General features: G+C 39.6%; 4 protein-coding genes across 4 annotated transcripts; 2 read left to right on the forward strand and 2 right to left on the reverse strand.

Moving 5' to 3' along the window:
- Window positions 1-5,675: 5,675 nt before the first annotated feature.
- Window positions 5,676-42,030, reverse strand: si:dkey-103g5.4. The gene is made up of 32 exons (XM_036150142.1): window positions 41,895-42,030; window positions 41,577-41,800; window positions 38,953-39,114; window positions 38,387-38,566; window positions 38,006-38,126; window positions 37,794-37,874; window positions 37,474-37,690; window positions 37,213-37,375; window positions 35,448-35,636; window positions 35,189-35,363; window positions 33,426-33,565; window positions 30,984-31,163; window positions 28,498-28,628; window positions 28,249-28,406; window positions 25,776-26,003; window positions 23,720-24,058; window positions 23,494-23,642; window positions 22,943-23,201; window positions 20,281-20,451; window positions 20,028-20,185; window positions 19,035-19,175; window positions 18,628-18,769; window positions 18,378-18,529; window positions 18,114-18,239; window positions 17,740-17,929; window positions 12,916-13,020; window positions 11,347-11,463; window positions 11,022-11,173; window positions 10,731-10,817; window positions 7,630-7,776; window positions 7,298-7,480; window positions 5,676-7,126 (listed from the first exon to the last, which is right to left on the reverse strand). Exons 1-32 carry the CDS (start codon window positions 42,007-42,009, stop codon window positions 7,010-7,012), a joined length of 5,199 nt encoding a protein of 1,732 aa, XP_036006035.1. The 5' UTR covers window positions 42,010-42,030; the 3' UTR covers window positions 5,676-7,009.
- Window positions 42,031-44,390: 2,360 nt separating this feature from the next.
- Window positions 44,391-47,095, forward strand: zgc:162608 (apolipoprotein A1/A4/E family protein). Its single transcript, XM_012868089.3, has 4 exons — window positions 44,391-44,461; window positions 44,556-44,614; window positions 44,721-44,814; window positions 45,456-47,095. The coding sequence occupies exons 2-4, from the start codon at window positions 44,566-44,568 to the stop codon at window positions 46,306-46,308; spliced, it is 996 nt and encodes a 331-aa protein (XP_012723543.2). The 5' UTR covers window positions 44,391-44,461; window positions 44,556-44,565; the 3' UTR covers window positions 46,309-47,095.
- Window positions 47,096-48,491: 1,396 nt separating this feature from the next.
- LOC105930053 (zona pellucida-like domain-containing protein 1) lies at window positions 48,492-54,096 on the reverse strand. Its single transcript, XM_036150143.1, has 10 exons — window positions 53,993-54,096; window positions 52,468-52,694; window positions 52,184-52,374; window positions 52,012-52,084; window positions 51,834-51,931; window positions 51,366-51,449; window positions 51,107-51,278; window positions 49,058-49,157; window positions 48,934-48,963; window positions 48,492-48,843 (listed from the first exon to the last, which is right to left on the reverse strand). Exons 1-10 carry the CDS (start codon window positions 54,084-54,086, stop codon window positions 48,728-48,730), a joined length of 1,185 nt encoding a protein of 394 aa, XP_036006036.1. The 5' UTR covers window positions 54,087-54,096; the 3' UTR covers window positions 48,492-48,727.
- Window positions 54,097-62,783: 8,687 nt separating this feature from the next.
- laynb (layilin b) lies at window positions 62,784-70,487 on the forward strand. Its single transcript, XM_012868093.3, has 7 exons — window positions 62,784-63,018; window positions 65,229-65,523; window positions 65,608-65,765; window positions 67,690-67,734; window positions 69,338-69,409; window positions 69,528-69,651; window positions 69,850-70,487. The coding sequence occupies exons 1-7, from the start codon at window positions 62,946-62,948 to the stop codon at window positions 70,160-70,162; spliced, it is 1,080 nt and encodes a 359-aa protein (XP_012723547.2). The 5' UTR covers window positions 62,784-62,945; the 3' UTR covers window positions 70,163-70,487.
- Window positions 70,488-71,592: the final 1,105 nt, after the last annotated feature.

Below are 71,592 nucleotides of genomic sequence, written 5' to 3' on the forward strand. Positions count from 1 at the left end.
GTCTCCATCCTCAGTTGTTTTTCAAACTTTAATAAGCCCAGAGCGTATACAATTTTTTCACTGAGGCAATGTTTAAGATCGATGCTTTAATTTCCTGTAAAATGATCAGATTTGATCAGCAGCACGTCAAGTTTTGGGGGGCATAAATACAGCTCCAATCTAATAAAAACAGGGACTTTAAAGAAAAACAATGGCTTCTTTCATCACAAACACTATGTCAGTTGAAGTCCCCCAGTCTTAACACACTGTTTACTACAAGAGCACTTAAAACACCCTGTAGCTTTTTCTTAGTTTTTGTTTTTTTCTTTGGGAGGGGGTGTACGAGGATCATAGAATGGTTAGGGGGTTATTTGTTGATAAAAGGTTGAGAACCACTGCGCGTCAGACTTTTATGTGCACAAGCGTCCAAGTTGAGGTGCTGGACACCTTTTTGATGCTCAAAAGACGTTTGGTCTGAATGCAGCATAAAACTGGGAGTTGGTTCTACAGGAGATAAGCCTGATAACTAAAATATATACCAACATATACCAAAGGAATATTTTGTTGCAACATGTGCAGCGCAAAAGTATAAAGTATGGCGAAAACTTAACATATAACACCCTTCAAACCCGTGGGAGTTTGAGTCACACTTCCTTCCACAGGAGTTACTGAGAGGCATGAAAGAATTGGTTTTAACCACAATTAAGAGGGTCTAAGTAGAGCAGAAAGTGAAAAAGAGACGTGCATTTACTTTCAGATATATATCTTCTAACAATAGATCCCCCATTCTAGCTTACTATTAGCCTTTCTTTAGATCTCTAAACATATGCATGGGCCTTTTTGAAGGGAAACTATAATCTTTTTGTCAGCAAAGGCCTTGTTTTACATTGTATTTAGTTGTTGCATAAGGACCAACATCCAGCATAATATGAGCTATTTAGTTTTTTCTGTAATAGGGATTGTTAAATGGTCTCTTCATATTAAGAGGTGTCAACAATTATCATAAAAAAAAAGACTTATTGCAATGTGACGTCGAGGCTGCGGAAGAACAAAAGCCGAGGTCTTAAATATCATCTCATTTGTCAGTGGACTCATTGTCATGGGTGTTTTGATCTTTTGTGAAGTCGTCTAAAAGACCATGTAGTGAAAGACACTGTTTTTGAAAGATCATTTTAAGACAAAATTAAGACTGAGGAAAATATTTTGTACAGGTTTACTCAATGCTGGTGAAGATTCTCAGTCATCCAGGTCATGGTCACTCCAAAAAAAGTAAAAAACAAAGCAACTGGACTTGTTTTTCGTAGTTGAAGGCGTTTCGCTTCCTCTCCAGGAAGCTTTCTCATGTGGAGTAACAAGCTTTATACTACTGCCAAACAAAGGCCTTGTAATGGCTTAGATAACATGGAAATTCAACAGAAACAGGTCCACTCCTTAGTGATGGGCGGTCGTTAAAGACATTAAGACAGCAGATTGGACCGAAACTGGTCCACTTCTCTGTAACGAGGAGTTGTTAGGGTTGTTATTGGCCTGGCTTAAAGGAACAATGTTTTGATCACTTGTATACAGTGGTGTCAAAAGTACACACATTTGTTACTTAAGTAGAAGTATAGATACTGCAGTTTAAAAACACTCTGGTAAAAGTTGAAGTATCAACTTGACCTCTTTATTCAAGTAAAAGTGAAAAAGTATGTGCTCCAAAAACTACTTAAAGTATAAAAGTATAAAGTAACCTTTAAAAAAATGCCACTATATGAATTGAAAGCTTAATTTAAACACTGATTAGTTCTACATGTGGCCCAAGACACAACATAATCATTAACCCATTAGTCAAAGACAAAGTCACTCAAGGAGCATGTTCTCTCTCAAACTTTATTGGAATTCAATTCCAAACAGAGGTAGTATTCAAGCCTGCAGAACTGCCAGAACATAAATGTGTGAGTTCCATCAAATACCTAAGGTAAACTATACCCTTTGGTGCAAAAACATTCTATGTAGTTTGTGTGTGGAGGGAGGGAGAGGGGGAGAGAGAGAGAGAGAGAGAGCTAACCAATGAGTGTTTGCGTTATATGACTCATCCAATTACACTAGTTCTCACTAGGTGTGGATGGCGCCAATGATCTGCATTGGATGGCGCACATTACGTGAAATAAATATTTATAAATATTAAACTGAAGCCAAGAGTAACGAGTAACGTTTGTTTTAAAAATGTAAGGAATAGAAAGTACAGATACTTGTGTGAAAATGTAATGAGTAGAAGTCAGAAGTAGGAAGAAAAATAAGTAATGGAGTAAAGTATAGATACCTAAAAAGTGTACTTAAGTACAGTAACAAAGTATTTGTACTTTGTTACTTGACACATCTGCTTGTATAAGGGTGAGAATTGAGGTGATGGTTGGCCAGCAACATATGGGATACTCCAGCAACATATGGGGACTCCCTCATGTTGCTGGAGTCTCTGAAAAACTCAAGAGGATTTTCTCCAAACACAAAATCCCAGTACATTTCAAACCAAACAGGACCCTCAGACAGAGACTGGTGCATCCCAAGGACAAAACCCCCAAACCTAAGATGAGCGGAGTGGTGTATGCAGTTCAGTGCAGTGAGGAATGTTCTGATCTTTGTATTGGAGAAACCAACCTGTCCACAGACGCATGGCTCAACACAGGAGAGCTACCTCCTCAGGACAAGACTCTGCTGTCCACCTACACCTTAAGGACAAAGGACACTCTTTTGAGGACAAAGAAGACAGATGGTTTGATAGTGGTGTGAAGGAAGCCATCTACGTTAAGAGAGAAAAACCAACCTTAAACAGAGGAGGAGGCCTTAGGTTCCAACTCCCAAAAACTTACAATACAACTAAAGGGTTGATTCCTTCCAATTATCACCTCAAATCTCACCCTCATACAAGTGATTAAAACATCGCTCCTTTAAGCCAGGCCATTAACTAAGGGGTGGACCTGTTTCTGTTGAATTTCCATGTTATCTAAGCCATTACAAGGCCTTTGTTTGGCAGTAGTATAAAGCTTGTTACTCCACATTACTCCAGACTTTTTGAATTGAGAAAACTTCCTGGAGAGGAAGCGAAACGTTTTCAACTACGAAAAACAAGTTCAGTTGCTTTGTTTTTTTACTTTTTTTGGAAAGGTTTACTCAATGTTTCTTAGATATTTCATTAAGAATGGTGCAAAAAATTATGGTTATGTTACAGAATCGGCATTTTAAAACAGTATCCTGGAAATTTGTTCATAAACCTGGATCATAGTTTGTTTTTCTTCAAAGCCAAAGTTTATTTCTGTACCACATTTAAAACAAAAATAGTGCCTAAAGTCTGGCACAAGGCACAAAGTGACCAGTAACCGAAACAATTAAATACAATATTGAAATAAAACAAAACCACATGAAATAAAATAAAGGAAACAAGTATGACGGTTAACAAACTGCTGTGTTAAGGTTTAAAAGGCTCACAAAGTAAATGCTTGTATTTGTCTCCTTGAAAATGTTGTTTACATTTTATAGCTGTACAAGTTTATGAAGATTATGCTCAATAGATACATCATTTTTGATGTATAAAACATGGATTGTTTTTGTATAAGCCAATAAAACATAGCAAGGCTAAGAAATGTTGATGCTAAATAAAACTTTTGAAATTAATTAGAATTCTTCAGTCAGAACTTTGCAGTGGCTGCAAATTACATCTCAAAAGGCACTGATGGGAGTTCTTCTTTTTCAAAGAGCTGTTAAACGTCTCTCTACTTCGGTTTGCTCAGTTGCTTTTCTAATCTCTTTTCTAATCTCGTAAATGGGTTAAGTTTTTCTTTGCACTTTTAACCACGCCCATACAGCATGAAAGGTCTGTTTCACCACTCCCTCCTCAATTTATAGGTCTGAGATACTGACAAGCAAACCATAACTGCAGAATCCCTTGAAAGAAAGAGCAAGTATGGCAGAGGACGAGGTCCAAGTTGCCCCCACCTACTTTTGGTGGTCTGCTTTCAACATTTGCTTCTGCTGTTTGCCTCTTGGATCTTGTGCAATATATTACTCCAATAAGGTATGTGCTATATTTGCAACAGCATCAACATTTATTGAATGTAATTTTACTTAAATTATGGGCTTTTTTTGATGATGGAATATTTACTTACCTGTAGTCATAACTGAAAAATGTATATAAATGTAAATGCATCAATGATTTTAAATCTAAATGTAAAACTGACTGCTGCAGAGTAACAAAGACTTCAGCAATATTTTGATCTCCTCTTCATAACAAAAGACGTCCCTAAATGTGTCACTGACAGTAATCATTGTTCATTATAAGGTCAAAACTGCAAATCAAGGTGGAGACATCGAGGGAGCAAAGGAGGCATCAAAAAAAGCCATGATCCTGAACATCCTCGCCCTTATCTGTGGACCTATTTTGATCACTCTTTACATCCTCCACCACAGAGAAAAAAACTGATGCCTAATATTGAGGTGGAGTTTTTTTGTGTCAGAAGCAGCACTGATTTCTTTTTGCAAAATTCCTGTTCTCCTCTGCGAGCAGTTGAAAACAAAAGAAGTACTCAGACCTACACCTGTCAACTTGAATGCTGTCAAAATGTATTTGGAGGCAAACAGTGTTGAGAAAATAATGTAAACGTTGTTAACAGCAGTAACCATTGACTTTGTTTGGTGCTGATTGCAAATAAACAAGACTTGGAACTGCAGTGAGTTGTGCAATTTCTTGAAAAGTGTAAAACATGAAATTAAAGGCCACAAAATCAAAAAGAAGATTGAAAGTTACTGTGGACTCACAGTAACACATATACATATATATACATATATATATATATATATATATATATATATATATATATATATATATATATATATATATATATATATATATATATATATATATATATATATAAATATAAATATATATTATATATATATATATATATATATAAATATAAATATAAACACATACACTATGTTGTTGTGTGATAACTGACAACATGTTTTAGCCTACCTGTATCGGGGCCATCATATCCCTTTTATTGGCCATGCGGAGTGCAGTTGCTCACAGTGTGTATTTGTGTCAATAGTAATGTCCTCTCTACTCAACCGCAGATCATTTCCTTTATGGAAAACGTCTTAAATACTCTGGTTGAGGAAACCCAGAAATATTCATGTTGCAGCAAAGATGGTGTTTGGCCTTCAAATAAAGACTTAAACAATCATGAGAAAAGGTACTTATGTAACAATCCTACGTAACAATTATGTCAACGTATCCTGGCATTCACGCTTAGCTTAAATTTAGTTGTTGCTGCAACCAAGGGCACTGTGCACGATGTAAGATTTTAAAATGTATATATTCTCTTTGAAACAAGGGTCCCTTGCAAAAATTGACAGAAGAAGTGCGGACTCACCAAAAAGAAATACAGTGCCTTGAAAATACGTTTCCCCTTCTAAAGATTGATTCTGTTTTTAGTCAAACTGAAATCTTTCAGCTTGTTAAACTAATTTTAATATTAAACAGAGAACTTGTTTTAAATACATAAAACACTTTTCAAATAACAATTTTACTTATAAGGGAAATGGAAATCCAAGCAAACCAAATAAATAATAAATCAACTGTGAAGCTGATTTGTAGCTTCAACTCACAGCCAGGTTTTACGAAAACAGGTTAGTCGAACCAGGAAATGTATATATTATCATTTAAATGTATATGTTTTTCGTGATAATGGCTGAGGTGTGGGAGTAGAAAGAATTCTTCTTTATTCATTAAGTGGTCCAAGGATTACAGTTATTCCTTATTTAACTGTATTTAACTTTTTCTCATCAAAGGTACAAACCATAACAACCTGTTGTATTTGTCTTTCCATCGAGCCCTTGTCTTATTCAAAGCTAAATACTGATTAAGTCATTACCGTTCTGGATTCAAAGGTCTAGATAAAACATTAAATGTTAAATTAAAAAAAACAAAAACAAACAAATGGACTTGAACTTGTCAACCTTTTAGCAGTTTGCCATATAACATAAAAGTAAAAATACTAATTGCATTTTTTAGGTAATCCACGCAAAAAATTGATTTTGTGTTTTTAAAAACATATTTCCTGGAACTCGTTGGAGTTTCATTCACACCTCCTCCCACAGGAGTGAAAATACTGTTTTTAACCACAGCTAAGAGTGCTTAAGTAGAGCAAAGTTGTTGTGAGAGAAAATTACCTTTGCGTTCAGAAATCTTGCCATGAGCTTTTCTTTAGGTCTCCATGTGTATACAAGTGCCTTTCTCAAAGAAAATCAAGGATTTTTTTGTTCCTCATAAGTTGTTACAGAAAGGGGTGGTGGTTGTGGAGGACCCAAATTCAGAAGAAAGGCAGAGATGAAGCAAACAATAAGGATGTTTAATGTTACAAAAAGAAACTAAAAATCCTGAGCTGAATATCATAAAACTAAATGAATCAAAAAACAAACCAGGAATATATTGTCTCTCTTACAGTCCATTTGAAATTTCCTAACAGCAAGGATTACATACATTTTAAGACCCAAATTATGATTTTTTTTTTTAAAAATGTGTGTCTATTATCATAACTGATAAACATCAACGCAGGGGTTAAATTTAAAATATATTTCTGTTCGCTTACAACAGATATTAAACTATGTTGACTTTCTGTTGCATATTTGTAGTAACTAACTAAATACCAGACTATAAAATGTGATTATTGAGTAAACTGCTGCTATGAAATACCAATCAGGAAAAGGATACCAAAGCTACCTAAGACATTTAAATGCAGCAAATCTGGTATTACCAGGTTCTTGTTGATGTCAGTTTTATTTAATGTGTGAAAAGTGTTGCTTAAAAAATATGGAATCATATTGACACACTTCATAGGCTACGTTTTAGCCGCATCTGATGGTGACAAAGTCAGTACCTTTTATTTGTTCTGTATGATTTCTAGCTGAACTCGTCAATTTATTATTACTTGCATGATTATTACTTCTTACCATAACCGCTTTATACTAACATGAAATCGTTAAGGATGTTGGTTCAACCAGTCTGGTCCTCCAGTCCCTTTTTGGCCTCTGAGCTCCTCTCCCTCAGAAGTCCCTCAAGATGTGATAACAGAGATTCTTCTCTGTGTTTCATCTGCATTTTCTCTACCTCCTGGTTGTATACACATCAACAAACAGAGAATACATGGAAGACGGCCCTGGTTACTCTTAAATCTCTTCAGAGCCACATTTTGACAGCCAGTCAAAACAGTGAACAGATCATCAGAACAGAACAGCAAAACTCAATTTAAATTCATACAGAGAGGACATATCCAGTTCTTACATCTTCAGACAGCAATCCTCTGCTTGGTTTATGAAGTCTATGAAGCAGTGAGACGGCATGGGGGTCCGACAATACCTCCTTTAGGTCACCCTGCTCCTGAAACCCAACCCACAAACTTGACTCCTGTCCAGAAGGGATGCTTAATCTGACCTGAAAGAAATCTTGCAGACAGTCTTGTAGATTCTGTGAGGAAATAATCAAAACTAAGTCAAAAATATATATATCTGTTGAAAGCATTTACAACTGTATGACCTTAACATAGTTGGATTTCAAGCTTTGATAATTTAAAATTGAATTTTAAATTTCCTCAGATTTTACATGTTTTCAGTCACCTTGAAGAAAAGTCTTTGGAAGGCTGGATTAAAGTCGGAGCTCATGTCCTTAGTTTTGATGTGTGAGAGACAGTGAAGCAGCATGAGAGAGAAACCGCCGACACACTGAAGCCTCTGTCGGCGGACAAAGAGCGTTTCCTCTGCCTCCTGCAAACACACACAAAATGAGAGTTTGTCTCAAAAATATCTTCCAGGTAGAGCAAAACAAAACATGCATAATTAATTAATACAATATGGACTTAATTTTTTTATATTCAAAATGTATGTTATCTTGCAATATTAAAGGAAGTTCTTGTAGGATTTGGTATAAACTACAGTAACTGTGTTATGTCAGTCAAAAAAACTTTAAACCAAGGTCTGCAGCCCATCTTTACCTGAGCTGTGAACTGTTTGAACGTTGACGATGACTGTAAAACTAACCACAGACCAAACTTTGTGAGCCAAAGGAAGTAACAGCACCACAGATTGTATTTACAGGAACAGCTCTGCTTTGGTTTGACCTTCTTTCTTCAGCTCTCCATTCCCATGAAAAACTTTAATAGAGCTAAAGATCTGTATCGATAAACTGATACATTTTGGCAAGTGAAAGTGCTCGTGTTTTTTTTTCCTGATTATTTTTTTAACCAATTATACAGAAGTCTAGCATTAAAAAATATATTCAACTGAATTCTATTTCGCTTTAGTTTCTCTTGTTCAAGAACAATGTATTAAAGTGGTTTGTGCAAGGAAAAAAATTATCAGACATTCTTGTGTGCAATCTCCAGCCATGACCGGACTTCCTGTTAGAATACATGACTGATCAACTCAAGTACGGTCAGTCAACAATTTTCTTCATGACCGCTGGGCAGTCTCTCTTAGCTGGTGACTGTTTTCATTAAGGGGTCAGTGACACTGAAAGTCTGTTTTTCCATTTTCATAAACTTGCTTTATATGACATTACATTTACCTTTAGGATTGATAAAATAACGGTTCAATTAAAGAATTTTCAATGAGAAGAAGAAATCTTAAATGCCATTGCAATTGTACGTTCCAATGAAATTTGTCTTCTGCATTTAACCCATGCCTTAGAGAGCAGTGAGCAGCTTTCATAGCGCCTGGGGAGCAATCTGGGGCTAAGGTCTTGCTCAGGGACCCACAGTGGCAGTCTTTGGGCATCAAACCGAATACTTGCAACCGTCTCAGAGTGCAAGCACGTTGCTCTAACCACTAGGCCAACATCCCCCAAGGTGAAATAATTTTATGATTTATTTTGTTGTCACTAGATTCAGTACACAGAGACATGTTTAAAGCTTGAACTCCTTGTAATTCTAGTAATTGTGACTTACAAAAAATGAAAACCCAACATTTAGACTACTGTATATTATCCTTAAAACAATATTTCAAATAGAAATGACAGGCTTCTGAGAAGTATTTTCATTGGTATGCGCTCAATGTCAGGTTGGACCTCCTTTTGCATCAATGTGACGTGGGATGGAGGCAATCAGCCTGTGGTTCTGCTGATGTGTAATGGAAGCCCGTGGTTGTTTGGATAGCCGCCTTCAGGTCAACTGCATTGTTGTGTCTGATGTCTGACCAAATAATGGTGGTCAGTCAAGGACAATAACATCATGGTCAATGAACCAGCTTTTGGTACCTTTGGTAGTGCGTGCAGTAGTGGCAGTTTGTCAAGAGCGGGAACTAGGACTCTGCCCCCATTCAAAAAGCAGGAAATGAGTGTAGACACAGTAAACATAAATTACAAAATAATTTCACCAAGCTGACAGCAGCAGAAATAATGCATGGACAAACTCATTATTTTTCTGTTTCCTAATTCAAAGATTCAAAGAGTCTTTATTGTCAAAGCGTGTTTCCGTGTTGAAAAGGCAAACAAGCAAACAGCCAATGAACAAGGGTTACAGTATTTTATTTATTTTTTTGCTTTTTTCTCATTATAACATTAAAAAAAAGTTTACCTTGAACCTTCACTGCTCCCAACAAGCTGAATAAGTTGTTACACTAAACTTTTTTTTTTTACATTTTCAGACCACCCTACTCTGTTGCACATTTCATTTAATCTGATTATGCCATTTTTAATAACTGTACTCTATTTTTCATTCTGTTGTAAACTTTCCCTAACTTGCTGCTGATACACCTGAATTTTCCCCGTGTGGGGCAATAAAGGATTGTCGTATTCTATTTTAACAGGGGTACAACAAAGAGATTTATTGCTAAAAGTTTATAACGTTAACTGCAAGCTGAATTCTCGCGGTATCTGTGCGTTCACAAACACGCGAGAATCCATCTTGTTTCGCTCCGGCTTCAACCGTTTCTGACCTAAGCAAAAAGGTTTCGGGCTAATCACGTTGCGTTATTAAGGTTTAAGGCGGGACATACCTCTGTGATGAAATCAAGCCGAACCAACATAAACATGGCAGCACAGGAGGACGCACGTGTAGCTGCTGCTATCACATCTGTTCTGTTAGAATCCACAATTTCATCTTTGAAAGAAGAACAGCAAGAAGTGCCTTGACCAGCATAACTTGTTGTAGTTTCTCATTGATATAGTGACTGGCTAAGACCAGCCTTTGGTAGGGGGGCACCAGGTGTTGCTTCCTCCAATCATCTTAAAAATGTCTGCTGAATGTCCCTCCTTTCCCTAAAACAGAGTTGATGGGAGCAGTCCCAGATTGATAATGTGCAGAACGGAGAGTGCTACACATTATCAATCTTGCTGTCCAGGTTAAAAAAAAATAGCCCAACACCTGAGACAGTTTATGGATTTATTTGTCCTTTTCAAGACCATATTGGGGAAGTAGAAAGGCTTTGACACAGTTAGTTGCAGCCTGTAATTGAAACAGAAGAGGTTGAATTGCTTTGCTCTCATAAAAGCTGTAGGTTAGAGAAGGTGTTTGTATAAGAGAGATCTAGCTTTGCCACTTACTTTAGTATAACCACCAAATAAATCCCATGTTGTTTCATTTTTTTTTGGACCACTGAAAATGTTTTGCTCAATTGTGTAGTAGAAGAAAATCTACTGCAACAATGCTGGACCTGTCAGGGTACAATTTTAATCATAACAGAAGCTTTAAATCAAATCTTATAGTACACCATCCGTAGTCTACCTGATAAAAGAAGGAGTTCCTGAAGGCATTGTTGACATAGTTGTTCTTTGGCAGGCTTGCTGCAATCTGAAGTGAAACAGCTGGAGTCTGTTAAAAAAAAAAGGAAAAACTTAACAAGGAAAAAGCAAATACCATTAGTAGCATATGAATGTACACAGCTATATGAAAATTATTAATATTAGGAAAATGTGAATAATTTTGTTTGTACACCTGAGTTCAGAAAATTTAAAATACCAACAGTTGTGCATCAAAGTTTAGTTTATGTTACCTATAATATTGAAAACCACCAACCAGTTTTAGATTATGCAGTTTGTCAATAAGGAATAGTCCATGCTGGTAGACCAGGAACTCTCTGGGATTGAGGACTGATGGGTCCAAAGGGATCAGTTCTCCCTCACATTCCCACTGAGCATCCAGGACATCCACAAAACTGTTTCCTTTGTCTTCAAAAAGTAAGTGGATATATGAAATGAGGGATTGAAATCAGATTTGATTTTTTTGGCAGCTCAGCTCCACATTTTAGTGAACATCAACTAAAAAACTAGATAAAAAATCCTCATTTACACATTTGAGCAAACATTTCTAGCATTTATGCATGAAAAACATCTTAACTCACCATTTAGCTCTTGGCCTAGAAAACCAGCCTTCCCAGCCCAGGCCTTCAACCGTAGCTCGAGCTCCCTTAACAGCTGGAATAGAGGAGAGACCTCCACCAGCCTTTTCCATTGCTCCTCTGGTGATTACAGATACATTAATGAGATAAGTGATCTTTTTCCCCCAAGCTCACTTATTTATTGTCTTGATGTATCAGTAAATGTAAAATAAACAATGTGAAACCCCGTATGTTCCTAACAGAGCACTTCGCTCTCAGACTGCAGGTCTGCTGGTGGTTCCTAGAGTCTCTAAAAGTAGAATGGGAGGCAGATCCTTCAGCTATCAGGCTCCTCTCCTGTGGAACCAACTCCCAGTTTTGGTCCGTGAGGCAGACACCGTATCTACTTTTAAGACTAATCTTAAAACTTTCCTTTTTGATAAAGCTTATAGTTAGAGTGACTCATGTTACCCTGAGCTACCTCTATAGTTATGCTGCTATAGGCTTAGGCTGCTGGAGGACATCAGGGCCTATTGTTCTCACTCTACTGAGTTCTACTGTTCTCCAGTTTTGCATTGCTTGTCATTTCAGCTTTTAACTTTTTGTTCTCTCTCTTTTTTTTCTTTATAGTAGGTACACCTGGTCTGACATTCTGTTAGCTGTGACATCATCCAGAGAAGACGGCTCACCCGCTACTACCATCTAATGTAGAACAGATTACTGGATCAATGTGTGCTTCTGTGCTTTTTTGTCTCTCTTGTTGTGTCTCTGCTCTGTCTTCTGTAACCCCCAGTCGGTCGAGGCAGATGACCGTTCATACTGAGCCTGGTTCTGCTGGAGGTTTTCCTTCCTGTTAATGGGAAGTTTTTCTTTCCGCTGTCGCTTCATGCTTGCTCAGTATGAGGGATTGCTGCAAAGCCATGTACAATGCAGACGACTCTCCCTGTGGCTCTACGTTTCTCCAGGAGTGAATGCTGGTTGTCGGGACTTTGACGCAACCAACTGGGTTCCCTTATATAGGAAATTCTTGACCAATCTGTATAATCTGACCCAATCTGTATAATATGATTGAATTTGACTTTGTAAAGTGCCTTGAGATGACATGTTTCATGAACTGGCGCTATATAAATAAAGCTTAATTGAATTGAACATGTGGACAGTTCAATTGTTTTGGCAGACATGCATGCCAGGAAAACTATAAGCAGCAAACAAATACATCTAAATAAGTTCAATAACCCAAAAGCTTCAATAGAGGACTTTTTAGGTCATACTTTTCACACTGGATTGAGGGCAACAGTTTTTTATGAATATACCAGACAAATCTGTTTTGAACTTTACAACCTTATGAGAGGACATTTTTCAAAGTTTTGGGCTGCTGACGAACAGTGTTCGCCACACAGCCTGAGTTCTGTGTTTTTGTACGAAAACCATAACCTTGTTATCTGCTACTGGTATCTAGAACAAGCGTGCAAAGTGTAGCCACATCAAGCTTACCCACACACAGCAGAAAGCTTGTTTGCATACCTAGACCTTCATACAGAGTGCAGACATTAACCGCAGGGGGTGAGAAGAGAAGCAGTCTTTATGTCTCACCCTGCGAGGGGACACCAGAGGATGAAGTCTGTTGTCGTGCCTGAAGAATAGCATCCTGGGACTGGGCAGCATCTGCAGATTCTCTCAGTGACTGCGTTGAGTTTTCTTTTGACACATAAGTGATATATTTAGTCTCCTTTTAAACAAGTAAGGAATCAATTTAAGGGTCTCGCTGTAAATCAAAAACAGAAATGTTGAAATCTGATTTCTGGTTTTTCAGTGCCTATCTCCAATGAATGGGAGGCAGGTTACATCATGGACAGGGCGTCGGTCCATCGCAGTGTTTTTACAAACAACATTATTACATAATGTTAAATCAGTGATGTGTTGTTGATCCTACAGTGTTTTTTATGGTGATAAAGAATTAGGTGATGTAGAACCATCATGATGAGATTCGCCCTGAGTACCTTAAGGCTCTGGATGTTGTGGGGCTGTGTTGGTTAACGCGGCTCTGCAGCATTGCGTGGACATCGGGGGCAGTTCCCCTGGATTGGCAGACTGGGGTGGCGGTCCCCCTATTCAAAAAGGGGAACCGGAGGGTGTGTACCAACTACAGAGGAATCACACTCTTAAGCCTCCCTCCCACTGGACCAGCTCTACACCCTTAGCAGGATTCTTGAGGGGGCATGGGAGTTTGCCCAACCAGTCTACATGTGCTTTGTGGATCTGGAGAAGACATTCAACCGTGTCCCCCGAGGGATCCTGTGGGGGGTACTCCGGGAGTATGAAGTACCGGGCCCTTTAATAAGGGATGTCAGGTCTCTGTACGACCGGTGTCAGAGTCTGGTCCGCATTGCCGGCAGTAAGTCGGACTCGTTTCCGGTGAGAGTTGGACTCCGCCAAGGTTGCCCTTTGTCACCGATTCTGTTCATAACTTTTATGGACAGAATTTCTAGGCGCAGCCAAGGTGTTGAGGGGATCCGTTTTGGTGACCTTAGGATTGCGTCTCTGCTATTCGCGGATGACGTGGTCCTATTGGCTTCATCAGGGCGTGATCTACAGCTCTCACTGGAGCGGTTCGCAGCCGAGTGTGAAGCGGCCGGGATGAAAATCAGTGCCTCCAAATCCGAGACCATGGTCTTGAACCGGAAAAGGGTAGAGTGCCTCCTCCGGTTGGGGAGGATGTGCTGCCCCTAGTGGAGGAGTTCAAGTATCTTGTGGTCTTGTTCACGAATGAGGGGAAGATGGAGCGGGAGATCGACAGGCGGATTGGTGCAGCGTCTGCTGTGAAGCGGGCGCTGTACCGATCCGTTGTGGTGAAGAAAGAGCTGAGCCAAAAGGCGAAGCTCTCGATTTACCCGTCGATCTACGTTCCTACCCTCATCTATGGTCACGAGCTTTGGGTCGTGGCCGAAAGAACGAGATCCCGGATACAAGCGGCTGAAATGAGTTTTCTCCGTAGTGTGTCTGGGCTCTCCCTTAGAGATAGGGTGAGGAGCTCAGTCATCCGGGGAGGACTCAGAGTAGAGCCGCTGCTCCTCCACGTCGAGAGGAGCCAGTTGAGGTGGCTCGGGCATCTGGTCAGGATGCCTCCTGGACGCCTCCCTGGTGAGGTGTTCCGGGCACGTCCCACCGGGAGGAGGCCCAGGGGAAGACCCAGGACACGCTGGAGGGACTATGTCTCTCGGCTGGCCAGGGAACGCCTTGGGATTCCTCCTGAGGAGCTGGCCCAAGTGGCCGGGGAGAGGGACGTCTGGGCCTCCCTACAGAAGCTGCTGCCCCCACGACCTGACCCCGGATAAGCGGAAGAAAACGGATGGATGGATGGATGGATGGATGGATGGATGGATGGATGGATGGATGGATGGATGGATGGATGGATGGATGGATGGATGGATGGATGGATGGATGGAACCATCGTTATCTTATTATGTCTTCCATTACTCTTGAAATGTTTGCCTGGTAGACAGTAATGTGACATGGGTATGGGATTGGTGAGAGGAGCAACACAAAGGAAACATATTAAAATTAAAACGCAATTGGAGCTAAAAAAACAAAAAAACAGTTGTAAGACAGGAAATAATTCAGTTTAAAAATCAAAAGATTCAAATTTGGGAATTCAATTGTGGGATTTTCTCTCTTTTTTTGCAACATGCAAAAAGAATTACTGATTAAATTTCCTGATTTAAATGACCCACATGCACTACCTCAAGAAAGCAGAAGTATGTATGAACAGTGCATGGCTTGGGCTGCATGGTAAAAAAAAAAAAAAACATGATGGTGAGCTGCAGTAAAACATTGTTTGCACTACTTCCATAAACAAAACTGTCACAAATGCAGCTGAAAGACGAAACGTGACAGCCAGCATGTCAACGTGATCTCTTCTACTGATCTGCAAATGTGGTTTAAAACTCATCAGGGAGGATTAAACAGGCTAACCACGTGAATTCCAATGTCTTTGTTTTGATCTCTTATCAGTCCAACTGCCTGGGCTGCATAAAGGCAAGGAGTGATTGAACTGAAATAGCTGGAAAAAAGAGACATCTGTACATCCAGTAACTGGAGGGAGGGGAGTAGTAATAAAATTTACTGGCAGTGGCTGACACCTGTTTCCAGAGTGAACCAAGCCTCTGAATATTGTCACTTACTCACTGCTCCTCTTACTGCAGACCTGTTTTCAGATCAGAAGGCTGTTTCACAAAACCAAGATAAAGGATTAATCCAGATATCCTGGCTGAATAAAGCCTCGATTTGGTTTCCCAAAAGCAGTAGCACATAAATTACCATGCCAATTTATTCTGTGCAGCTAGCCTGCTCCAGACCAGATTTACAGCCAGGCTTAGTTGATCCTGGTGGTGCCTTCCCTGTTCAGTCAGCGGTCACTCCGATCGCAAACCAATTTATTTTGTCAGTGATTGCGTTTGTTTGTGTGTCTTTTTTTTATCAGCACATCCATTGTATCATCAGAGAAACTGTGATCAACCTCATGGTCTCCTGAAGAAAGCTGGGGGCGGGTTTTACCTGAATTACTTAAACCTTGCATGACATAGTCGCATCTACTGAGTCTGGATTGGCCTTCGTGAAAGGCCAATCCATTTAATTCCTACTTGCTTTTATTCTGTTTTATTTTGCTATATTTTAATCATGTAAAGCACTTTGCATTGTCTTTGTACTGAATTGTGCTATACAAATAAATTTGCCTTGCCTTGCCTAAAGCCAGGATGCTCTGATCACACTCTGTCAAGCCTAGCTTTATCTCTTATCCTGGATTTCTGAATTCTGCTTTTGTGAAACAGCCATCAGATCAGAGTGCATTTACAACAATACATCCTGATAATATGTAACACAGCCCAGCTGTGAATGTTCAACAATAGAGAATACATTTAACCCACAGGTAAGGAGATTTTATCAGTGTTTCTCGTATAGTGGGGTGCGCCCCCTGGTGTGGACAAGAAGGCATTACAAGGAGAGCGTAAGAATAGCATCGCTTTTTTTGTCCAGAAAATACAGGCCTTCTAAATCCTTCTAAACAGCACCCCCTGTTGTTTGGTCTGTACCTGTAGTCAGTAGTAAGACCAGGAAGGGATTATCTGTAATCATCAGAACAACAGCTTAATTTCATTGAGGAAAATTATGGTTGTCTGTGGATTGTTAATATTAATGAACTAAAATAGTAAAAAACTCAATGAAACTGATGTTTAGCTTTAATACTAATGGCTTGATATTATTTTTGCCAATTTTAGGTATCTGAATTGTATTGATGATGAGGTTCATGGTGTGTTGAAAGTAATGTGTTACATATTAGGAATTTATCAGTCAGGCTTATTTGTTATTTTACATTTTCTGGTCATTCACTTGGATAAATAATTTTTTTTTGACAGCGCTGTTTTTCTGTATATAGGCAACTATACGAGGGTAATTGTTACTAAGCCTGCCCTGGATGCACTAATTTTGTTGTTTAGTTTTTTTATCCTACATACATTGCCCTGTTAGATTCCTGCAGCTAAGCTTTGATTTGCATTTAGATTTCAATAAGGATTATTGATAACATGCCTCTGCAGTTTGACTTTTTGCACCATTGCAATACTTAAAGCAACCATTCATCATGTCTTCTGCTCCAACAAACACATGCTAATGCTCAGTAGTGCACATATATGGTTCTTTAATATACAATCATATTCAATAAATTGGAACATGGGTTCCAATGAGACTCATTTTTCAGATTAAAAGTACCTTTTGAGAATAAGAATCTTTAAGCAACTAACTAAAAAATTTAATTTTTGTTATCTGTTTGTTGTAGGGTAATATTCTAATCTTAAGTGTTGCATTTTCATTATATATAAGTAAAAAATAATCATTATTATTAAATAAGGGCTTTAAAATATCAGTCTGGAAGAAATTAATCTATATGTGTTTATCTTAGTTAATTGGGAAACAAATTGACTTTTGTTAATATTCTAATTGAATATGACTGTATTTGCATTGAACTATAATGTATTAATTTTCAATGGGCATTTGCGATTGAAACAGTTAGCCTGTTCCAAAATTTTCAACATTGATATCTCACTAAAACATTATAATCAAAATGGCCTCTGGAAAATTTTATTTTTGGGGTGGTGATGTAGTGCGGGTAGTCTAAGCCTTTGTCCTTGATGGCATTTCTTAAACTACTTTTGTACTTTAAGTAGTTTTGAAGCAGTACTTTTATGCTTTTACTTGAGTAAAAACCTTGAGTTGGTACTTCAACTTCCACGTAGTGTTTAATCCCTCGTATCTATACTCCTGCCTGAGTAATAAATGTGAATACTTTTGACACCTCCGCCCATGAGTAAAAATCAGCTCTGTGTTTGTCTGTGAACATGCGATTAGGTGATGTTCCTGTACCAGAGATGTGCTGCTTGCAGATGTTGGAAGACAGGCTCCTTGGCGTTTTTTCTTCCAGGATCAGATTCAGTCTTTCAAGCAGAGGTACAGCCCTTTGTTGGAGCAGAGCCGTCATTGTAATGTTTGGCTTATACTCACTGCACTGGACCAGGCCGTAGTTCTTGAACCAAAAGTGTCCACAAAGTACTGCCTAAACAGCCACATAGAACATGATGAGGTTAACAATGGAAGTTGGACCTCATCCTGACAATTCATCACAAAGTCAAACATATAATTTTAGAACAAGGTTGAAATATGTTATGGATTCAGTTGTTTTTATATATATTCAGTTGTATGTAATAGTAAATCTTTCGAGCATATTCGTGAGTTCTCACCTGGGCAGTGTTAGCGCGCAGCTGAGAAAGATGTCTGACAAAATGGAGCAAGGTGAGAGCAGAATCCACCTCTGTCTGCGTGGAAAGGCACTGCTCCCACATTTCTCTGTATCTCAGCTCTCTATCCTGGAAACCCAATGATTTTATCAGTATCATACGACCATTAGTGTTACTGTCAAGAACAAATCTAGAATGGCTGAAGCATTGTTTTTATTTAAAAACAGCTGTGTTGTCATAAATAAGCCCAGAAACAACTTTTCGAACCATCACATGGAGGTTTGTAGACCACTCCCCTGACTGGGACGTTCGTTTCTCATTGTCTTGTTGCAGCTGATCCATGCAGACATCCAGCTTATCGAGGCCAGACGTGAGCGTTGAGTGCCATGCACACTGCTGGTCCCATTCCTCTTCATCGCCTACACATGAATATCCATACCTTTTTATGCTGCGATTCAAACAAGACATTGTAAACCGGCATTATATGTTTCTTTTGCCAGCTTGGAAGTGGTTTTACCGCACGTAAGGATGTCTAAGACATGTGGGGGCAAGACTAGAGCCAAGGATGAGCGCTGGGCTGCTTTCCTCTGGACCTCCGTTAGTGCAGCATCCTGCATCTCGATGGCCGCCTCCTTCAGCTGCTTCGCTGACCACTGGACCTACAGGAATATACACGCACCATTCGTTCAAGCTTCCCGAATGCAAGCACACACACACATCCTCGTTTAAAGTCCAAAGAACAGTGATACAGTCACTGTCGTTTCCGCATTCACTTTCAAGATCTAGAAGCTTTACAAGAACACGGTTCCAAACGTTTATTTTCCCTTTTCCACATGTTCTAAAGCTTCAATCCCCTTAAATCTCTTCCTCTGTAAAGCACTAACCTCTTCTTTATTAACAGGATAAAAACTCCACCCTGCTGACCTGATGGGAATCCACATCTGTGACTCTGTGGAGATGCTGTAATAAAGCCGAGTCCAGATCAGCGAGGACGTCTTCCTCACGCTGCCTCTGCTGCTGCCAGAAGGTGTTTCTCACACACATCTCTCTCTGCAGCGCCTCCACCTGACACAGAATGGAAAACAGACACATGAGTAAGATGCCCTTCAGTTCGCCAACTCTTCAAATATCACCTGAGTGAAGTTGGCCCCCCCACCCTCTTCAAATCAGACAAAATTGGTGCCAAACGTTTGTGCTACGTTTGTGCTGGTTTGTGCAGCAAAAATTTTAGTTTGTGCCCCTATCATTTTAAAGATATAAACAAATGTTTTTAGAGGTCATCAAAGGTCAACCAGCCCCCCCACCTTCTTCCAATCAGACGAAATTGGTGTCAATTGGTGTCAATCAACTCGACTCCGTTTGTGCTGGTTTGTGCAGCAAAAGTTTTCATCTGTGCTGCTTTGGTTTTGAGGATATTAATGAAAAGGTAAAGGTCAAAAGGTCAACCAGCCCCCCCCCCCCCCCCCCCCCCCCCACACACACACACACACACACACACCTTCATTAAATCAAAATTGGTGTCAAACGTTTGTGCTACGTTTGTGCTGATTTGTGCAGCAAAAGTTTTCGTTTGTTGATTGACACCAATTGACACCAATTTCATTTGATTTGAAGAAGGTGGGGGGGCTGGTTGACCTTTGATTACCTCTAAAAACATTTGTTTATATCTTTAAAATGATAGCGGCACAAACAAAAAATTTTGCTGCACAAACCAGCACAAACATAGCACAAACGTTTGGCACCAATTTTGTTTGATTTGAAGAGGGGGGGGGGGGGGCAACTTCACTCAGGTTCAAATATCTCCTTTCTTCCACTGTGGAATATCCTCCATGGCGCAATATTAACTAAATTAGGATGTGTAATTTAGGATTTGACCCCCCCCCCCCCACACACACACACACACACACACACACACACCTGTACACCATCAGTTTGCTCTGCCATCATCAACCAGAATGAAGATGTCACAGGCACAATGTTTTTCCTGGACAGATCCAGCCTCGCTCCAACTACTGGGGCCAGCAGCCCGGTCACTGGATCCACAGCCTGAGCTCCGTAACGGATCGCCACCAGGCCTGTGAGGCGCAAACGGGTGCATGAGTCACAGCACCTTAACGGAAATTACTAATAAGGTAGAGAATGTGGCAAATAAAATTTTCAATCAACATAACTTTTCCTTTTGGGTCTTCCATGGTTCCAGCCAAAGGTATTGCATTCCCAGAGACAGGATCCCTCTGGGACCCGAGCACAGGAACGCTTAGACCAGATCCCATAGGGTCAGGATACTCCTTACCCAAGAGAGCTGGCAGACTCACATCTGAATCCGGCAGAGGCATTTCACCTAATGAGGAAAAAGACAGACTTCAGTGCTTTGTTTTATGATATTTATATGCTAAAATATGAAATCACCATATTTTCTACATGTTTATCTGTGTTTGGTGGTCGGCGGGGGGAGGGTCTTCAACTTAAATGGCATCAATGCAGAGTGATTAATGTGTTCAAATAAAATTAGACAGAATTAAGCATAACAAGATTGTTACTAAATAGTTCTCAAACAAATGTATAGATAATATGATGATGAGAGCCAGTTTCTCTGGGTGTGAGACGGCTCCTTCCAGGTAAGGAGTGAGTCTCTGCTTCAAGAGGAGTAATGTTGGCATCTAGGTGTCTTGTTTATGATTGATGGTGGGATTGACCAGTGGATTTATAGATGGCTTTAAGCCTCTTCTGCAGCAATGCAGTGTGTGGTAGTAAGGAAAGTTAAGCCAAAAAAGCCCTAATTTTTTATCTTAAAATATGGGTCATAACTCTTGGAAAGTGTTGCTGTGGAGAGGTGGGTCTGAGTTTCCTTATTGGACCTTTGATGTTTGCCACTGGATCAAGACAAAAAAAAAATGAATGGATTATTAAGTTGAGCACTTAAGACTATACTGCCCCTATAGTCAGACATTGTGGTTTTCTAAACTTCAGTTAATATATTTGATCAACCGGTAGAAGCAGATCCAACACACATTACATTGAGGTCTACTTATTACTCTCTTCTCTTCTCCAAGCTATTGCTACTCTTTCCAGGCCTGTCATTTAAAAATACTAAAAGCCTTTACACTATTCATGAACTGAGACACATAAAGGTCAAGTGTAAATACTCTGGGTTTGGAAAAATGTGTTCCATAGGCTTCTGACTCAATGAAATGTCAGGCTATTAGAATAAAGGCGCGTGTGTCAAAACAAGTCTATGGGCGTCTCATTGGCCCGCTCTGTCTTATTTCAAAACAAACATGGCAGATAATATATATATATACACACACACACATGCTTACATTTTTTATTTTTTGTATGCAACAGAGGCAAGAACGTTAAGGCTGCACGGAGGACTACAGGGAGCAGCTTTCCCTCCACCTGAGACATCTACACATCACAATGCAGGAGGAGGGCGCTTTACATCATGAATAACTCCACCCGTCCTGCAGCAGGCAGCTGAGGAGCATCCAGAACACGACCACCAGGCTCAGAAACCGTTTCTACCCTGCAGTCATTAGACTGTTGAACTCGAGCCGCACCTAATTCAGCTACATCCCTTTTTCTTTTTCTTTTAAATATTAAGCTTCTTGAACTGAGACCTGAGTCCAAATTTCGTACCACAAAGATACAAATGTATGCTGGTATGACAATAATAATCCTTGAATCCTTGAATCTTGTCATATTTTAATGTCGGTTATACAAATAAGAAAATACTAAATCTTTTTAGAACATAACCATCACATTATTAGAAGTATCAGGACTTTTGTGCAAACAAATGTGTGACTTTAGTCTTGCAGTTTTCTGACTTTATTCTCATAATATTACGGCTCTATTATTGCATTGTTATTTATTCTTGTACACAATATTAGAACTTTGTTCTCATAATTTCCGGGGAGAACAAAATCATATTAGGGTGTAGATTAATGAAAATAAAATATTGGCAATGAAGAAGTACATTTTCACAAAAAAAATGTATTATAATTGAATTAATTTCAAATACTTGCAAGAAAAGAACTTAGAGGTTCTCTGATCTCAAACTCATAAAAATTATTTTCCACAATTAAAAGCATACATTTGCCAGATTAAAACTAGAGTATTCTCTGACATCTTATTTTGTGACCCCAAGTGGTGTCTTGCGAACCCCCACCCCACCCCCCACCCAAGGGTCCCGATCCACACTTTGAGAACCCCTGCCTTAGAAAAGGGGGTCCCTTTGCCTCAAGGGTCTTTAGATAAAGTTCCAAAAAACAGTAAAAAACAAAGCAACTGGACTTGTTTTCCGTAGTTGAAGACGTTTCGCTTCCTCTCCAGAACGAGAAACAATTGTTACTCCACATTACTCCAGACTTTTTGAATTGAGAAAGCTTCCTGGAGAGAAGGCGAAACGTCTTCAACTACGGAAAACAAGTCCAGTTGCTTTGTTTTTTACTTTTTTTGGAATGACCATGACCTGGATGACTGAGAATCTTCACCAGCATTTAGATAAAGTTAAATAAATTACATATATATATTGGAGCACATGGGGTGTTCAGTGTTCCTAAGGCGGATTGTATCTGACGTTTGAAAATAACCCCTCATTTAACAGATCATGGCCTCCTTCAACTCAAGTCATAATTACCACCCACTGATCCTCTTTTTTTGTTTTTACTGCAATATAGCGTTTTCTTCTTTTACTGATCTTATCGGGTTTTGGTATATTATTGCTATTTGCAGCTGAAAATAAAAGCTGATGCAGGATATGCAACAGAAAATGGAGGAAAACACTGTAGTGGGGGAAGGGGGGGGGTTAATTTTTCACTAATATTTCTTACCCAGTATCCCACCATCCTCCTGGAGACCCAGAGCCCAGTCAAGCAGCATCTCAAACCTGGTCCACACCTGCAGCCCACAGTGCAGACTCCTCCCCCAGGCCTGCTCCAGCTCCTTGCTCGCCGTCAGAAGATCATCCAGTCGGCCGGTCATGTTCTCGTTGCCTGGATGGCTCTGCATAGTTTGCAGAGTTGGATCTGAACCCCATTCATCAGTTAGCGGCTTCAGGAGGTCCAGTGTTTTATGCATCTCAGACAGAACCTGAGCCAAATGAATTCTTCTGTCACTTTTTTCTTTATGAAATAATGTAACAACGGAATGGTTTTGAAAGTCTGTGGTTGTCTCATTTATTTGTTATGTAGTTTTCAGAAAACATAGCTCACAGGAGCATAAGGAAAACTGAACTCTATCCTCACAACTTGCCGAGTTCTTGTTCTGGTATTCAGAAACGAATTGAATGCTGGACCAAATATGCTGAACTTCCTTTATTATTATTTCCTTTATTTGGCAATAAAGCTGATTCTGATTCAAAGGTTTACAGTTATTGACGTACCTTGCTGTCCAGTACAGTTTGGTATCCTCCGGCATGAGGCGCCAGCTGTCCGGCCCTCATGGTGGCTCCTCCGACCCTCACCATTCGCCCACTTAGAGGTTCGGTGAAGACCTCGCCCAGCAGTGCGCCACCTACTGGCTGTACATCTCCTGCAGGACAAGCAGAACGAGTCAAAATGACAAAATTACTGTAACTTAGGTCATAAGAGACGTGTAGCAGTATTCACCTGTTACCCGATCTAAACTGACTCCAACAGTGAGCACAATGTTCCCAGTCCTGGAGTCCAGCATGGGATACCCAATTTGTATTGGCTGCAGCAGGCGGGAGAGTGGGCAGATATGTAATCCTCCTAGTGGGTAAACGAGTCCAGTCTGTGGGTGAATAGTTACTGCCAGGGTGGGAACTGGGACGCCTGTGTCTGGATCTGCCATAGGCATCCCCAGCTGCAGCCTCTGTCCTGGTTTTAGGCCTTTGAGACGAATGCCAGGCTGGGGCTGCTCTGAGTGGCAGGAAGTGGGATAAGGGAGGAAGGGAAGGAGGGGACTATCCCACTTTCTCGTGTCACCTGATATAAAAAAGAAAATAGCAAACAGGTTATTTTGTCAGGTTACAATCACAATCTTCATTATGTTTAATTTGGATTTCATGTGATAGACCAGTGCGCTAAGGAAGGCGATTCCTTAAAGTGGTGATTTGAAAGAAAAATTATAAATTCTCTGAAAAACTTTTTCAAATAAAAATCTGAAAAAAATTGATATAATTTTGTCCCCTAAATAAACACTTTGTTGAATCACCTTTCGCTGCAATTACATCTGCAACCTTTTCGTGGTTTCACCTGGCTCTCAATTAAGAAATATAATCAAAATTTAAATAGAAATATTTTTCTTGTAAATATGAATAGACACATTTTCACCAAAAGAGGAAGACATGGCTGGATTGATGTAAATAAGCACGGTATTGATCTGGATACTCAGTCAAGTGTTCGTCAGAGGGGGTAGAAACTGTCTTTGTGGCAGCTGTTTATTGTAAATATCGCTAAGCAGCGCCAACCTGAAGGTAAAAGTCCGTTTGTGTGCAGGAAATAATTGTCATCGTAATATCCATACAGTATATTCCAGGGAAATTTGTCCCATCCCTCAGGGTGCAGCGGGCCGTCACTGTGCATTATGGGGCTAAGGGTCTTGATCAGGGACCCTGGGTGGCAATCTGTGCACTGCAAAAAGGAACTAAAAGTAAATAAAATGTGTAATGAAATTAGTGTAATTGCCCTTGATTTGAACATGTGCATAAGATTATCTGCCAATGGAATAACCACTTTGCACTTAAAATAGTTACAACTGATCTCCATCATCTTATTTCAAGTGCAGCATATCTAATTATCTTATTTTAAGGGTAAACATACTCATTCCATTGGTAGGTCGTTTTATTTACCTACTGAAATCAAGGACAAATTACACTCATTACTTTTTTTTCCCCCTTTTTGCAGTGTGGGAGTCTGCTCTCTAACCACTAGGCCACCACCCCCCACCCATGTGTCGGGTCTGCAGAGATATTGGCTGCCCTTTTCTCTACCCTAGACCTGTACACGTCCTGGATGCAGGGAAGGACAGTGGCCATCATAAAGCCATGATCTCAGTCTGATAGAAAATTTGTGGGAGAAAGTGTACAGGCCAAGGTAACCCACACACCTGACTGCTTTACAACAGCTCTGTCAGGAGAAAACTCCAGCAAGCTATTGTGAGAAGCTTGTGGAAGGAAACCTAGAACCTTTGGCCCAATTTATATACATTACATATACAATTTAAAAGGCAATTCTATCAAACACTGAGGAATATGTACATTAACTTCAGAGTTTGAAGAAAGTGTTGTAGTCATCTAGCTAAAAAAAAAATCTTAAAACAATTATCTGCTGGCATTTAGCAAATAGAAATAATTGCAGGTATTTCTTACTTAGCCAGAACGGGAAAAGTTTAGTCCAATTTATAGTCAAGACAGTGAGAAACAGGTTAAGTCTTCTTCTTTTTTTTTTTTTACAGCTAATGTAAACACATGTTTTCATCACTACATGTCCCACATATAAGTTAAAAAAAATTAGAGTATATGCATTTGTACTTAATTGCCATATCAAAAATACAGCTAAATATTTAGTATTTTTGATTCACCTTTAGGAAGCATAGCAAACTGATTTTAATGAAATTCACTTCATTTATATTACCAGTGTAGTCTTCTCTTTTATTTTATTTAGCACAGCATATGTTATAGGACAGAAGCAGCAGGGTTACCTGTGCAAAGGTCAGTGGCGGGCACTAATGTAGAACTGACAGGATCATAGGACACGTTGCCAACGATGGGTAAAACTCTGCCGGTCTGTGGGTGAAGGAAATAATCAGGCGGCACTGCCATGGTGTGGCCGCTGCTCAGCAACATGTGGCTGTGAGCGTTTGGCCTTATCAGCCCGGTGACTGGATCGCAGTGGACCGCCGCAGGGACACGCAGAGACCCGTCAGGACCTGAGAGGAGGCAGAAATGGGATATATTCTGAATCTTTAACCACAAATCTTGATGATCCACTTTTAAAAACAGCATTGTGCTTTGTGCAAAGTAAAAATATATTGGAATGAAAAATAAAATGTTTATTCAAATCAGTTTTTCCTTAGGCTTTAGGGTTTTATCTATTCTGTCGCAGCACAGATCTTCGTCAGAAGATGGTGCTGTTTCTATAACATTAAAGAAGACCTTCACAGTGTTCCAGCCACTGAGCTATATAATACGCTGGAGTGCTGATTTTGCCGAAAAACTGAAGTCACTGGCCGCCATCTTGCTACTCCCTACTCTCACAGAATCCCATAGGATTTGGTTGCAACAACAAGCAGTTTTCTGGCTAATTGAAAACGTTTCACTGGTAGTTCTACAGTCAGTGGATGTACTAACACTATCAACTACTAGGAAATTAGGTGCTGAAATATTTTACATGTTATTCATATTAAGTATATATATATATATATATTAGGGCTGGGCAAGTTAACGCGTTAATTTCGCGTTAATTCATTAGACTATTAACGGCGATATTTATTTTATCGCGCATTAACGCATGTTGCTCATATGCTTTCAGTCAGTGTCAGTCAGCACGCGCTGACTGCAGCGCGCTGTCACGGCAGCACTCTCCCGCCCCCCTCCCCTCTCGTACATGGCTCAGCGGCGCCAGCCAATCAGCACACAGGCTCAGCCTGGCCCGCCCACTCAGCTCTCACACAAACTTAATACACAAGTTTTTGTGCTGAGAGAGACCACAGCAGCGAAAAAGCATGAACAGAGGAAGTAGCACCGTTTGGCTTTATTTTAATACCGCAAATGAAATCAAGCTGTATGTTTTGTAAAAAGCCGGTTCATTTCAGTGGAAACACAACAAATTTCTCTAAGCACGTGAAAAAACATGAAAACGTCGAGCCCCAGAAACGGAGAGAGGAGACGAAACTTCTGTCACTGCCCCGACAGACCCACAGACTGACGTCACTGACTGAGGCGTTTCAGTCCTCCATGGAACATCCAGGTAGATCAGTGGATGGATGGATGGATGGATGGATGTTACTGGAGCCCACACATAACATGTAATTAAGACCTTGAAAGAACCCAGTACATATATTAAAAAGTGTTATTTAAGATAAGATAACATTAGCTAATCCTTTTTTTATCCCACGACGGGGAAATTTATAGGATTAAAGCAACAGGCAGGTGCACACAACACAGAGAAAATCACATAAGGATTGAAATATATAAGAGGTGGATTAGCGAAAAAACACTGAACATAACATTATTATTATTATTATTATTATTATTATTATTTAATTGTAATAATAAAATAAAAACCACAAAACCCAAAAGGTTAACAGTTTCATGATACATCAAGCTTAGGGACTGGCTAATATACAGCAGGTCAAAAAAGGCCATATTTTGGCTGCAGTGCTTGTTCTCTTATGAAGAAAAGATCAACTAGTGCACTAAATTCAATAGATGGGTTGAAAATATCCAGTATAAAATAAGTGCTACAAATGTTACAACACTTTTGTTCATATGGCAGCAGAACATTAAAATAAAAGTGCTCTTTACACTACTTTTGAATTCATTCTTGGAGTTTGTAAATACAATGCGATTCTTGGAGTTTGTAAATACTTCTTGGAGTTTGTAAATACAATGCGATTAATCGCGATTAATCAGGGCGATTAATCAGGGCGATTAATCGCGATTAAATATTTTAATCGTTGCCCAGCCCTAATATATATATATATATATATATATATATATATATATATATATATATATATATATATATGTATATAAGTATGTGTATATATGTATACATATATGTAAATATATGTTTTTGTATACTGTTATTTATATATTTATAAATGTTATAAATATATATATTTAAATGAATAAAATGCTAAATATTTCAGCACATGACTTTCTCAGTACTTGATAGTTTTAGAACATAACATAAAAGTATATGGCATTTGACATTTTTAAAGTTTTAAGACCCCCCTAAACATGAGAAAATCCTCGTTATTCGATGCTGTAGCGCACATATTCCCTAGTTACTGGGGGAAAATAGGGAGTACCAATATGGCGGCTGGTGGCTTCAAAGCGACTCGTTCTTACAGCGGGCGATTAGCACTCCAGTGTATAATATAGCTCAGTGGTTCCAGCGCCACACAGATAATAGTGAAGGGTTTCCATTTGCATGGCTCATCGACTCACCAAAGAAGTCCTCTTTGGTCAGCACGGCTCCCGTGTCAGGGCAGAGCAGCTTGGCCCCTGTGCCTTCACCCAGAAGCCCCCACGCTCCCTGACGGTGGCACTCTGTCGCCACCAGCTCTCCCATTTCATCAACGAGGGTCGTCAGCTTTTGGGTCCAACTTAATGCAAGACATGTTATATTAAAAAATTAAAGGCAGTTGTTGGATTTGTGGTTCTAATCCTGATTAAAAACAATGGACAAATCTTCACATTTGCTGTTGTAGGTCACAGGAGGACCGGTTTCCATTGGAAAGCTTGGACAGCAGTCTGGTGCACTCCCGGAGCCAACTTGAAAACATACCGTAGACCCGCTGCTTGGCCTGCTGCTCTCGCCTCAGAACCTAGAAAAAAAAACACCTGAATGAAATGTAGCCATCCCCTTCAGTAGGTTATTCATTTTAGTGCTTTGGCCACTAAGACTTGCAGTGTTTTGTATGGAAGCCCATTTCTGCCACTCTGATGGAAAAAAAAACTTGTTTTTAATAATTATGAGATAGCTAAGGCATAATAATGATAAATAATCTCATAAAGTGACTATTCCAGCCATGCAACACTTCTTGACACTGTGAGATTCTCCCACAACTTGAAAGATTTCAAAATGTATACAGTAAAAGCACTTCAGAAGTATTGCTTAATGATGTTAGCAAAATCCACTTCTGTCTATCAAGCCAAACGTCTCACTCATGTCCTCACAAGTCAGGGGAGCCATTCAAAGCCATCTCATAATTGAGAGATAGCTAAGTCTTAATTATGAGATACAAGATTTATTTATTTATTGTTAGGTTATCAGAGTGGTGGAAATGGTTTCCCTTAGTACCATGGCTTTGGATTTCTTGCTGCTGCATATTAAAACATTACAGGAAATGCACTGTTACAAAATTAAACCTGTTTTTGATTCAGTTACTTTACCTTGCAAAAGGTAACCACAAACCTCAACAAACAAACATATTTATATTATTTCAAGTAGAGCAAACTTAGTGATATTGAACATATACATATATATATTTCCATCCATCCATTTTCCAAACCGCTTATTCCCTCATGGGGTCGCTGGTGCCTATTTCCAGCGTTCACTGGGCGAGAGGCAGGGTACACCCTGGACAGGTCGCCAGTCTGTCGCAGGACAACACAGAGAGACAAACAACCACTCTCACACACACCTAAGGACAATTTGGAGAAGCCAATCAACCTAACAGTCATGTTTTTGGACTGTGGGAGGAAGCCGGAGTACCCGGAGGGAACCCACGCATGCACAGGGAGAAGATGCAAACTCCATGCAGAAAGACCCAGGGGTGTACTCGAACCCAGGACCTTCTTGCTGCAAGGCAACAGCGCTACCCACTGCGCCACTGTGCAGCCCATATATATATATATATATATATATATATATATATATATATATATATATATATATATATATATATATATATATATATATATATATATATATATATATATATATATATATATATATATCTATATATATACATATACATATATATAATATAATATTGAAACTGACAAACAGTTGTCTGTGATTTTACTTTGCCTTATAAAAGTATTCATGCATCTTTAAGTTTGTCTTAAAATTACATGATATTTAGATTTCATGTGATAGGAAAAATATATACATATTTAACAACCACAAAGCTGAAATACTTGGATTTAATGCCTTTTAATGGGTTTAATAAAATCCATTAAAAGCCATGCGGGGGACAAAGAGGGTGTTCTGACCTAATTGTGATAGAATATTAAACTAGGAACCTAAATGGTTCAAATAAAGGCATACCCATCATGAGAATGACCCAAACAAAGTCTAGATCTACAGCAGAGAACCTGCAGCACGACTTAAAATGTGTGTCCAGAGATGCATTCAATCCAAGCTGACATGTGCAGACCACAATCATTTTAGTTTTAGCTTCAGTCATATTGAGACAGGACTACAGTTTTTATCTGCTAGATCAGAGGTCTGCCACCAGCGGTTCCAGAGCTGCAAGTGGCTCTTTGGCTCCGTGGCTCCCTTAATATATTCAGCAATAGAATATTGCCCTTATTTGGTTTTTGTTTCACTCTTTTGTTGTGTAACTCTGACAAAGCTTGAGCTTTTCTGAATAGAAGAATTTACAGGCATTTCAGTTTTCAGATGTGTAAAACTGGTGCACTGCAAAAACAGATCTAAAAATAAGTAAAATGTTCTCAAAGTTAGTGTTTTAATCCTTGATTTGAGCAGGTAAATAAGATTATGTGCCAACGGAATGAGTATTTCTACCCCTAAAATAAGATAATAAGACATCCTGCACTTGAAATAAGCAGATGGGGATGAATTGTTCCTATTTTAAGTGCAAAAATTTTATTCCATTGGCAAATCATCTTATTTACCTGCTCAAATCAAGGACAAATAAACTAATTTTAAAGAATATCTTACTTATTTCTAGTTCCGTTTTTGCAGTGTGGTGACGTATCCTTAACGGTTTCCAGCTGTGATTTCAGAGAAAAGTGCTTACACAAAGTATGGACTTGGCAGAGATGGGGCTTGCCACCCTTTTCAGATTTATTACTCTAAAAAAAACTTTGAAAACTGTGTTTTCATTAAATTGATTAAAGTAAATTTTTCCAATATGACAAAATGCATAAAAGATCAGGGCGCCCATGGAGTACTTTTTGAAAGGCACTGTATCAAGAGGCTTGGAAACTACCTCCATCTGATTGTCAAGCAAAGTTCGTAGCTGGGAGGCCAAAGACCTCCGTCGCCCCACTTCCTTCTCCATCTCTTTCCTCATCCTCTCGTACGCTTCCCCCGCCCTCTCCTCAGCAATCATGCCTGGTGGGTGGAGCAGCTGTAATTTCCCAAGGACTCCCTGATACATCTCCTTTACCTGGACCAACACATCAGAAACAAACTCATCATAAAACTGTCGTAATCTGAGCCTACCATCATACTGAACGTCTCAAATCCTCAGGAGACATGAGCGTTTTTTGCACCGCCTTCTTTTCTTGCATCGTTATCACTTCGCTTCTTTAGGGCTGAAACCTAAATCTGTTCTCTAAACTGCATCCAGCTAATTAAGCACGAAGGACACGGGACAAAGAGAGGTACAAAAGGGGAAAACAGGCCTTCATATGTGATACTTGGCTGTTTCAATGGACCTGAATGTTATCTGGGAAACGTATATGAGGAGGGACGGCGAAAGAGAAGAAGTATGTGACCAAATTGGATCAGGGCTTGTGGGAAATCAAATTAAAGTGTTTACTGGGGCTTTTCTTTACTTTTTCCCCCGAGATTCCAGCCTCAACCTGAGATGAAAATCTAAATAAATAGGAATAATTCAACAGGAAATTACAGAACATGTGCCTTTTTAAGTTTTTTTTTTTCTCACACAAAACACTAAGATAAAAAAATTCAAGAAAAATACCCGGATGCTAAAAGAGGAATTGTTTTTACTAAATAAATGGGCAAATGAAGTCTTATTGATGTTCCAAGTTTTGTGTGTTAGTGTTAGTGCACACTCTTCAAATACAATACGATGTCCGCAAAACATGCCTGTCACAATACATCACAGCTTTCTGTGCTTTCTCATAATGAGCCCTGGACTATCATGTACTGGTCCTTTCTGAGCTTCAAATGAGGTCCAAATGGACTCGTATTGAATGGTTAGGCTTAATATTGTCAATTGTTATTGTAATGGATCTAAAAAGTGTAATTACACAAACAAGTTGAGAAGTGTGATGTTTATTTTCAAGGATTCTCCATATGTCCAGTTTATACCACTTATCCAGATCTAGAGTCAACTCTTGCCTTTACTGATTTCTTTTTTTTTTTTTTCTGTCGAGTCCCGATTTCAAGCGGAATATTTCCCGATATGATAACCTTGGGTAAAAATAGTACATGTTTAGATGATGATAATATTAACACAAAAAATCTAAATAAAACAAAAATGGACTAATGCTTTCATGTAAGAAATGTAACAAATATTCTATATTATGTAACTAATATAATATTATGTAACAAATATTCCAACTATTTATGTCATAGACACAAAAAATGGTGTGTGTAACATCCCATTGTCCTTTTGATGATTTTAATTCAAACAGTTAAACATTTAAAAACCCTATAAATTTAGAAGTAGTTTAAGTATTGTAAGTTTAATTGTCCCTTGTTGTCATTCTGGGTCTTTAAAGCGAAAGACAAGTATGACTAGCTAACACTTAGTCGGGCTATCTACTCAGGCTGCAGGCACTTTTAGCTTGCCAACCATCGTTTCAGTCTGGGTAGGCTCAGTCTCTTTGGTCTAAAACCTACTGGACTAATAACACCGTGGGAAGCGGGAGTTGAGGATGCGTCACTCTTAGCGCCAGAATTGCCCATAATGCAGCAGTTATGTTACCATGACAGTCAAGATGGCGGCCTCAACAAAGCGATGTTTTAATGATGCCCGTTATCACTGCAAAAACGGATCTAAAAAAAAAAGTAAAATGTTCTTAAAGTTTGTGTATTTGTCCTTGATTTGAGCAGGTAAATAATATGATTTGCCAATGGAATAAGACTTTTGCCCTTAAAATAGGAACAACTCATCTCTATCATCTTATTTCAAGTGCAGGATGTCTAATTATCTTATTTTAGGGGTCAAAATACTCATTCCATTGGAATAATAATCTTATTTACCTGCTTAAATCAAGGACAAATACACTAACTTTAAGAACATTTTACTTATTTTTAGATCCATTTTTGCAGTGTGGATAAGCTAGATATAATAAAACCTCAACAACTGGCTGCTCTGCGGGCTAAAACAGAGCGTGTCACTTGGAGTTTGCGTCACAGCCATAGTTATCTGATTGGTTCTAACTTGTTTCCGCTGACCCTGATAACCCATGTTTACAGCCTAAGTCAGTCTGGCTGGCGATTCTAGCTGAACACTATTCAGTTTTTTTATATCGCTGGCAAAAACTACAACACATCTCTGGCATCCTATCACCATCAAGCTGCCTTAAGATTCTTGTAGAAAACAACAATAGAGGCAGGTGCAGCATCCAACATTGAGAGACAGAAGCGACAGGCTGACGTGTGTGTTAAGGATAAAAGATGAAACCAGTGAGTCAGATAACATGTTCAATTTGCATATAATTCCAGACCTTTGTACCTCAGTTGTGAGCTTCCCCAGCCTTGTAGTGACAGACAGGTTTTGTTTGAGCAGGAGGCTATAGAAGGTGTTGCTGCTGAAAGCCTCCAAATCCACCTGGTGTTCGTAATCCCAGAACTCGTTTGAGTCATCCAGGCAGCCTGCTTTCCACAAAGACAGCAGATAATGGCGAAAAAGAGACATGATGAAGATATAAAATGTATTTTGAATCACCTAAAGAAATGACTTCTAAGAACTTGTACAGTGTTGTGCAAAAGCAATGTTAACCGTAATACATTTAGTGACGTTGCAACCGCAAACTTTAACGTATGCATGTTTCAGCAAGTTTGAATCTGTTGCAGTATGATATGCTTATATGTAGTCAGCTCCTCCAGTCAGTACTTTGCTAAACAACCTTTTGTCCTTTTTTATGCACGTCTCCACCAGCTTTACACATTAAAAGATTTCTATCTCTCTCTCTCCCCACCCTCCCTCTTTACAAAATAGCTGGAGCTGAATCAGACTAGATCAGGGGTGTGCAACCTGCGGCTCCTTGGACCGTCCACAGTGGCTCTTAATAACTTTGGCTGCAAATTATATTTTTATCATGGTATTTAAATGTAATAATGATAATAAATGTAGGTTTTAGCAGTTTTTTTCTTGCAATAATTGTTTTTAAGTTTCACAACAGAATGATGCTAAAAATGGCAGTAATATTTAATTTTAAATCAATATTTTCTCATTATGTTTTTTCACATTATCCACAAATATCAATCCATCCTCTGTTTTAAAACCTCAAAATAGACATAAAAGGGCGTTTCTTTGACAATGACAACATATTTCCTACAGTAGACCTTTATCAAAAATTATTACTTTTTTCAAAAGGCCAGGCAACATTTGCGGCTCTGAACGAGTTTAATTCATGTGGACAGTAGGCAAAATGGATATTTAGATTGTAAAGATTGCAGGCCCCTGGACTAGATGGATACATGGCAACAGTTTCCCAGTTTTACCACGTATGTTGACTAGCTAAAGAAGAGCAGGTCATGGTCATTCCAAAAAAATATTTTTTTTTGGAATGAATCAGGACTTCTTCTGGAATTCTTTCAAAATAACTTCCTTCTTTATCTTCTATCATAACTTAATCTTACTGTAAACTTCACAACACCTACGTTCCTTGGCCTGAATGATGCTGTTAGTTCACAAATCTAACAGCCCCTCCGAGGCCTTCAGAGATCAGTTGTGTTTTTCTTCTGCTTGCGTCGCAATTTTTCACAACCATGTGTTGTTCTACCTAGTGGTTCAACCGAATACACTGGAGATCAAAGATTGTAATGGTAAACAACGTGGACAAATGTAAGGGATATAAACTCTTTTGCCAGGTAACTTTAAATAAGCTAGCCGTCCTTTCGTGTGTACACCTGTTTTGGAACATCTAGTTCTGCTGGGTTTTTCTTCGTATTGATACCAGATGCCGAACAATAATAAACTTAACAAAAAAAAAAAAAAAACACTCTTTTAATGGGGAACCTGGGCTGTTTTCCCTTTCAATGTTAGTCACCAAGCACGTGGGATCAGCTTCATGACGTCAATCTTTTTCATCAGTAACTGATTGGAGGGGTGCACCACCCAAAAGTCAATATCGGTGTTACGTAAGAAGCCACCGGGGTCTTCGAAGGCTGTCCCTCTGTGTTTAGACAGGATGTGGGGTCGAATGCATGTCATGAAAAAAAAAAAGGGCCCGATGGCTTTTGATCAATGAGTAAACGACCAGAATATTCCACCTGGCTGAACGGAGTCCTTCATTAGTCTAGCTTGTTGATTTCGATGGGTCTTCCTCATCGTGAACACCCTCGAGCCTTTTGATGCATAGTCATCCATTTGGAAGGCCAGCTGCATCGACCGATACCTCGCTTTGATAGGCTTCTTTTCCGGCCACCCATACTCCTGGAACATAATCTACACAGCAAAATACATGTTTTAATGGCATTTTATATTATTTGCACACATCTATTGGCCCTATGTGCTTAAAAAAAAACTAACCAGCACTGCGACACACAAACAGAGAAGGACCACAGCTCCAAAAAGCAGCCCGCCGGTCACCAGCCAGTCCGGTCGAAGTAGAAGATCACGTCTTCTGCTGATACCCATCTGGGTCAAATGTCGTGGGATGGTTGGGAAGAAAGGCCCAGCTTCATAACACTGGCCCCCTGCAGGCATCACTCGCACATACTGAGAGGAATCAGAAACTGTAGTTTATAACTCGGGTCAAAAAACTGATCAGGCAATATGCGAACATTTCTGATATGGTTCTATGACTATCTACGTATCAGTGTTTTAGCCCTGTTTTAAATATGATGATGGAGAGCTGGACACGTGGTAACAGAGCATAATCATTTGTTTGAAATGATGAAGTATTTAGCAATTACACCCCAGATTATATCAATAAATGTTCAGTAGGATTTCAGTTAAATGATTGACAAGAGATTTTATAATTTTCTTTTCTCTTCATGAACAGCTTCACACATCTTCACAAGGGCCTCCCTTCTTCCAGCAACATATAATTACTTTTAGCTGCATCAGCAACACTGGAGGTTTGAATTTCTGAGCAGCCTTCAATTACGTGTGGAGGATGATGGAGGAGGAACTGCAAATAGTTGCATCTAGCTGACCGAGCTACGTGAGAAAGCACCGATTACAGTGTGCTATGACCTCAATGGAAAATTTACACCCCGACCATCTTTTACTAATGTCCATTACTTTCAGGAAACATCTGTGAAACTGCTATCCTGATACTACGGCGTATAGCTGGGTTCATGTCAATGCCGTGCTGAAGATGATTTAGACTTTCATCACTCATCAGCAGTAGCTGGTGACAATCTGACATGACAAGATTCTTGCATTGCACATTTTTTATATATAGGGCTGGTAAAATGTATTAATTACTCTACAGGTGCTTTTTGCATTTTGATCATCCAACAAATTTGGCCAGACGGAGATAACATGAGTAAATGCAGAAAACAGTTTTTTAATATAATAACTAACAATTAATCTTTTATATCATTGTGGGGGAAAAATGGCTTATTGTTTTTTGTTTTTTACTTCAGACACTTTGGAGGGTTTTTGAGCTTGAACAGCCTGTTTAAATTCATGGCCCAGATTCCCAATATGATTTACTGTAATTTATTGAGACTGAGGCATGATGTGTTGCTTCTTTTTCTTTTTGCATATTTCATGTCGTCAGACAGGTATTTAGGCTAATTCTTGATTTCATGGGTCTGATAGGAATCAGGTAGGAAACTGATAGGAAACTGAACAATTTAGTGTTGCTACTAAAACTCAGTAATATAACGGGGGTAGTTTTTAAATGTGGTTATGCTGGTTTATCCTTTAGTAATTTTCTTGCTGCTTTTTCTATTTACTCATGTAAGCTTTATCTTTAATAAAATTGTGTTTGATGAGTTGAGACATTTACAAAAAAGCAAAAAGAGAAGAAATGTCCAGGGGGGAAATACCTTTTTCTTGAAATAAACTCAATTTGGGTTTCAAAACAAACTAAAAAGTGAAGTAAAAACATTTTTTTTCTGTGTTCCGTATTCTCCCAAATTGCATCTTAGCCTATCTTGTGCCTTGTGAAAAACTTGATTGTGACACCTATAAACAATTAGATCTGGACACAAACAAGAGGCTTTTATCAAATATCAAAACTCAAAAGCAATACCATAGCATGTTCTGACATCCGGAACTAATTATTTTTCTTAAAATACATTCATAAAGTAACATAGTTAATATTTGAAGTGAAGTTCACCATGTGTTTATGCTGATTGCTGCTAAGTGTGAAGACGTAAACTCCCGGATGGCTGAAGACCACCGAGAAGAAGGTGGGAGGAGTCCAGGACAGAGTCAGCTGTTCTTCCAGCAACCTGAATGTGCCCCAGTCAAAATTACTGTTTGTGTTGTAGAGATTTTCTCTGAAAGATGTGCAGATAGAATAAAAAAACATGTCAAAAAGAGAAGCAGTAAAATACTTAGAACAGACAATCCTTGATTCATCAAGCATCTGACTTACACATCATAGAGTGGGTAATGACGTGCGTTGATGGTGAACAGCAAAATATCCCCCAGATGGAGACATGTTGTCGGGTTGAGAACGCCGGATCTACGCGACAGACTCTGTCCTTCAATATCAATCAAGTCTTGCTTCCATTGTCTGAAATGAACTTCTCCTTTTCCATCGCTGATATTTTCCACACCGCTGACCTCGTCCAATACCTCATAATCGTCGTCTGCAAATCAGACACGCGGATCATTACTGTAATCATTTAGTTTGCGCGCTTTGAGAATTTCCTTGTATTCATTATTACTGCCATTGGTGCGGCAGAGACAAACCGGCTGAGCTCTGTGTGGTGTCTGAAAACAGTCTCTGAATTTCCTCTGGGAGGCCGCTGAGCAGGCCGAAGAATCCTGCTTCTGCATTCGTGACACAGACGAAGAAGAAAAAGGAGGTCATGAGTGTAACAGGGAACCACAAAGAAAACAGTCGCTGGATAGAAAACCCCCATTGTGCATGTGTCCATAATTGTTCTAAAGTGCGTCTCCACCTGTTGTCTGAACAATGTAGACAGGATGTGAGGATTTGTGATGGTTGTTGCACTGCAAAGCCCCATGGGAATCCCACCTCGCAAAAATCGTCTCCGGCACTCTGCCTGAGACGCTTGACACCTGCATGCAAACAATAACAGTTTGCTTTTAATAGGTCAACGCAACACAAGAGATAAGGCTGTCGTTTTCACAATGAAGGTGACAATGCACCCATTTAGGCATTATCTGAACAGGCTTTGTTGCTTACAAAGTCCATTGTGTGCGTTTCAATAGAAATACAGCATGAATATTAGTGCAACAACTGAACGCATCAAATATGGGATAACATATGGTACATTTTTGGTACATTTTATCAGCATTGATGTAAATCCATTGTCCACCTGACTTCCATAGCTCCATGTCAGAGTTAAATGCTGATCATATCTGCACTGGAGCTTCAGGTGGGTAGCCGGTTTTCTCCTGCAGAGGCCTCCACACGCAGCCCTGCCAGGAGGCTCTCTGCAAACACACAGACCCAGCTCCCGGTCATAACCACGGTAGTCCTCTGCATTTTGGCACACCTGCAGGGAAACAACGAACGCGGGCTTGACTACCTGTAAGGTCTCTCATTAATTCCTCTAAATCAACACAATTATGAAATCATTGCAGAGCAAAAGTCACAGGAAGCTGGTTATGGTTACTTATTAACTGGAGTTATTAAGCTCATAGGCTTGTCAGGTTCATGGGATGAAGGGCAAAGACATCCAGGTTGAACTCATCACCCTCAGCAATCTCAGACTGAGTGTTTACTTCGTCTGTTCTGTAAACAGGTCACAGTTGTTGCATATCTTCTGTATGAGTTTCCTGTCTCATATCCTTTTGCAAAAGATAGACCGACGACCTTCCGCCTAGTTCCTCTTTAGTGCATCTAAGTGAGAAAGGCCCTATCACAGGTAGAAGTATTTACCTCATCTTTGCAGTGTCGCGACCACTGGAGCTGGTCCAAGCAGTCCCCATATTGTGTGCGAGATTTTCCATCTCTGCAGACGCTGTACAGATGCTCCACACACATTTCCCCGTCACTGGTGGGTTGATATCCGATTGTGCACAGGCAGCGGCCGTCAGTGCTCTACAAGGGGGATAATAAATGGTTCAATATGTGGGGTGTTTCTCTTTGATGTGCCCAACTTTCAATTACTGTGACTACTTTCAACATTACAACAACTTCTTCACTTTATCATTTTCTAATTTTTTGTTGCAATAGATATTAGAGTCAGCTCTTTCTCACTTCTTTCAGGGAGCTGTTGGGATACTAATAACTTACCCAGTGTCTCTGTTTACCCCTTGCCAATAAATTGCATACAGAAACTGGGCTGTATGTTACAATCCACCATTGTTTACCCTAAAACTACATTTGGTTGAAGTTATCAGGGTTGTAGTTATATTTTTCTTCCCAAACGTCCAATTCACCTTGAGGCTAGACTGTCTGTGTTACCTTGCAATTACAACAACACAAATTAATGTACCATCCCATGCATTTTTTCTGACATCAGGGGTGACATGAGAGACCTCACAGTGGCGAAATGTGCATGCTGCCCCCCGAGGAAGACGTGTTTGGTTGCTCTGCTCTTCTATGCGGGCTTTTTCTTTTTACGGTGTGTTTTCTTTTTGCCTTCTCTACAAAATGCCATGCACTGATAACACACAACAGGCAGGCATTACTGAACGTCCGTAGCTTGCACAATCACCTGGATTTTACCACTGTTTTTTTTTTTGTTTTTGTTTTTTTACCATTTGGCTGGGAAAATTTTGCGTGTCGACTAAGATTCTCAGAAACTTCTACAGCTCCGTTGTTGAAAGCATCCTGACCAGCTGCATCACCATGTGGTGTGGCAGCACTGAGGCTATGCACCGCAGACGCCTGCAGAGAGGGGTCAGGACTGCTGAGAAGATCACCAGGATCTGACTGCCCTATCAGCATCACTAAGGATGCCACTCACCCCCAACACGGACTGTTCACACTCAGGATGGAGGTACAGCAGTATAAAATGCAGGAAAACCCATTTCAGAACCATAAACTCACACTAAGGACACTTTAAAACACTAGAGAAGCACAATGAACCTTTTATATTCCATATTTACGAAGTTTTTTATTTCTTTAACTTATTTTTATTGTATATACTCTTTTTATGCACTTTTGCTGGCAACCTGAGTGGACACCAGAGTAAGAATATAATTGTACATAGAAACATGTTTTAGTACATATGACAATAAACTTTTGAATTAAATTGAATTGAAAATGAAAATACAAATCTGTGAAAGGGAGAATGGTTAAGGCTAACAAGGTGTTCTTTTCCCTTTTTATTTATCTTTTGGGTGATACTCAGTGTTGATGTTATGTTAAACATACATTTTACAATTGTGGTCCAAGCATTTCCAGATGGTTTCTTCAGACCATAGCAAGTTCTTTTAATAGGTTTTTGGGGACTTAGCCTGACCTAGAGGTTTTCTTTACAAAATAATGGGTTATGTTTTCATGGGAAATGGAGGAGATTTCCTCATTGAGAACTCAGCTGGGGTGATTCTTACAGTCTCTCTGGTGTTGCCATTGCGGCCTCTTGGCTGCCCCGGCAGACTGGTTTACGTCTTCGTTTTTTCAGCAACCATGGGAAAGAATTGTTAGCTTTTTTGTAACATTACCACTGTACTGTATTTTATTGCTATTTTGACTGTGCTATTGTATATAAATAGTGCTTTGGAAATTATTATTTTTTGCACACTTTTTTTGCATCCTTGTACAAGAAAATTGCTTCGATCTATCACCTCTCTGACCCACAATCTGAGTCAAGCTAAAGGTTACAAATGTGTAAACTTAAGAAACCTGAATGCTGCAACTGAATCAAAAAGTGTTTCAGCAAAGTTTAGCTCATACTTCTGCAACCAGGTTATTGATGTGTTTGCTTCATCAGTTAAATTGAACAGAATAAATATAGCATTAAAGCAGGAAAAATATTTAAAAATATTTGGAAAGCTCTCATTTCAGAAAAACCTGCCATTTTAATAGGCATGTGTTAAATGTTCAGATCCGTTCAGATCCGCTGAGAGTATTCAGTGAGCGCCCCATGCATTGCTGGCTTTTTATGTATTGCAATCGTGTTCATCAACAAAAAGTTTCTCCCACAGACATTCTAGCCAAATCTCATTCCCTTGATCCTGAGCTGATGAGAAGAGAGATCAACACCTATGCAACTGCAGCCACCTGGGAAACTAGATCCTTCTGTACAGTAATACTATCTGGAACTATCTTGGCTTGAAGCTACAGATTGTTTATCGTCTAATATTTCTGAGTGACAGTCAGGAAGCTTTTCAGTTCACTCAATTCACGTGGAAAGATCAACAAAGTACAAGAGGAGACACAAAAAAAAAAAAAGAGTTATAGCTTTTATAATTTAAAGCGTTCCCTTTAAAAGTAAGTACCGGGTTGCTTTAGATAAGCACACTTGAAGTGTGTAGTTCTACAATCTGCAGGGATTACTGTGTTGATCCTTGTACTTTGTACAAATACTTGAACAACAAACTTGGGAACAACACCTGAAAACGCTGTCCCTTCCCTGGACAAATGCAGACATCCTGGCCAGGCAGAGGCTGCAGAGCACCAGGACCACAGGCCGAGGGGGAAGGCAAGCCTGGTCGAGGGCAGTAGTGGTGTGGAGGACACTTCAGACAGCTTTCTTCGGACACAGCTCCCACCGCTGGCCCATATGTGCCCTTAGGACAAGGGAGGGGACTGAAGCTGGCTGGAGGACAGTAGAAACCTAATATGTGCAAAGACATTACCCTCTGTCTCACCTTTTGATGTTACTGTCATGGTAAAAAGAAAAAAAATAGAGTGTAGCTGGGGTAGCTTACCTGGCTGGCAGTGCAGACTTCCCTTGTTTGATTGACTGCTGTTCCTTTCAGTGGCCATTGCACTGAGCACCGCAGCGAAAAGCCATCCAAACCGCATGCATCTGCACAGCTGCATCCTCTTTTCTCAAATACTGACCTGCTGAAGATAATTTCTCATGATAAACTGTGTTTTAAACACGTACGCTTGTAATAATTCATCCAGGGTCCTTGTTTGAAAATAAAATAAAAATCGGATGTAATGCTCAGTAAGGGCATACTTCATTACAGTCCTCCGTTCTCTACAGATGACTATGCGGCAGGCTTAGTTAGTCTGCATAACTTTCAGTGGGTAGCTGAATGATTTATAAGGCCAGTGAGGTTAGGTGACAGTGACAGTAAAGTGACTGCTCAGAGAGAAAAGCAGCAGAGGGAAAGAAAGAGTACCTGCCTGTGGCTGGAAGATCACCTTACAGCATGCGTTTTTCTCAATCCCTCCATGGTCCTGATTAATGATTTGGCTCCCAATGTGAGTCAACACTGCTTTGCTTTACTTGGTCTCTGTTTTACGAAATTAACCACTGGGCTCTATCCACAAGTTCAGTTCAATTCAGGTCAGTGCTTTTATGTAGGGGCAAGTTGACAACAAATAGAGTAGACAGGCAGCAAAAGCTCTGTAATTTGCACTTTTAGGGAAATGAACACAGGTAAACACAGGAGCGCTTGACAAGGAGCGCTTTCGATGGGAAAGAAAAACAAAGACATTATGCATTCTGATAATAGTTGCTCTATCAATGGATTCATCCAGGGAAGAAACACGGCTAAACACAGAAGAACTGGGCCAAGACTTCTTTCTTGGGAATAAAATATATATATATATATATTTAGTTAATGCAAGAAATGACTAATTCACTGGCTTCATTCATGGATTAAACAGTGCTAAATATAGAATCAATGGGGCAGAAGGACTTCCTGTTGAACAATGCCAAACGGCCGCATCCAAGAAAGAGACACGGTTCCTTCTGCTCTGTTCTACAGATGTTTTCAGAGGAAGACGTGGCGAACATTCAGCGTTAAAAAGCCATTTCAGAAAACAAAATTTGCGTGAAGCTACCTACAAATGAAATAAAAATCATTGCATTTGTAGCTAAAAGCTCAAAGGTCCATAGCGTGACAAAATGCTCTTTGAATGTATGAGCTAATTCTGTCTGCGTGCACCGCAATCAAAACTGTTCAAACAAGCAAATAATCAATTTGTTACGGATATAGACTGTTTTGTAAAATCGTTGCAACACTTTGATTGGTAGTTGCTTTGACCCTAATATCTACATGTCTGTGCAATAATCAGTGTCAAAGGGTTGCCCTTTGCTCCATAGTAAAATCTCAGCAAGAAAAAAAAAAGCATGGATCATTGATATGAAGCACTGTTAGTTGGCCAGTCATTTCAACACTTAGATAATAACTTGTATTATGTAACATTTTCATTATATATAAAGTCTGTCTTGCATTCAGCAGACCAGCTGTGAGTAGTAAGTTTTCTTTTTTGAATAAATCGCGCTGTCACAGGCCGAGTAGGCCGACAGCCAACTTAGCGGCAATGACAAACAGTCAACAGGCCTGTTTTCGTGCACACTCGCCAAGGTCTTACTAAACTCTGTTATTGTAGTGAAATAAATGTGAGACTTTGGATACCTGGAATAACCCACATCAGGGATTTCATCACGGTAGCCATGGACATTGACCCCGCAGTGACGATCTGCAGCTTATCTAACTGAACCGGACTCAACTTTCACCCACATCTTCATGTTGGCTGCGGAAAAACCGACCGTAGAAATAAACAGAGTGAATCACGCGTAGTATTAAAAAAAAAAAAAAAAAACACTTTACGAGCCGTAGATTAATTCACTTCTTTAATGAAAGAGGCAGATGTAATCAGCTGCTCTTGCTCTGGGGAGCAGATAACACAACGCATGACATTCAGAGCTGTTTGAGCAGGTCTAAAGCTCAATAAGGCTGATTGCTGCTCAGCTTAAAAGCCATGGAAGATAAAGGAAAAATGCTGTAAATTCTACAACCTGCACCGCTTAATAAACCCAGGGAGCACAGAGACATTTAAATATTTTCTTTGAATTTGTGCCTCTTTTACATTTGGTTTTTCATGATATGAAGAGGCTAAATGAATAGTTGATTAAGCTGTGCTGATCAGTGCAATCATCACAATGTAAACATATTGGAATCCAGTAAAAAGAAAAGTAACTTCTCTGACTCTAAAAGTGATGCATCCTCAATAACGGAACATTATCTGAAGTTAGTTTTTACCAACAATTCTCTGAAATTAAGCGCTGTGATGGTTGAGCAGCAGATAATATCATTGTGACCTCACACAGAGTGTTTGTGAGAGCGTGTATAGTGTGTTTGATAATCATTGTGACCCTCCACGTGTTGACTGTTGACACAGGCAGAGTTTGGGCAGCCTCTCTGATAACAAGGACCTTTATAAGTCGGAAACGAGAAGTCCGTCCCCAGTACCCCCCCGATCCTAAGGCAAAGACCTGCTTCTCTGTCGTGCACTCATCTTCCTCTGGTTCGAAGTAAGGGACATGTGAAAAATAAGTAATTTCTTTTGCCAAATGTGTTTGATGTTTTGTGTCATTCTTAACAGTTTCCCTTGTGTCCCTTTTACAGAGAGACAAACATGATTTTGAAATTAGTGATCTTCACCCTCTCTCTCTCAACAACTTTAGGTATTTTTCCATTTTTTTATGACTCTTTCTTGTTGTAAGCATATTTCCTTATTTCCTTTTAGTTTTTTTTATCTTACAACTATGTTTTTTTTTTTTTTGTCTGCAGCTTATCCTTTGCACAGTGACTCCAGGGAGGCAGCCTGGGTTGACTCAAAGGCCAACCACGTATTTGACAAGACAAACCTCTCAAAAGACGACCAGTAAGTGGACTAAACCAGGCAGCAGGCCAATAAAAAGACAAAATTCTTCAGTGCCTTGTGAAAGTGCTGATACCCTTTGAACCTTTTCCTACTGTGTGACACGCACTCAGTCCTCCTGAGTCAATGTCTTACGCCGAGTCAAGATTTGCAACTGGGGTTGCAGCAGAAGAGGATTTCTTTCTGGATTTAACATGTGCAACCATATCTGGTCTAAAAAGTTTGGAAAACAGCACTTATTTTACGTCTTTATTAAAACGAAACACTAATTTGGCCTAACAAGTAAAATTGTAAAAAAAAAAAAAAATACATAGAAGTTTGTAGTTGGAACAGGATAAGCTATAAAATAAGTACAAGAGGTAAGAATCCTTTTGCAAGGCGCTGTGCTGTATTTGATATAAAATGAAAGCTTTATATCGGTGTGTGTTCATATGATGGGTTAAATAGGGGAAGGAGAAGGCTGTACTATGCATTTCCTTCCTCCTACACTTTTTTAAGCGATGGTTAATATATATTATCTCAGATAATGAGAAGGACAGTGTTTAATAGGATGATTTTACTTTAGGCTTGTTCAAAGAAAAGACTGAATTCATTCATTCAGTAATATATTCACATGAGCTGTTTCTCTGTCTTTCTTTCTTTAGTAGGCCCTACAAGAGCATCATAGACATAAGTGGTCTTTACACCCTTGAAAGTGAGGACATCAGGCATCCCCTCGCGGAGGAAATGCAGCGCAAGCTCACCATGGAGTCGGAGCGTCTGCGCGTCCGTCTGCGCCAGGAGCTGGCCGAGCTGCGGGAGAGGCTGTCTCCGTCTCCGGCACAACTCAGCGCCACCCTGGCCGGCCTGAGGGAGCGCTTGACTCCCCTCACCCAGCAGCTGCAGAGCTCCTTGAGCAGCAACGCGCAGGATCTGTGCAGCCAGCTGGGGCTGTACCTGCAGGGCCTGGAGAGAAGGGCGTCTCAGGTGGAGGCCAGCCCCGTTCTCCATCAGGGAGCTTCCCAGTGGCTTAGCCAAACCCTGGAGGTCAGCAGCGTCCAGCTAGCCAGCCTCATCAATGACTTTCAAACCTCAGCAAGTGCCGCGATTGAACATCTGAAGCAGAAGAGTGACGCTGAAGGAGGCACATCTGGCCCAGAGGTGTGGCAGGCAGTGAGCTCCAAGCTGGGGCAAGAAGTGAGCTCACTGAGGGAGGAGGCACAGGGCAGGGTGGGCGCTCTCAGGGCGCAGCTGGAAGCTCTGCTGGAGTCTGATCGGCCTCGTCAGACTGACGTGGCGGACGGTTTGGAGCAGTTCTGCCACAACGCTGCTCTGCAGAGTCAGGTGCTGCAGGCCCGGATGGAGAGGCTGTTCATAGGGGTGGAGGAGGAGGTTGGAGGCACCTCGGCCTTGTCTCTGCCGCCTTCTGCATCCATGCAGGAAGGTGGATCTTTACGGGAAGACTTCTCAGTTAAACTCTCTGCTCTGATCCAGGATATCATGCACTCTGTGCAGTAACAAAAACTTGCACTTAACAAAACAAAAATCATCATTCGTGTTCTTCTTTCCCTTTGAATCAGTGTGGAAAACTGGCTGTAAATATGACTGAATGAAAAATGCTTGGATTTGGATGACTTTTTTTTTTCCCATTCTGTATGCGAATGAATGATGAGTGTCATGACCATTTTTTTTTACTCGGTGTACAAGTTGCTACCTTTGTTATACAAGTGTAAAAACATGTCAGTGTTTTATTTCAATTGCTGTATGGCTTATCATCGCTGTAAGAGTGCAGAACTGAAATTACTTCATTTATCTTCATTTAAGAAAGATTGTTTCTATTTAAATAACTGTCCTTTCAACCTTTATGTGCAAGATTTCCGAGTATAAGGTTGCAGACAAGATGTGGGGGAAGAATATTATAATGAAGTGTCTCAGTTAAACTCTGTGGTCTGATCCAGGGCATGTGCACATTGCCCTGTGCACTTAAACAAATAGCCAAAGTGACCGGTTCTGACCTTTATTCCTGCACCAGAATTTATGCTTTGACTGTTAGCCTCTGGCCCAGTGTGGAAAACTGGTTGTAAATATGTCTGAATGATTAAATGCTAGAATTTAGGTGATATTTAGTATGTGACTGATTGCATTTATATCATCTCTCTTTTAGTGGAATGTAGAAATTAGTTGTTGCCTGTGTGAAGTATTATCTTTGTGTTTTTATAGAGTTCACAACCAAGATCATTCTGTTGTTTTGAGTTTTATTTATATAAATATCTATATTTTAATAAAAGTCCATTAAACCATTAAATTAAGTTTGTGCTATAATATTTATCTATCTATCTGTCTGTCTGTCTACACTACATTTCTAGATAGAATCGTCACTTTGAATCATCTTGTTACTGAAATAAACTTGCCTTACATTGCATATTAAATAAATTAGAATAGTATTAAAAAGTGAATTTCTTTCAGTAACTCAGTTCACAAAGGTACAGAATATATAGATTAACACAGACGGATGATGTTTTAAAGCCTTTATTTCTGTTAATTATGTAAAAAAAAACACACACAATTTAAGATGAGAGAGAACAAAAAAGCAAAAATCTTTATGCAGAAATTGGGGCCTAACTAATGAAAAGCATGTTTAACACCTGCTTTAGCCCAACAAGCTTCTTACATAATTCATATTCTACTGAATATGACTGTAAATGAGGTAAGTGACACTTAGGTTGCCCACTTTCTGCAGGGTCAACAGACATTCAAACTTCATGCAACCTCCAGATCAGCTCCGCTGCGCCGAGAGCCACGTGGAATAGCTTTACGAGCCTAACCTGCTGCATCTAATCCTTACATCACCAACTACAACACTAAGCATCTGAAACAGTGGTGTAAAGCACACTGCCACTGGATCAAAGAGGACTGGAGACATCATTCCTCTATGTCTGACAGTCCAATGAATGATTCCTTGGTTTTCCAGGAGGACAGCGCTCCTGTGACTGCATTGCTTCAAACTTGAACTTAAACCTAGAGTTCTGACCTTAACCTGATACAATAGCTTGGGAGGTGAATTAGAGTGGTGACAGCAAATTAGGACTTCTGTACCAAGATCAGAGCCTGACCGATGAATCCGCTTCTGAAAGAATGGTCTAAGCTTCTCATTTTCTGCTGAAACTGGTGATTGACTTGTCCCAATAACTAACTTAACTTTAGGTATTGTTGGTCAGACAGTTCAGAGAGAAGAACCAAGAAGATTTCAGTTAAAATCATCTTTATTGAAGAAAGATCATCTATATTTGAATTAAAGTTGATTAAAGGATTTTGTACAATCACCCACAAAAGGCAGGTGGCGGCAAGATTATCCGAGCATTATAAAAAGAAAATCATCATGTGGTGTTTCGGTTCTCCGAGAGTAGCATTTGTTTTTCACAGCTCAGTTTTTCTGCTTCTTCATACACTGCAAAAACAGAACTAGAAATAGGTAAAATGTTCTTAAAATGTATGTATTTGTCCTTGATCTGAGCAGGTAAATAAGATGATTTGCCAATGGAATAAGATTTTTGCACTTGAAATAGGAACAATTGATCTCAATCATCCTATATCAAGTGCAGGATGTCTAATTATCTTATTTTAGGGGTCAGAATATTCATTACATTGGCAGATAATCTTATTTACATGCTCAAATTAAGGATAAATACACTAACTTTAAGAACATTTTACTTATTTTTAGATCTGCTTTTGCAGTGTAACCAGGAAAGTCCAAGTGAGTGCAAGAGCGCAGACAGAAAAAGTTATATAAGATCCCACAACATTTGATTGTTTGATCTTCTCCCACACATCTACAATCTAATGAAAAGAGACAGAGCAAAGTTAATTTGCACAAGCTGTTAATCAGTCAATCTAATTTATCATGTCGAAGTTATTCCTCCAGTCGAATAATACTTGTTCAGGACAAACCAGCCGCCACGTCGGGCAGCAGCGCAGCAAGCGATCCAAACATGAGCCACACCGCCAGGCTGGTCGCATCCACACCAGCAGTCGCTGACGCTACAGTGTTGCCTGCTAAACACACAGGGTCAACAGTCCAGAGTGTTAAAACACCTTTATGGCTGCGTAATGTGAGATCATCTAAATAAATTGAAGACTACTCACTAGAGCCAGCTGCCAGCTGATCGGGCTGATCTTTAATGAGAAAAGGTTAGAGAAATGATCAGAAAGATAATTTACTAAGTGCTGAATGAGTATCAAGAAGAGAACATTCTCATATGGTTTGAACCTTGTCGGGCGGTGTACAGCGGGCCGACTGAGACGGTGGCCGAGTCGCTGCCCTCTTCTCCGAAAGGAGTCAATGATCTTTTACGTCTGGCATTACAAATCTAACAAACACAGGGAAGGTTTTCACTCATCATGTCATTAATTGAATATTTTCACAGAGCGTTGCAAAGTATTCCCACCCTTGAATGGTTCACATTTTGTTATGTTACAACCACAGATGGGTCAGTGTATTTTACTGGAATAATTTCATTTGACTGTGCATTATTATTTGCAAGTGGAAGGAAAGTGATAGGTTTCATTCAGTTAAAAAAATGGTGATCTGCATTTGTATTTAGACCTATGATAAAAAAATTTTTAGTTTTTTTGTGCTTTACAATGAGTAAAATAAAATAAAACAAATGAAACAAGGAATAAAAAAGATGAAAAAAAAACACAAGAAGCAATAGAAAACAGATGTAAAATGCGTCACGCTACTAGTATTAAGGTCAGGAATAATAGTAATATCATCTTTATTGTCATTGAAACATACATTACAACGAAATCTTTTCTCTGCTTTTAACCCATCAACCTTCTGATTGTCGGACGACTATTCAACCCATCATTCCACAGTCTTAATTCAAGCGGAAGTTTATTTCAGAGCCAAGGAACTGCCACAGAAATCGCCCCAGTGTTTGTATTTAGACCTGTTCTCTTCCAACAGGCGTTGAATTGAGGCCCTCACGAAAACCACTATGTCAGATATTCTCCCTGTGTGAAAAAACAGATGATCTGTTAAGGCTTCATGAATTTGCTGGAGACCATTAGTGAACCAACAGCATCATAATGACCAAAGTCAGGGAGAAGGTTGTGGAGAGGCATAAAGGAGGGGCACGTTCAATCCATCATTCAGAAATGGATAGAGCTTGGCAGACATTGGCTGACCACCTAAACTGAAATGGCAGCCGGTGAAGCAACAAAGAGGAGCATGGGAACTCTGGAGGAGCAGCAGAGATCCACGGCTCAGGTGACAGGATCTGGACAACTATTACTCGTGGACTAAACAAATCTGACCTGGAAGAATGGCAAGAAGAAGGTCGTTGTATATAGGAAGCTTTAAGAAGTCATGTGTGCCGTTTGTCATGATTAATGTAGGGGACACCACAAACATTGTGCAGCAGGGGCAGGGAAGCTGGCAAGACATAATAAATAAAAGGATCAAAAGAGGTAAATGGAGAGCAATCCTGAAAAAAATCCTATTTGATGCTTTAAAAGACTTGAGACTGGGCCAGAAGTTCACCTTCCAGCCAGAAAAATACCCTAAAGGAGCCAGAGGTGCAACGGGGTGGCTTTGATCAAACGTGTTCATGTGTCAGAATGGTCTAGTTAAAATACTGACCTTAACCTAAATGAATAATCACAGGCAAGACCTGGCCTATTTTGCAAAGAATGGGTAAAATATTTCATTCTTTAATCATTCAACACTGATGTAATTGCAGCATAAGGTGCTGAATACAAACGCAAGCCACCACTTTTAAAGTTTTGCACAAAAATTTAGAAAATGCAATTTTTTTTTTATTTTTTTTTTTTGCTGTACAATTACGCGCTACTTATTGCTGGTTTATCACATTAAATCCCAGTTAAATTCTGCTGCATTTGTGATGAACAAAGTCAAAGGGACATGAATGCATTTAATTAACCTTTTTGAAGTATTTATTTCTTCACATTTCCTGTCTTTTTTTATTCTTAGCTGTTTAATTCTAATTATTGTCAAAGATTACATGAAATAGAGCATTGCATAGCGGTTCACGCTGGACAGATTTAGCAAACACAGTCCACTATAGGATTGCATTTCGAAGTATTGTTACACCACTTTAACGTATCAAATGTTTTGGGTTGTGCACAATTTTTCTACAGTTTTTCTTTGTCAGCAAAGCACCAGCCTTTATCCCCATGAACCAACCCATTTATATTCCATTCATTTCTGTTTGCTATTGCTTCCTGATCATTGTAGTGAACAGGTTTTGTTGGTTTAGTGCTTTTTTTTATATAAGTTTTATGGTAGTCGACTTACAGACAGCAGCTCTTGACATTTGCTGGGCTCGCACAGTCTCATTATGCAGTGCAGGTAGATGCTGGACTTCTCCTGGTCTCTGTGCTGAACAAAGCGGAAGGCCTCAAAGTTGAACCGGGCCACGTCGGAAATACCGTTGTCTGTCACGGACGTCCTTGTTGTGACCTCGCAACTGGTGAAGACCAAAAACCGTGAATTTGAATGAATTTTTAGTCAGGGTTAAAAACAATAGCGTTTGGTTTTAGGCGGCCTTCCCCACCCGGTGAAGAAGTTGTATTGCTCCTTCTGAGTCATGTTGTAAGGACTGGGAGTCGCAAAGCAGTGGTCGAGCATGACGTTGAAACTGGGAAAAGGACAATCCATACATACATTTTAGACTCTTATTGCACTGCAAAAATAGAACTAAAAGCAAGTCAATTTTTCTTGAAATGAATGTATTTGCCCTTGATTTGAGCAGTAAATAAGACTATTTGCCAATGGAATAAGATTTTAGCACTTAAAATAGGAACAATTCATCTCCATCATCTTATTTCAAGTGCAGTATATCTAGTTATCCTATTTTAGGTGTAAAAATACTCATTCCATTGGCAAATAAATCTTATTTACCTGCTCAAATCAAAGGTAAATACATTAATTTCAAGAACATTTTACTTATTTTTAGTTCCGCTTTTGCAGTGTGGGAGCATTTTCAGCCATTCAGTGGGGCAATCTAACAAGATTCACTCACTTTCCCGTTAGGTTAACAGCCTTCACCTCCACATAGACTTTGGTTCGCAGCTCAAGTCCCGTTGGAGGCACAACCAACGGATGCCTGTAGTCTGTGTCCTGAGAAAACAAGGTTTGTTGGACAGGATCACTGAAAGATCTCACTTCTTGTGTCTCAAGAACTGTGAAGTGGTACCTACATTAAAAACACTCATTTTAAGCATATCGATGAAGCTCCCGTTGTTACTGGTGGTTGCCACAGACACCGAGGAGCTAAAGTGAAAATTCACAGAGTGGAGAAGCTGTTGCTGAACCACTTTTCATTTAAACCGAACGATTTTTGACAGTGAATTAACAGCCGGCGCCACTCACGCAACAATCTTTGTGTTGTTGATGAGGTACTCCAGAGGGTAGCGGCAGGAGAAGTAGTAGTACAGGTCTGTGGAGTAGCTGATGATGCCCGCATCCGATTTCGGGGTGTCGATGTACGATGTAATGATAACCGACTGGATATTTGAGAAACTACTGAAGGGACCAGTAGGATCTGGCACTTCGTCCACGATCTGAGCATTAAAGCACAACATAGATTCAATTAATCCTCACTTTCCCCAGCGGGTCAGTACCTTCCAACAATGGTCCAAGAGAAACGTTCTGACCTGCAGAGACTGACGGCAGGAGTTATCCCCACTGCTGTTCACAGGAAGGTGGTAACGGACGATCGGAGGGTCCCTGCTCTCATCGATGGAGCCCAGGCATGCGATGTTGTCGTGGTTCCCATTGAGAGCCAGCATGGAGGCGTTGAAGCCTGCCCACTGGGCCGAGCACAGGTTGACCTCTACGGTTATCATGGTGGTGCCGCATTCAACCGTCAGATCAGAGCTGTCTGCAAAAGTTGCTCGAAGATAACTTAATTAATCTTTGATTAGGCAAAGGCAATTTTACTCACATAGCACTTTTCAGTAACCAGACGATTCAAAGTGCTGTACATTAACAGAAAGAAATTACAGACGTAGGAAAAACAAAAGAATGAGCTAAGAAAATCTTTGACTAGACTTCTTCAATACATTAACAAACATACAAAAATACCTAATCGTTTCTATTAATAACAAATGAGATACGTATATTCTTGGGGATTTCTGATCTAAAGTAGTTTTGTCCAACCTTTCCAAAGCTTCAGATAGAATAACTTATTTTGTTTCATATATTCACGGGAACGAGTTTCATTACTAAACATTCAAAGCTTAATTGTTTATATTGATAAAGCTAAAGCTTGAGGCCTCTGATCTGACCTTTCTGACACTACAGCTAAAACAGGAAGCATCATAGCAAGGGAAGGAAAAAATATTGAATTATCTATGGTATCTCATAAATTACATGAAATTATTTTAATCTCATACCAGTAAAAAAGTATTTTCCGTTTGCCTTTGTGTTTTTGAATTATCTGCTTTCACTACAATAGATTATTTTGTTTTATTACCATGATTAATGAGCTTTCATGCAAGTTGTTTGTAATTCCATGTAGATTTTAGTTTACTTACATTTAATCTATTTATTAAGTCATTTGTGAATTTTGAATTCATATTGATTTTAAATATTTTACAAACAGACATTGCAGTTTAGTCTGCTCCTCCATTTATAATATCCTGTTTACTATAATATTTAGTACTTTGCCCTACTGATTGTATTTCATGTCAGTGATTTATTTTTTACTTGTATACCAAAATCTTTGAAATAAATGTAATATTTCTACATCTCTTTCAGTTAGTTAGTTAGTCTTCTAATTATACTATATAATTATTTGTTTCATCTTAGTTTGAACATCCTAATCAGGATTTTTTTAATGTGTGGTTCTTCCTTATTTTAATTTATTTTTTTCTGCCTCATCAAATTTGTTTCCTCTGTAATTGAATGCTCTATCTCCTCTATTATTTGTGCATTTCAATGCATTTCTGTGTTTGTTCCTTGGCTTTGTTTCCCCCCTTGTTTAAATATTGCTTAGCTCCTCAGTTTATTTTGTCAGTTGTTTTATTTCTTCCTGTACCTTTTTACAAACCACATCATGTTGCCATCGTTTTAAATTAAAAAAATAAGCTCTGTGGATAAAGACTCATCCGTCATTTCTTCTTTTTTTTATAAGAAAAAAAGATAGCCTTAACTATTCATTTGTTGGTGGATCCTTACCTGGAGTCCTCTCGTACTCTGAGGAGCAGTTGTAGACACACAGAGCATGCTGGAGGAGCACAGCCAGCAGGGGGAGACAGAGGACAGGATTCATGTTGCCTGGAAGGAACTCGGTTTGGTCTCACCTGAAAATGGGATCAAGGCGACAGAACAGTAGAAAAACCCATCCGAGTACGTAAGTTTTAGCAGATTCAGCCAATTAAATGCAGCATCAGCATGTTCAGTTTTTGATTTTAGATGACAATCAGTGAGCAGAATCACCATGACATTGCAGCATTCATCATAATATTTTGATTTGCACAAACAAAAGAAATCATCCTCACCACTTAGGCTGTAGATGTCATCCAATTTAAAGTCAAACTAAAGAGCTGCGTGATGATCTGAACAGGGTCTTACCTTGCTGACACCTGTGCAGGTGTTTACCACAGAGGTGGCTGGAATATGTAGTTTTTATAGGACATGTAAAACCACAGCAGCATGACGGCCCTCCCTTTAACTAATTATAGATTGTGTACAGGCACAAACACTTGCTTCCTGCATCTTGTGTGTTCGTGGCGTGACTTCTCATGTAGACAGCAACAGCACCTGGCATGGTTCACCGTCAGATGTTCTTCCAGCAGGTTTTTGTGTCAGTGGGCTTTGACACAGATCCCTTAGGTTAAACTGAACAAGCTGTTTCAGGTTTCTGTCCTTCAAAAAGTGTTACTGAACTCCTGACGATACAAAAGTACCTTTTGGAGGTCATCGCTGCACTTCTTCTCACCTCTGGTAATATTTTGTTAAAGGAAAGATAAAATAAGTTTATATTGAATTCAAAAAAAGTTGTTCCAAGTGTCTAGGAACTTTTAATGAATGATTCCCGACAAGCCGTTCAGCTGGGATATGAATACGATGTGACACATTAAACTTAGGCAGGAAATGAGTTCAAGAACACAGCGACTCTCCTGATGTTACCCATATTTACAGTCTAAGCAATAACAGAAAAATATAATAACTGAAACTCGGGCAAACCAAACTTAACAAGGACCAAAGTCTACATGATAACCATTATATGTAAAGATTTGTCAGTACAGGTCAGCGGTCTTCAACCTGTGGCTCTGGAGCCGCAAGTGGCTCTTTGGACCTTCCACAGTGGCTCTTAATAACTTTGACTACAAATTATATTTTTATTATGGTATTTGAATGTAATAACGATTAAAAATGTAGGTTTTAGCTGTTTTTTTCTTGGAATAATTGCTTTTAATTTTTACAACAGAATGATGCTAAAAGTGCCAGTAATATTTAATTTTAAATCAATATTTTTTCAGACCTGTCCAGGGTGTACCCCTGCCTCTTTCCCAGTGAATCCTGGAGATAGGCACCAGCAACCCCGCGACCCCCTGAGGGATTAGGCGGTTTGGAAAATGGATGGATGGATATTGTTTCATTTTGTTGGAAACTATTATTTCTTTTATACATCATTATCCGCAAATAATATCCCATCCATCCTCTTTTTTTAAATCTCAAAATAGACATAAAAGGGCATTTCTTTAACGATGACAACATATTTCCTACAGTAGAACTTTATCAAAAATTATAACTTGTCTTTTTTCAAAAGGCCTGGCAACATTTGCGGCTCTGAATGAGTCTAATTCAAGTGGACTGTAGGGAAAATGGCTCTTTAGACTGTAAAGGTTGCAGGTCACTGGTATAGGTATAGGTCCATCATGATTAAGACCTAGTTTCTCTGTAAACAACCACTCTACAGTAAAACAATGATAAATATAAGGGAATTAAATGTCCTCTGTTATGAAGGATCTGTGAATCTGTGGGGCTCTCACTGTCAAAAAGCCCAACGAAAGTCTGGTTGCCTCCGATTTAAGCCTGTTACCTGAAAGATTAAGATTTAAAGTTATCTTTATTCAGGCAAGAAGTTTGTTTGTTTTTGAAAGGGAAACAACCTCTCTTTTATTATTAAAATTTTAACAAAAATTTGAATGTTATAAATTATTAATTATCCCCTTGTCAATAATCAACAGAACAACCTTTATTGGCACTGTAGCAATCCAAATCTTCATATAATTACTGAGCAACTTTCTGCCATTTCCCACTGGTATTATAACAATTTATTTTTGCTAATAAACTCCACGTCTCTGGTTGGAGGTTAGTGTGTGGAGAAATAAACTCTGTATTCAGCTATCAATCATTTGGTTAAATAATATTGATGCTGTGTGTATTTTCTCAAGATTTCGCAAATCTCTCAAACAACCTATCTACTTTAACGCAGACCACTACGTCTCTGTGTCAACACAATAACCAGAGACAACACCTACGCAGCCTTCGAGGGAGCAGGGATTCCCCTTTGTAAGTTGTGGCTTCATGTCTCGAGAACAAAGCTGGAAAGTTGATCATAACTGCCACGAGCGATAAAGTGCTCAACCTTCTTTGTTTATTTCCATTGCATGTCAAACTCCTTCTGTGTTTTCTCCACAGCGTTGCAAAGCAGGTACACTGCATAGCTGCAGGCCACGACTGTTACTGCCCAACCGAGAACATCCTTTGTCCGTCACAAGCGCAGAAAGAAAGAAAAGGAGCCTCGTGTTGAGAGAAGTCTTTTGTCACAGTATCTCATGTATAATCTCATCAATCCTACCAGATTTTTTTTGTTGTTGTAGCTGTTTGGAAAAAGGTGTACTTGTCACTCTTTATGCACATGAGTCAGTGTTTCTACGTTCATTTTAAATATTTCCCTCTGCCTGCGGGGTCAAATGAAGAGTATGATACGAGCAAGAGTTTGTCTCCATAAATAGCAAATTGATCTGGATTATCTGCCGACAACCCAGGAATGACCATGTGCTGCTTTTCGAGATCCTTTAGCCTTCTTGATGTTGTCAGAAATGTTCTAATTAAGGGATTTCTTAACTTGTGGCTGATAAAATTCATCCAGGAAATGTTGGTATGGCTAAAAAAAAATGTAATGCTTATTTACTGCTCTTTTTAAATCTATATGTTTGAAAAACAACAACAATATATCACTATTTGGAGACACGTTTTTTAATTAGGAAAGTTTTCAGTGAGAATTAATTGATTTTATAAGACCTGCAGATTATATATATATATTCACATGACAGCATAGGATGAGCCAGGCAGACAGAAACATGGTGACAATGTGACACAGCTATCTGTAGCCTACAATGTTGCTACATCCTTGCACTGAAAGTGTCATTTGTCAATAAGAACCTCCATAAACACTGCAAACAACATTAAAAAAAAGACTATTTAGGACTTAAATACAAGGCTGATCTCCAGATTTTATTTGCTATGCTGAGAACAAAAATTAAACCCATAAAGTGAAAACGCTGGAAAACATTCTGGCATTTCAAATCACATTTGGAAGGGGAATGCATGCTTGCTTGCATCCGCCTTGCTGATGAGGAAGCATTGATTTCATCGTAAAAGAAAGAGGATACTTTAGGATGTTCGACAGGAGGCGACACCATTCTCTAGGGCATGTACACTAAACAAAAGCATTGTGCAGGTAAAGTCCCTTCTAAGCACAAGTATAATGCATCACTTCAGAAGGTCACGTATCATAACCTCAGAGGCTGCAGAGCAATTTCAGTCTTATTTGTTTCAGTATCCCAATAGGTTCTGATTACCTTTGAATTCAAAGATAATAAAAGCAGCAGAAGCTTTAAGGTCCCTGAGTTGCAATGTGCATGGCAGACTCCCCTGGAATAAAGAAAAATATACTAGTAATATCTCATCGCATGTACAGTGCGTATATAAAGTCTACAAGCATCAGCTTAAATTCTAGGGTTGTTTTATGTCAAAACTACTTCAATGATACCTTTATCCATTTTGTTGTGAAAGGATTGTCATGTTTTGGGGGGGGGGGGGGTTGCACCTGGCTCATTCTTCCATTTTTAATTTCCGTGAATAAAAAGTGACTAATGTTTTAAATGTGAACTTTTTTTGTACTGTTTGTATAATAATAATAATAATAATAATAATAATAATAATAATAATAATAATAATAATAATAATAATAATAATAATAACATTGGATGTGTAATGCACTTTATATTTATACAAATCCCAAAGTGCTACATAATAAAACAGGTAAATGCTAAATAAAAACACATGGAGAGCATGAAAAAAATAAAAAATAATACAAAATATACAGACTCAGTTTCTTTTTATGAGATAATTACAAATGACTTAAACATATTATAACCTTGTCCTGGTCTATAACATTACTGGAAAAGGGGGGAAAAAAGCTATAGCAGGGTTGCATTTTTCATTATTCCTGCCACTGACTGTTCAGGAATGGCAGAGTAGTTTGAGGCCCTCTGCTGGACAAAATTAGTAGGAGCTCAAATGTCTCTTCTTCTCGGGGTTTAAACGACACATTATATTTAGGAAACACCATACAAATACAGTCCTGGACTTTGTATTTCATCTGATCTGAAGAAAACCCCAACAAACCTCTATTCTACAACCAGACTGAGTCACTTAGACTCAGCACTTAGAGCTTTTATGAGTGTGACGGCAAAAGTTTGAAGTCAAACTTTAGCTATATGTTTTTCTAAACTTGAAACGATGCTATTAAGGATCTACAAAAACTTTTAAAAAAAATAACCCAAAAAACAACAACACAACTCTACTAACTTATTTAAAGTCACCTCCACCAAAATAGATTGCAATTTGTCATTAGCTCAGATTTTCAGAGATTTGTGGCGTCACAAATCTACATAATGAATTTCTCAGCCCCAACATCTTCATCTCCAACCACTGCATGCCTAAAAGAAGGAAACGCTGCTAAAGACAAATTTAAGGTGAAAGGATGCAGTGGATGGAGTCACTCCACTCCATAAAACCATCGGCTCTGAAACAGGGCTGCTTCAGTGGAGCTCAAATAGGAGCCTGCTGTTCTGGGTGGATGTTTTCTTAGCCAAAGCATATTAGAGAAAAAAAAAAGTGGAAGCATTTCAGGGTGAAACAACATTTTCAGGAAACATTTTGTCCAATTTTTCCAGTGGAGAAAAAGAAAAATAGGGAATAGTTGCTGTTTTTGTTTTGAGTGATTGTGCCAGAAAATGTTCCTTGACTGTTATCTATGCCTAAATTATCTTTAATAAGGTAGAAAATCTTTGCCTTTCTTTGTAAAGCCGGCCTTCCTACTTCATGGTGCACCCGTGTTTAGGTTTAATACAGCAGCAGCCAGAGAAATGTCCCTCTCACAAACACACATTCACACATCGATACGTAGATAACTTGGGGTTGAGTGCCTCACCCAGGGGCATGTCAACATGTGGCACGCGGAAGCTGGATCAAACCCACAACTTTCAGATTGCCAGACTCCTACTCTATCCAATGAGCCTCTGATACTAAAAATCCATCCATCCATCTATTTTCTAACACGTCTATCCCTTGTAGGGTTGCTGGTGCCTATCTCCAGCATTTCACTGGGCGAGAGGCGGGGTACACCCTGGACAGGTCGCCAGTCTATCGCAGGGCAACACAGAGACAGACAGGACAAACAACCAATCACACCTAAGGAGAATTTAGAGAGGCCAATTAACCTGACATGTTAGGTTAACAGGACATGTCATGTTTTTTGGACTGTGGGAGGAAGCTGGAGTACCTGGAGAGAACCAACGCATGCACAGGGAGAACATGCAAACTCCATGCAGAAAGACCCAGGGCAAGGTTAAGACTTGAACCCAGGACCTTCTTGCTGCACGGCAACAGCACTACCCACTGCACCCATGTGCAGCCCTGTACTAAAAATCACGTTGCAAATTACTAATTGATCAGGGGCAGAAAATGAAGCAAATGTTTAGTAAGATTAAAAAGCCCATGATAAAAACAGCGTGTGCAGGAAGCTGTTATTTGACCTTCCTTTAAACTTTTTGCAGCTACTTCACCAGAGCAGCTTCAGTCACAGTCAGGAAATTAAGGAAAAATGCCTGGAAACTGAACCAAAGCAATGAACAGGAAGTATAGTCCCAAAAAAAAAAAAATCACTGTCCTCTTCCTCCTATTTCTCCTTTCCTGTTCTGGGGCGATCCCTCTCTTTTACCCTATAACGCCCTGTGTTTATCTCTCACTGTGTCCTTGCTGTGCCTCTTTTTTTACCAGAGGTTTCTGTTTTCACAGCGTGGCCTGAGTCAGTTCCTCTTCCTAAAAAAAAAAAACTCACCAGGGATTTTCCTCTCACCAGATGCCTCTTACGGCAATGTGGGCAGAGGGTTTAAATATGACGTGTCATCACTTGCAAACAAACCCAGAGACACAACAAACTCGCTGGCACTTCTCAGTAAACACGAGCAATAGTCGATCCAACGATCCAAAGTCATATATTGCTGTTAACGTTGATCGTAGCTCACAGCTAATAAAAAAAACTCCAAACTCAGTAGCTCAGAAAACTAGAATAATATATTAAAATAATAAAAAAAAAAATTAATAATGAAATTACCAAATGGTGGTGATACATGTGGGGGTGGTCACAGCCGCCAGAGTAATCCTTAGATTGAAATAGTTTGATGCAAGTATATGCTTGCTAAGCTGAATAATGATAAAGAAAATTTAAAAAGATTCTTGGGGCAGTATTCTGTCTTGCAATATTGGGACTATAAGATGCTATAACTGAACTTTAATTTTCAGAAAGACTGGTGATTAAACTTTCCTTAGTGGTTGATTTTGACCCTATATGTGCCCTTTGAGGAGATATGTGAAATAATTTTCTTTGTAAGATTCTCATTGTTTCACATGGAAAGTGCTGACCAGGTTGTTTTATGTTCTCTATTTTATGTTTTGTTATTTCAGTGTTTGTTATAAAACAAATGAAAACTTAAATTATTATTATTAATAATAATAATAATAATAATAATAATAATAATAATAATAATAATAATAATAATAATAATAATAATAATAATAATAATAATAATAATAATAAAATTGCCCATAAGGAGGAGTGTCAACTTGATGGTTGACCAGTGGACAGTCATTGTTACTCTTTTTACGGTCGTTAAGTCACAAAAGCTCATTGTTAAGAAGCTGGCTGTTTTATCCAAGCATATATATGAAGAAAAATGTGTTGAAAATTATCCAGGACATGGGCTGCAACTGCTGCATTTCTTATGTTGACCACTTTGCTATCCGAGTCAACATCAGAAGTGTTTTACCTGCATGGGCTAAGGGGCAAAGGGACTGGGCTGTTACTAAGGTTCGGTGCAAACTCCTCTTTTCAGGTGAAAGCAAATTTTGCATAGCATTTGGAAAATTAAAGCCCCAGAACCTGGATGAAATATTATGATTTAAGGTCTATGCATACTCAGTAAGAATAGTCATTCATTGTGTTACTTGAGGTGAGAAGTTTCAGCCGAAAGTACAGCCCAGATGATGTGTCAAGAGCAAGCAGCAGGAACAAGGAAATGTCATTTTGTTCTGGCTGCTCTAGAATAAAGAACGCATTTCTCTGCTTTTGTGGATGCATGGGCCATTCATATAAAAAGAGCCGAATAATGAGTGCTCACACACGTACCGTATTTAATAGACTTGCAGTTCTGTGTTAAAAATCTGTGCCTTTATTCATTGGTGTTACATACATACTTGAATCAACCCTTGAAATATATACCTGTGTGTAATGAATCTATTGTAGACCTTTCATTTTTGCAGTTGTTTCAGAAATTATTTTTATGATATCCAAGTTTATTGAGATGCATTTCTATTATTTATGCATTTTCCAGCTTTTGTCCTGCATATTGTGTCCAAGCTTTTCATCATGTGGGCCTAAATTGTGTGTTCAAGAAGTACTAGAGGGCAAAAAATTATTAAAAACATTTGATTTAATATTATTCAAAAATTACATTATTTTATCCTTTACCTGCTCCACAAAATATGAGCATAAAGTTAAACAAATTAGTCAGGTTTTCTGTGGGAAACGGATGTGTGAATGATTGTAGATCCAAAAAAAAAAACCTAACAAAGGTTTTGTACCATTGCCTTGCTAAAGAAAGATGATCATCCAGTTTTGTAAATTATTTTGGGTTTGATTGAATTAGTCTCTCTTTGAACACACTTATTGTATCCAGCCAATTTTGATAAATTATTCTTTTTTTTTTTGGCATTACTGGACTTCATTTTACAGCAAGCTGACAGGAAACAGGGTCAAGAGAGACGGAGAAGACATGCGGCAAAGATCCACATGCCAGGACTTGAACCCGGGCCAAGACTCAAAACCCAGGCACCAAAAACCGAGGCCCCCGAACATGCTCCACCCTCGCACCAACACCATGCCCATACCCAACATTTTCAATTGTAAAAAAAACCTTTAACCTGTCTGTGATAATTTTACCCTAATTAACATAAAAAAGTCTCCCTCTGCATTAACCACCTGTGCTGGTGGGACCAAATCATTGTTGAGTTGCAGTCGGGGGCCACACAAAATCAGCCCAGGGGCCTCAAAGGCCTCTGGGCTGCACTTGGTCAAGCCTCGGTTAAGCATTGCAGTGTGCGTGAGTTTGTGTGAGAAGCATGGAGGACACTAACTTGTGGCTCTCTTTAACACAGTGCACATGACAGCGTGTAGACAAAGAACTCCATTCAGATCATTATTGCATTGCTTGGTGGAAAACAAGATATCAGGAGGCTTATTTATTGAGTATATGGGCATAAAATTCCCGTAAGGGTTAAACTATTTTTAACAAAGCGTTAAAGGTGTAAAGTTGAAGTGTTTGGTGTATTCTTGGACTTTCTGTCCTGATGCTTTTTTTAATCATCCGCCATATGCACGCCTTCAGGACTCGACCTTTTTTTTTCTCCCTCTTTTTCTTTTTTTCCCCCCACTGAAGTCTTTCTCCACTGCCATTATTCCAGTTTGTGAATTTCTTGGGTCTGGGGGTGAAGTTTGGTTTCCCCCAGTGTTTGTTTGAACAGCAGCTGAACACCGCGTGAACATGTAGAAATGGATTTTATGAGGCTTTTCGGCACCGTCATCGCCGTTTTGCTTCAGCCTGGATCCGCTTCGAAAATAAATGGTAAGACTTTGCTGCTGGGGCGAGAGGAAAAAAATAATAAAACGCAAGAAAAATGTTATATACGTAGAGACCCTGATGGGACATAATAGAACGCTTTCTTAGAAATGAAACCTCGATGTTTTATATTAAAGTATATGAAACGTTTTAGTTTTCGGAGTTTGTTTGTTTTTTTTTTTAGTGGGAAAAGAGTCTGGGAGCAGGACCGCTACTGGGGGGGAGTCCAAAACAAGCAGCAGTCTGCGTGTTTCCTAATAATACCGAGCCAGCAAACTCCTCGGAGCGCGTAAACAACAGTTTCTGAGAGCGGCTGCCATCGTTTATCGGCGCCGTGGCAGTAAATATCCCTGTCTGCTGACTGCAAGCATAACAGAGGCGTCAAAGCGCTTACATAACTCCACCACTGCTCAGCTCCAGCAGCAGTCTGCTCAATCAGCAGAGAAATGGCCAGCGAGCATCTCTTGGCCGACAGAAATGGCTTTATGGTCATTATCAGGCGAGCTACAGTCAGGAGGGCTGCTGCTCATTTAGTGCATGCTACATTCACACAATACGCATACGCTATATGTACAATAAACTGAATAAAATGATCATAAACTGCAGTTAACAAAATAAAAAACACATTATCCTTAATTATTATTTTCATTCATTATTATTATTATCCAAAAGGTGGATTGCGCCCTTTGGGTTGAGGGTCGGTGCTTGCCTCTATAGGAGTTTGAGTCTCTTGGTGTCTTGTTCACAAGTGATGGCAAGATGGACTGTCGCATTGGGGCTTCTTCTCCACTGTGTTGTGAGGAAGAAAGAGCTGAGCCTAAAAGGAAAGCTCTGGATTGCCGTCTATGTTCCGTCTATGACTGGACAATGACCGAAAGAGCGAGATCCCGGACACAGGCGGTCGACATGAGATTCCTCCAGTAGGGTGGTTGGGCTCAGTCTTAGAAATAGTATCAAGAGCTCAAAGTAGAGCTGCTGCTCTACCGCATAGAAGGGGAGTCAGTGGAGGTGGTTTGGGCATTTGATCAGGTTTCCCCCTGGGCGCTAGTGTTGCGCCGATGCCATTTTTTGGCCACGATACCGATACCCGATACCTGGCTGTGCAGTATCGGCCTATATCGATACCATACCGATACCATTACTTTGAAATTTATGTGTGTGTGTATGAAGAACTGCATACTACTTGGATGTAAAATAATTGCCATCATGGCTTTGTCAAGCTGCTACCTTTGTAAAGCAGGAAAAAGACTAATACAAAATGAATCCAGTAAACCTAGTGAGTGTCGGGGGAGAGAAGGCTGCGTTCAAGTGACATACAAACATCTAAATGGAATCGGGCCCTATTTTTTGGTACTCGCCGATACTGATACCACCATTTTAGTGCGGTATTGGGGCCCCGTCCGATACTGGTATTGGTATCGGCGCAACACTAATGGACGGTGGCATTGGGGCTTCTTCTCCACTGTGTTGTGAGGAAGAAAGAGCTGAGCCTAAAAGGAAAGCTCTGGATTGCCGTCTATGTTCCGTCTATGACTGGACCATGACCGAGAGAACGAGATCCCGGACACAGGCGGTCGACATGAGATTCCTCCGGCAGGGTGGTTGGGCTCAGTCTTAGAAATAGTATCAGGAGCTCAAAGTAGAGCTGCTGCTCCACCGCATCGAAGGGGAGTCAGTGGAGGTGGGTTTTCATCACCCATCACATCTGTTGTCAAACTGAAACAGCATTTCAAAGAAAACCACAGTACCTACTGTCAGTGTTTGTATTGGGATGGCCTGGGAATGCATTGCTGCTTCAGGACCTGGATGAATTTCACTCACTGATTCTGCTTTCAACCCCAAATAAAGAAGGAGAAGGTCTGGGATTAAGTTTATGACCCTAAGCAAGTCCATCTCTCAATGGCTAAATAGGGAAATAAAGGCACAGGAGTGGTGTAGGCAACTTCTGGGTTTAGTCTGACAGAGATGCTCTGGCATGACCCTAAACAGGCCTTTCATGCATAAAGACGCTCTAATGTGGCTGAATTTGAACAATTTTGCAGAACAGAATGCGATAAACAGTTTTTACCTTCTTAAAAATATGCACATGATATTACACTGTTTGTATTGAATAGAATTCTCTTTTGACACTCTAGGGATATTTTATGGCGAATAGTAAATCAATGATTTACTATTCACCCGGTTATCTTCTCCTTTATTTTCCCTTTGGTGTTCAGACCAGAAAATCTGCAGACGCGGGACCGAGCGTCCATGCTACAAGGTGTCCTACATCCAGGAAAGCAGGCATAGGTGGACGTTCGAGGATGCCAGGCTGTCCTGCAGGTCGGAGGGAGGGGAACTGCTCAGCATTGAAACAGAGAGCGAGCAGCGGCTGATAGAGAGCTTCATAAAAAAGATGAGGGTTGGAGATGGGGATTTCTGGATCGGGCTCCGACGCAGCCCGCAGCATCATAGAAACCCAGGATGCCCCTCACAGTACTATTGGGTCGATGGAAGCAACGCCAAGTACAGGTAGTGCAGAATTTATTTATTTTATTTCCTCTGGAATGGAACGAGGTGTGATAAATTGTAACTTTTGCATTTAATTTATTGCAGGAACTGGAACTGGGACGAACCATCGTGCGGCACTGAAATGTGTGTGGTTTTGTACCACCAGCCTACTGCCCCAGCTGATGAAGAAGGTCATTTCCTGTTTAAGTGGAATGATGAGAACTGCAGCTCCAAGAACAACTTTGTCTGCAAGTACAAGGAAGGTGAGGAGATGCAGCTGTTGTTCATGGGCTTGCATTTAATTTTTGGCAACCTGTCACATCTATATATATATATATATATATATATATATATATATATATATATATATATATATATATACCTATTTTGAAGTCATTTTTATTTCCACAGTGGACAGAAAAGTCTACAGGCATCTTTTAAGATACCAAATTTGTATCATAAAACAGATCAGCTCATAATGGGTCCTTTCAGAATTCCTCCTATCTAATAATAATATATGTGTTCGGACAAATCAACTAAACAAATAAACATTTTCCTGAAATTAGTGTATTTGCCCTTGATTTGAGCAGGTAAATAAGACTATCTGCCAATGGAATGAGTATTTTTACCCCTAAATTTTTTACCCCTAAAATAAGATAATTAATCCCAACTGCCGGCACTCTGGGTCCCTGAGCAAGACCTCAACCCCCGACTGCTCCCCAGGCGCCCTACAGTGGCAGCCCACTGCTCCCCAATGGGGATGGGTTAAATGCAGAAAGTGGGGAGTGGCATAGTGGTTAGAGCACAGAGCTTCGGTCCCAGAGGTTCTGAGACAACTCACACAAGCTGCCATTCTGGGTCCCTGAGCAAGGCCCTCAACCCCCAATTGCTCCCCAGACGCCGCACAGTGGCAGCCCACTGCTCCCCAAGGGAATGGGTTAAGATGCAGAAGTGAATTTCTCCATTGTGAGATCAATAAAGTTCAATTATTATTATTTTTTATTAATTAGATATACTGCACTTGAAATAAGATGATGGAGATGAATTGTTCCTATTTTAAGTGGAACAAATCTTATTCCATTGGCAGATCATCTTATTTACCTGCTCAAATCAAGGACAAGTACATTTCAAGAACATTTGACTTATTCTTAGTTCCGTTTTTCTTGTGAAGTGAAAATAAACTTGAAAACAATACCTCAAAAAATACATTTGTTCTCATAATGATAAACCTTTTTTTGGTTTATACCAGTGGTCTCAAACTCAAATCCTTGAGGGCTGGTGTCCTACAACTTTTAGATGTGTCCCCTTGCCCTCTACACTTGAATCAAATGGATAAACTACCTCAGTAGCATGCAGTCAAGCTCTGCAGAGCTCTGCTAATGAGCTGACGTTGGAGCCAGGTGTGTTGAAGCAGAGACCATTTTAGGCTACGTTCACACTGCAGGCAAATATGACCCATATCTGCCTTTTTCATAGCAGTGTGAACGGCCCTGTTCCGATCTTCTCACCCCCCCCCCCCTCCCCCCACAAAAAATCTGACTTGTGCCATTTCCATATGTGGTACTAAATCGGATACGTATCGGATTTTTTTCCAAGCATCCGCTGTCTGAACCGTCATGTTGTGCTTTATCCGTCTTTCACGTCACTCTCCTGTCTCTCACTACACATCCACACAGTAGTAGCAGTCAGCGCTCCATAAACGACCGTTGTTACTAGCTGTGCTGCTTTCTTCTTACCTTATATCGTCTCGCTATGACGTAATCTTAATATTATCAGCTCCCATTGCTCAACAGCTTTCTAATAATAACAAGGAGAGATGCGAGTTTTTTTTTCTTTTCAAGGGTTTTTTTAACAAAACTTTTTTGACCACTAGAAACAATGACATTCTCCATTACTTCCTCAAACAGTGCGCTGCTCTGTGACGTCTCCTTCTGGTATCTGCGCATTCGGGTCGCTTTGCCGTCTTGAACCGTTCAGACAGCATTATGATCACGGTTGTATTTAATAGTAGTATCAACGGCCTCCTCAAAGAAAATGATTTCAGTAAAAAATCGGAATTGAGCATCAAGACGTGCAGTGTGGACGTAGCCTAAAGGTTGCAGGACAGCAGCCCCCGTGGACTGAAGTTTGAGACCACTGGTTCATACGAATGTTGCTAATTTACCTGTTTTCTTCATTTTTTTGCAGAGAAACTACCAGTATTTACAGGCGACAGGTTCAAAGCACAACCAGGTACACATTTCTCATGTTTAATGGAAGACTTCATTTTGTCATGGTGTAATTAGAAACAGTGTTATCCACGGGTATTGGCATTCCTCGTAATTCCAATAAAATAAATGAAACTGGAGTGTTTTCATAACTCATCCTTTCCTTTTTTTTAGGATGTTAAGAGTGTTTAGAAACTTTCAACTGGCATAGCATGACTTCTTGAATCCCTGTGGTAGAAATATTCAGTTCAATTCCATTTTATTTATATAGTACCAATTCACAACACATGTCATCTCAAGGCGCTTTACAAAGTCAGATTCAATCAAATCATCCAGACAGATTGGTCAAAAAGTTTCCTATCTAAGGAAACCCAACAGATTGCATCAAGTCTTGTAAAGCAGCATTCACTCCTCCTGAAAGAGCGTAGAGCCACAGGGACAGTCTTCTGCATTGTCGATGGCTTTGCAGCAATCCCTCATACTGAGCATGTAGCAAAGGTGGTGAGGAAAACTCCCCTTTTGCAGGAAGAAACCTCCAGCAGCACCAGGCTCAGTGTGAAACGGTCATCTGGCACGACTGACTGGGGGTTTGAGAAGACAGAGCAGAAGCACACAAAAAAAGCACAGAGCACATGTTTGTCATTACATTTCAAGCTTAAATGTGTATGAATTTTCTATTCACTTCTGGAACTTTCACTTTCCCTGTGTGCTATTGTCAGATTAGATTAGGATTAATCTTTCCTGCAGCAAACACTGAGGTATGAAACTCAGGATGTGGAACATCTCCTAATGCCCATTTTTAAGCATGGTGGAGAATCTGTGATGCTGAGAGCCTGTCTCTGTTCTAAGGGTCCTTGGGCCCTGGTTAGAGGGCAGAAAATCATGAACCTGTGGAAATACAAGGACATTTAAAATACAAATCTTGTGCCCTCTGCAAGTAAACTGAAATCAATCAATCAATCAACTTTATTGTCAATTTCTTCATATGCTCCAGACATACAAAGAGATCGAAATTACGTTTCTCACTGTCCCACGGTGAAGACAAGACATATTTACTAGACTAAGTACACAGACAACATAACATTCAGATAAAAGTTAAGAGGGCACATGCAGTGAAGAAATAAATAAAAGCAGCAAAATTTGGTTTTAAAATTGTACATGGACAGTCAATAAAATATAAAATTTTAAAAGTTTTGATTTTAAAAATTTTGGTTTTAAAATTGTACATGGACAGTCAATAAATATTAATGCAAAAATAAAATATTAGTGCAAAAGTTCTGTTTTTCAGTATTAATAGGAGTCATTATGTAAGTGCTGTATTTTCTGGATAAAAACAACAAGTTTAATCATTGTGTCAGTGGGATAATTATCCAAAACAAATGGCTAGATAAATACAGAAACAGTTCACCAGAAATAAAGCTCAGACCACAGGCCTAAATCCTTTACTTACATGTAATCAGATGACTGAAAAGGTCAAATTCAGGTGCACCAAATGATGACACTATAAACAACGCTTTAATAATTATGATCTCTAGTTTTTTTAACTATCATCTTAAAAAGTGTGTAAAATAACCATGAGGCATATATTTGTAGTTTTGTTCCACTGATGACCTTTGTTGTGCCTGTAGTTCCATCCATGAGGCCAAACATATCTACAAAGGGGGATGAGATGATAACTATGGGATTACCTGAGTCGTCAGGTAAAATCAAATCCCTTCTAACTTTAATTTTTAATGGGAAGAATTTTCAGAGAAACGTATCTTGTTCCTGAATGTTAAGAGGTCGGGTTTTAATGCAGCTGAGTGCGTTCTCTTGCAGTATCTTTCTCAGACAACAGCCACTATGTTTCCTACATCCTGTATGCCACTATTCCTGCTCTGCTGCTGCTGGTGATGCTGCTAGCAGCCGCTGGGTTCTTCTGCTACCGACACCGTGCGAAAAGGTACAAAGAGTGAGCTTTGAAAATAATCACATGAAAATTTTTTGCAGGGTGCAGTTGTCATTTCTGTGTTTAAATCGGTTACATTAGTGTAAAATAATAAAAGTAACTCGTTTCCATCCGGCCAACTTGTTTTTCTAAATCTTGTCATAGTAAGCGTCCTCGCTGTAAATTTTTATTATCATTTCTATTTGTATTCAGGAGGAAGACAGAGACGGAGAGCTTCTCCAGCAGATCGAAGCAGCTGATGCCAACATCGGCGTCTGCTTCCTCCATACAAGGACCTTACGCCTTTAGTGACATTACCAAACTGCCTCACACTGCTCTGGACTACAGAACGCAGGCAGAAATCATGACAAAGTACTCCTGGCCTCCGTCGCACGACGCCCAGTACGCCGATTACGAGAACGTGACGTGTTCGGAGAAGGAGACGGGCTTTGTGACCAATGACATCTACGAGCCCTCCAGAACAGTCAGTCAGGCTGGATGGGTGGAAAATGAGATCTATGAGTAATATTGTTTATGTCGATCTGAGCTCCGGGAGCGTCTGTGAACTTGTAATAATTAAAGGAACATTATTAGGTAGGAAGGGGAACATATACTGGTCTATATCCTTTTCTTACTGCATATCTTGCTCGTTTATCTGTGCGGTACGGGATCACTAAATATACAATTGAGTTGGCCTGGTTTTATGTGAATACCTTTTAAAGTGCAAATTTATTCCTTGTGTATATATGAGCCATTCTGAACATCTCTCTTTTGGTGAGTTATAACACCTTATTCAGGAAATAATCATATATGTCAAACCTTTTCAAATAAATGCTAATATTAATCAAAAACAAAAGCTGTTATTATTAATGTTATTTTAGTTTTTAGGCATGTTTACATGATAGTCACACTGATAGTTACAGTTGCTTGGACATTTTTGAAATTTGTGACATTGATAGACAACAGGAATCATCTTATCAGATTGGGAGGACTCTCTTTAAAGGAACCATCCCTGATCCTGCGCAAATTCGATCCACGAGTGAGGAGAACAGGATAGTTTGAACTGTAACCCCCATCCCCGACTGTTTCTCCCCAGGTAAAAGCTTGAGCACAATCCTCCAGAGGAAACCAGGGACTTTTTTTTTGTTTTCTTTGACATAAATGGCTGCGTCTCAGGTAAATTTTATTTTCTTATGTGAATGGTCACTATCAATTTACGTCTTTTAACTCATAATACATTGTGTGAAAAGCATTTTTCTTAACCCGACAAAAATAAATTCAAGTATAGCTTTTTAACGGAATCCTACAGATTTTCTGGCAAATTTAGCTCTAAACTTTGGCTAAACAATTTCAGAACTTTGTATTTTCCTCTCATGAAGCCCTTCTTTTGTTGAACTGGGTGTATGCTTGCACACACAGTGATACCTCGCCCCTTTTTAAGTTTTATTGCAGACACCTGAAGGTTTTGGCTCAAAGCGTTTGGAGTCTTTCCTAATTTGCTTCCACCAGATCCACAGTAACTTTGGTCCACAATGTTATTTTGACGATTCTCAACGTTTATTTTTTTTTTTTTTTTTTTTTGTGTGTGCAAAACCTAAGTTTTGGAACTGTGGCCCAAAAGTTTGAGTTTGGTTTCCTCACACCATAACATGCTGAAAAAAGGAAAGATCTGGAGAGATTTTAGTCAGGCCTGGATGTTTTCTTTGCCTGAAAAAAAACCCCATCAGCCTCATCCAGACATATGGAGAACAGAACCAGTCCTTGTTGGAAATCTCTGCAGCTCCTCCGGAGTCGCTATCTGCCTCCTGGCTGCCACCACGACCAGTTTGTATCTTAGATATTCGATAATTTTGTACAAACTTCCACTTTTAAGCCACTGTTTTCTTCAAATATTGATGACTGTGTCCTTTGTGCCGTAATTTAAATTAATGCTCTTGAACTTTTTGCATGTTTCTC

The sequence above is a fragment of the Fundulus heteroclitus genome, chromosome 18, assembly GCF_011125445.2.
Source record: "Fundulus heteroclitus isolate FHET01 chromosome 18, MU-UCD_Fhet_4.1, whole genome shotgun sequence".
In the NCBI taxonomy this organism is placed as follows: Eukaryota; Metazoa; Chordata; class Actinopteri; order Cyprinodontiformes; family Fundulidae; genus Fundulus; species Fundulus heteroclitus.

Bases quoted from the DNA above. Each gene is read 5' to 3' on its own strand.
- si:dkey-103g5.4 (XM_036150142.1), bottom strand. From the start codon at position 42,009: ATGCAGCTGTGCAGATGCATGCGGTTTGGATGGCTTTTCGCTGCGGTG. The intron at 35,637-37,212 runs GTGAACTTCACT...GATTCCTCTCAG, and splicing joins GCAATCAGCATAAACACATG to TATGTGCGAGTGATGCCTGC. The intron at 13,021-17,739 runs GTACAGGAACAT...ATGTGTCAAAAG, and splicing joins CTGCAAGCAGCACATCTCTG to AAAACTCAACGCAGTCACTG.
- zgc:162608 (XM_012868089.3), top strand. From the start codon at position 44,566: ATGATTTTGAAATTAGTGATCTTCACCCTCTCTCTCTCAACAACTTTA. The intron at 44,615-44,720 runs GTATTTTTCCAT...TTTTGTCTGCAG, and splicing joins CTCTCTCTCAACAACTTTAG to CTTATCCTTTGCACAGTGAC. The intron at 44,815-45,455 runs GTAAGTGGACTA...TTCTTTCTTTAG, and splicing joins AACCTCTCAAAAGACGACCA to TAGGCCCTACAAGAGCATCA.
- LOC105930053 (XM_036150143.1), bottom strand. From the start codon at position 54,086: ATGAATCCTGTCCTCTGTCTCCCCCTGCTGGCTGTGCTCCTCCAGCAT. The intron at 49,158-51,106 runs GTAAGTCGACTA...TGTGTTTGTTAG, and splicing joins AATGTCAAGAGCTGCTGTCT to ATTTGTAATGCCAGACGTAA. The intron at 48,964-49,057 runs GTTCAAACCATA...TTCTCATTAAAG, and splicing joins GCTGTACACCGCCCGACAAG to ATCAGCCCGATCAGCTGGCA.
- laynb (XM_012868093.3), top strand. From the start codon at position 62,946: ATGGATTTTATGAGGCTTTTCGGCACCGTCATCGCCGTTTTGCTTCAG. The intron at 65,524-65,607 runs GTAGTGCAGAAT...AATTTATTGCAG, and splicing joins GGAAGCAACGCCAAGTACAG to GAACTGGAACTGGGACGAAC. The intron at 67,735-69,337 runs GTACACATTTCT...TTGTGCCTGTAG, and splicing joins CAGGTTCAAAGCACAACCAG to TTCCATCCATGAGGCCAAAC.